Source organism: Nelumbo nucifera, chromosome 1 (assembly GCF_055504915.1).
Source record: "Nelumbo nucifera cultivar China Antique chromosome 1, China Antique-T2T, whole genome shotgun sequence".
NCBI classification, from domain to species: Eukaryota; Viridiplantae; Streptophyta; class Magnoliopsida; order Proteales; family Nelumbonaceae; genus Nelumbo; species Nelumbo nucifera.
Window position 1 is genome coordinate 196538871 of NC_142649.1, and position 72089 is coordinate 196610959.

Genomic DNA, 72089 nt, shown 5'->3' on the forward strand with positions numbered 1-72089 from the left:
TGGTACATAAAAGACCAAACCAAACCATTTCCAATTTTTAATGCGATTGACATTATTCCATTGGGCTTAACCTAATTAGAAAGCCCATATAACATACTAGTAGGGACTCATGCGATGTAAGGGAAAATTTGAAAGATTGAATAATTTTATTTACTATTAATTAATTGATAAATTAATAATCAAAATTTATTGTTAATTAACTAAAAAGATTCAAATTTATTGTTAATATTTAAAATTTTAATAATTGTAATTTTCATTTAATGTTGACAATTATTTTCATTATTTGTAAATAAAATTCTGATTAACTTTAAATAAATACAAATAATTACAAAAGCTACCATTTTATTAATTTCACTAATAATTAGCAATTATAAAGGAAATGGCTACGAGGCGGGTTTAGGGTGGGGCACCCCATCCATATCCTTGCCCTATCTCTAGTGTTAGGCAGGTTCGAGGCAAGGTACCCACTCCCCGTTAGGGATGGGAATCCTCAAATTTCCCCACATCGTCCTCAATGTCGGGTGAGTTCAGGGCAAGGCACCCACTCCTCATCAAGGATGGAGAATCCTCAAATTTCCTTGCCTTGTCCTCATTGTTGGGTGAGTTCAAGGCAAGGCACCCACTCCTCATGAAGGATGGAGAATCCTTGAACTTCCCTGCCTCATCCCTAGTGTTGGGCGGGTTCAAGGCAAGACATCCACTTCTGTTAACCCAATATTCAATTTGATGACAAAACTAGCCAAAAGGATATATTGAGTATCAACCACAGGGTAAATTTCTAAAAATACACTAAATTGTTTTTAATTTTCAAAAATGTAATTTTATGGAATTTTTGTAAAAGTTATTACATTTGTGTAATTTTCAAAATTTTCAAATTTATTTTTAAATTGTTATTAAATAATTTAATTTTCTAAATGGTTTACTTACAAAATTACACCAATTTATCTTATATTTTCTAATATAAATTAATCAATACATTCCTTTTTCCAATATTATACTAATTTATATTAATAATTTGTGTAATTATTAGTTTAAATTATAGTTTTCCCTTACCCATACTCATTTATCTTTAATAACTTTCAATAATTTACAACAAAAGATACATAATTTTTCAATAGTTTTCCATAGTCTATCAAATGTAATAAATTTTCCTAAAATTTCCAAAATATTCCAATAATTTTCAATAATTATTTAATACATTTTAAATAAACTTTCAAAATTTTTCCAAAAGTGAATTATTATATCTTTTAATTCCCAAAATGTTATTTTACGAAAAATGTAGTTTTATGAAAAATTTTATTACATCTATGTAATTATGGAGATTTTTTGAAAATCATTTTAAATATCTATTTTTATTAAATAGTTTACTAATAATATTACACTATTTTATGTTTTATTTTCTAATATAAATTAATTAATAATTTCATTTACCAACATTATAATATTTTATTCCCCCATATGCATTTGGTAATTAACTATAATAACAACAATAACTAAAATTTTATACTTTTTGATAATTATTAAATATAATTCTCAAATTTATAGAATTTAGTTAAAGGGTTTTCAATTTCTATTAAATGTTGCTAATTAACATGAATATAATAGTATTTACCCAAAATACTTTAAAAAGTCATGATGAGTTAATTAATAATAGTATTTATTAATTTTTGGTAATTTACTAACCGTACTAATAAGTATTTAATTTTGTGTAATTTACTAACCGTATTTATTAACTTTTGGTAATAACACTATTTATACTCATTGAATATGGGTTGGATTAAATATTAACTATAGTTAACTATTTATTAATTAATATGAATATTTTAAATGAGAATGAGTGGATATAGATTTGAGCAAGGTTTAGCTGAACGCTTTAGTTGTTGAGGGGGTTGTGGAACCAATGATAAGGTTCCACGCCAGTATTTAAATACATGGGGCCCCATTGCATCTTTACAGTGGGGCCCATGAATTTATTACTACCGTGGAACCTCATCATTGGTTCCATAGCCCATTGTACAGCTAAATGCTTTAGCTAATCCAAATTCTATAGATTGAGGGGAGAGATTTTAGAAATTGATTGGGGAGTAGGGTAACATGAAACCTTCCTAATCACTTAGAGGAAATATCTTAGGAGAGAGGTTTTAGGAATATTTTTAGGTAGTTGGACTAGGAATGATGATGTGGCTTAATGGGAATGGTGGAAAGGGGAGAGACATGCTGACATTGACCGTCTTAGTATACACACACACACACAAATGCTACTTAAATAATAAATATAATTTAAATATCAAATTATATATTATATAGTAATTTGGTTCACAATCTTGTTTGATTTTTGAATTTAAGAAACCAGACCAAAGTCATAAACCAAAGCTTCAAAATTTCCTAGACCAAATCATCGATTTTAATTTAGTTCAGTCTAGTTTGATGGTCTTAACCATATAAAGAACGCCTTTACAGCCCTATTGTCATGTGTGTTGTGTGGAAATTGGAACTTGGGAGTCCATATTTGCTACCAATCCAGCCAGGGCGGTCAAATTGGAAAAGCTGTTCATTCTTACTATTTATCTTTATCTTTACAACTTGCAATTGCAGGCGGCCTCACTAGGGATGGCAATGGGGTGGGTTCAGGGAGGGTTTTGTAAATTCTAGACCCTATCTGCCTCCTTAAGCCTCCCAACCCGTACTCGCTCCAAAATCTGTAGCAGGTTGGATTTTGAGAATCCAAATTCTCCCTGTACAAGAAAATGAAAAACCCTCCCTAACCCTACCCTCTCCACATTCAAGGATAGCGGGCTGGATTTAGAACCCGTATATAATTTCCTATTATTTCTTGTCATATATAAGCAATAAATAAGTAAAATAACACAAATAAATAACAAAAATTCCAATTATTTGATTAAAACATGTAAAAAACACATAAGCTATCAATTATCTTTTGCATGAAATTCAAAATATTATTTAATTTAATACTTGGTACATAAAGTTTATATGTCTTCCAACAATATGCGAGTTAGGGAGGGTCGGGTTTAGCCTAATATTGTACCCTACCTATACCCTGTATGAATTATAGAATCTTAAAACCCATCCCTACCTCAAAACCTCTCATTCAAGCAAAAAAATCCGCTCCATTGGGAAGGGTAGGGACAAGTACCCATCAAATAAGGTATAAATTGCCATCACTAGGACTCACGTCAATGTGATTGCTAGTATATAAAGTTCAATCCAGACTTGTTTCTGACTCTCTTCCAGTGTTATTTCTGTCATAGTAAGATGATTTGGATGTTTGAACTCCACAAAAAATGGTGGATCTCAGCATGGGCCTCCATCGCTTTTAAATCCATACCAGGAATTTTAAGCCTTCCCTCTTGAGTCTTGCCTACTTTCTGATTTTCTGATAGTCTAAACCTAAAAAAAGAAATGGCATTCTAGATGGGTTCACGTTTTTTTTTTTTTTTTTTGAAGACTATTTGGTGCTAAGCAACCAACCCATGACTCAGTGTAGAGGTGCATTATTCTGAGCTAGACCTGTTCATCATGGGCCAGGCCTGAGCCCGAGCCCGACCCAACAATCGGGCCTAGGTCATGAGCTTGAGCTTGAGCCCGAGTCTGAGTTCGGCCAAAAAATTGAAAACATAAATTTTTCTTTTTTTATTCAATAAAAAGTGTTTTATTTATAATAAATACCTTCGAACTCAAAAATAATAAACATCTCACTATTACTTGAAAAAAAAAGAAGAACAAAGAAAAAATATTGTATATATTTTTTATTAAATAAAATATATTTTTCATTATTTAATATATAATATCACGTTTGGTTCAGGCTCAAGCCAAGCTTTTTTGAGAAAGCCTGGGCCCAACCCAAAAAAAGTCAAGCCCAGTGCTTTAGGCCCGAGCTCAAGCCCATGGGCCTAAAATTATGACCAAGCTTGACTTATAACAGATCAAGCCGAGCCAGGCCATCGGACCACCAGCCCATGAATAGGTCTATTCTGAGTTCAACAAAGCTTGGATCCATCTTGAGCATGAGTTCTTGGACCGAGGCTAAGCCCATGTTTGAAAAGTAACCATAGTTCAAGTTAGGCCTAGTTAAAGGCTTGGGTGGCTAGATCCCACCTGAATTGATGATCAAAACCATAAGTCGTGATATGATTTATATAGCTTGGTTCTCATATCAACCACTACAAGTTTTATGGGCCAACGGGAGAAGGTAAATTACAAAGACCCCCCACCCAACAATTAACCCCAAACTTTTATTTACAGACCCCCTCAACTTTCACTTTGTGACAAGTACCCTTCTTTGTTAGAGTCATGTCAGTTAATTTCGAAAAAGATTCTCATTCGGTTATTTAAAATTTTTTAAAATCTCTAAACTACCATTATTTATTTATTTAAACAATTTATGATTTGATTTTGATTAGCTTTCTAAACATAATATTGAAGTCCTCTAAGTTGCCCTAATAGAACCTTACAAAATTTCTGTTGGACTCAATATTCAGCTAAAATGGTAGAGGTTTCTTTTTGACAAATATAAATTTAAGGTTTCATTTGGTTCGTTTTTAATTTGTTGGAGAAAGGAGTGGATAGTTTTATATTTTAATACGAAGAGAAACATTTATATTAGTGAAATGAAACAAGAATTTAGGTTGTAATTGTCACTAACCTCATAGTATAGCTTTGTAATTTACCCTTATTTTTTCTTAGGTTAAGTTTGGGAGTGCTTAAAAATAAGTGCTTATTTGAATAAACACCTATTTGAGAAGACCAAATTTTTGGCTTATTTTTTGGCCTATCTTGACCTGCCACATCATTCAGAATATATATATACTACCCTTGTTTACAATAAATTATTTTTTATCAAACGCTCTCAAGCGCTTATTAGAATAAGCTAATAAGCATTCATAAATTTAACCTTAATCTTATCTAATCTTATCTAATTTAGCCTTAATCTTAAAGGAAGGCTTTTAGGCTACAGCCCCCACCATTCATACACATGACTTTTTTCAAATTTAGACACATGGCATTTTTGAGAAATTGTTGTTAAAGCTCAGGGCGCACTATCATCATTCAGACACGTGGCAATTTCTGAGAAATTCTTGCTAAAACTCACAATCCACTACCAGGCTACAGCTGAGTCCAAATCTCCTGCTCATGTCTACCCACATAAGATCGCAGCCACACACAAAGAACATCTCATCCTCCTACATAGTATTATACAGGGGGATATGTTCCCAATTCACGAGGGGTAGTGTGTTGTAGGTAGATGTAGGCAGGAGATCTAGAGTCGCTACAACTCCCCACCATTCAGACACATGGCCTTTTCATTTTTCTGAAAAGCTAGACACGTGGCATTTTCTGAGAAGTTGCTGCTAAAGCCCACAACCCACTACCACCATTTTCAATCAATTCCTAAAAAAATGCAGAAAATGCAAAAGTGATTATCCAAAACCACTTCTGCCTACATTCTACCAATCTCACTTAATCATTAACCCTCTATGTATCATAACAAAAAAAAATATCTATATTCTAATAATTATTGAAAAGCTATTTTTTGAAATTTTAATAATTATTTAAAATATTAATAAATATAACTTTAACAGTATTGATTCCATAATGTAAATTTAACATTACTGATTCCCCGTACTTAGTATGGGGTGGGTCATTCACTGGATTTATTTTGTTTTTTCAAGACTAAAAAATGTCACAATAGAAAAATCAAATATTTTTACTAGTATGTGAGTTGTTTTTGTTTTGAAACGAAAAAACATGCACATTGGCAAGCACCCCACTAAAAAATTGTCCTACCAGTTTCTGAACCCGCCTATGTATTCCTGATTTCAAACCCATCTAAATTTTCCTCTCAATTTCCCAAACCCATTAAACCCGTCCCGACCCATCCTACCCATTAAGCCACTAAGCCATCTCGCCTTTTGTGTTATTTAATGAAATAAAATGGATTTGATTAACTTCTTTATTCATGAGAACAATCAATACATTTATATGATTAACAATTCCAACTAAAAATTAAAATAAATAATATTTAAAATTAGCACTTTATAACTAAAGAAAATAAACAATCTATCAAATCCAAATTTACATCAAATGATGATTTTAATCACAAGAAATTTATACAAATACAATATTAATAATAGAATACTTATCTTAGTACTTAAAAATGTATAAATTTGCGCATGATATATAATATAATAGGTTCATATTTATGCATCCCGGGTATCGAGTATCAGATACCCTAAAGTCAAAACCTAAACCCTATAGGGTTTTATCTAAAATCCCAAACCCTATAGGGTTTTGATAAGCGGGTCCTATTAGGGCCAGGATGGGTTGGATACTAGAAAATTCCCGCGAAATTGCCATCCCTAAGCTCATGGATGGTAGTGTGCAAATGAATTAGCTATTGAACTATTGTTCCATTTCAAAACCGAACACGTTTTAAGTTTTACCAAGAAAAATCATATATGTCTAAGCTGGATTTGGATATCCAATATTCTTAAATGAATTTAATTGAATTAAAGTTGTAATTCATTTGGGGTGTTCAACAACATAGTTGGTTTATAATTTTGCTGATGTGGTAGTTGCTTATGTTTTCAAAAAACAACACCAACCATGTTGTTGACTAGTAATTGGATCCAACTAACTTGACTTAATATTATATAAACTATAAAGGGAAAATTACAGATTGGTATTTTGTACTTTGGGTTGTGTTTGGTTGCAGTACAATTTTATTTGCATTAGTACAAATGCATGGGAGTGCAAATGAAAAAAATGCAAATTCTTGTTTAATTTTATTTTGGGTTTTACATTATTCTTCTTCATGTATTAATTTACTATATTTATACTGCAATTAAATAAAATAAGCTAAAATTTAAAACAACAATAAGTCAGAATTTATACTCAAATCATGTGCACTACCATAGTTTTACACCGGTGCAAATTTATTTGTATTGCAACCAAATACAGCCTTGGGGGTAGTGACATTTAAAGGCCTCAACTTTCAATTGCAATAACACTCTCAACTTTTAAAAATCAACATTCAAGTCATTTTAAATTCCTTTTATGCAGTCCTAATTAATGGATTTATTGAGCTTCTTTGAACAAATTGTCAAATTCTGATGCAAGGCCAGTCTGGTAAAACTTAAAAAAAGGCCCTTGTGGAATTGCTTTATAAAATATGTGAAGGTTATTTTTGAGATTTTGAAATGTTTTAAGGCACACATAACATCACATGCTGCAATTCTAATGGATGGACTTGAGTGTTGATTTTTAAAAGTTCAAAATACTTGATTGTGGCACTTGATGAAAATTGAGGCCTTAGGGAATTCTTGCCCAAAGTCGCTCTCCACATGACACGTGTTCTTTTAATTTACTAATAAAATAACTTTATTACTGTATAAAACCAATTTTTTATTTTATTTTATATTTTCAAAAGAACTAGTGAATTTGCCAAAAATTCATCACTCTCATTTTCTCTCCTTCACCTTGCCCTTCTACCGGTGCATAACTTGCTGGCAAGCAACCGGCGTACAGAGCCAGCTAGTGATTGGAACATTCCTGTGTAGAAGTCCAATGAATAACAGTAAACGCTTCCCTATAGGGCTGATCATTTCAGCGTAGCCGGGAAAATCTGGGCTTGGGCTTAGGTTTTTTGTTAAGGCCCGGCTCGAGCTCGCATTAGGCCCACAAAATTTAGAGCAACGTTTTTGACATAAACAATCGAAAGCCTGACCCATGAACAAGTTTAATCAAAAGTGTGCTTTACTGTTCTATGCATAATCTTATTGTTTTATTAGTTTCTTTATTTTGCAAGTTTATTGTTGGCGTTGATTATCGATATCCAAATATTCGGAGGTACATGTAGAATACCCAACTTGAAGAATTTACACTGCACCAGGCCCCATCCATTGCAATTTTAACAAAATCCCAACTCCAACCTACCCAAGTTGCATCCCTACAAATATTTAAACAAATTGAATTTGAATGCAGTTTTCAGAGATTTGACAAAAGTTAAATTAGATAAATTATCTTGGATTTAATTGAAATATACCTCTATACCAATACAATTTGATCTATTTGCAACCATAGTTAATAGGGATGACTCTCTTGAAAGCCTTCTTATTTGGCCTTTTCATCCTAAGTAAATTTCAGTGAAAATTTGACTTTAAATATAAAAAATGGAAAATTTTTGGTGTATTTGTTCTGATTGAAAATTTGAAATCTGTGTCAAAATGTTGAGATTTCTATCACTTATTTTCCTTGAATTTTTGGACTTCATATAAATATTTCATTTATGATTTATCAACATTTATTATATAATGATATAAAACTAATAAGATAAACAAAATCATCTAAACTTATTACTGTTTAGTATCATAATCGTTTCTCCAAGGCATTTCCTCCTTATCAGCACCATGTAGGGGTTTTGTCCTCCAACTCCTCCACATTTTTTTTTTTGTTTTGTTTAGTGTTTTTTAAGAATTTTGAAATTGTTTCAAGCAACTTTAATACATTGGGGTTTGTAAAAGCAATTTCTGGAAAAAACGTCAAGCTAACGTTTATTACAATGAAAAAAACGTTTTCTCCTTCTTGTATATGTGATGTCTAGTTGGCACCAAATAATATTTTAAAACGTGTATAGAACTAATACTTTATCAACTTCCAAGGCATGGCGGCTTCTTGATAAAACGGCAACGATACCAAACAAGGCCTAATTTTAAAAATATTTAGAACAAATACGGGTGAAATTGGCTCAAAAATACTGTTTAATATACTTATATGATCATTGTTAACATCATTTTTTTGGTATTCCATTATTAGCATCATTTTGTTATTTATAAATAAACATTTAAAATTTAGGTTGGAGGAATTCTAGTAAACAACTTTATGATTATGTAACTCTAGGAGACTTTGTCCTTTATGACATGTGAATCCCACTTTGGCTGTAGGGGGAAAAAATAGTTGCATATAAAAAATTGTCATTTACCAACAAAAAGATTGGTTGTTTGATTAGGTGTATAACTTAGGCTGAGTTTGGAAGGAGTACAAATGTAAATATGTAGAGTGTAAAACCTTATATTTTGTATTATTTATGTTATATATATTTGCATTTGTACTCTTTTCAAATTAAGCCTTAGCTTCTTTCTACGTGATTTGTATTTAAATCTAGCTATAAAAATAAGGGTAAATTTTTTAAATTATCCTTATGGTTTAGCTAATTGACTAAATGTACTTTTACTGTTTTAAAATTGACTTATGCTATTCTGACAATTGACTAAGTCTTACTCTACGGTTAACTTTCCTACATATGATATCATGTGACTAATATATTTATTAAAAATTCCGAAAATACCCTTCCCACCTCCATTCCTAAAAAACCCTTTAACCTCTGTCTACACCAGTTCACCCCAATGCTGCTCATCTTTCTCTCTCTTATCTCTAGGTGAAGTATGAAAAAAACAGAAAAAGAAGAAACGATTAAAAAAAAGGTGATAAAAAATGAAAGAACGAACCCAGCTTCAAACAAAGAAAGGGAGGTAAAAAAGGGGGTCCAGGCTTCTTGCTCGGCGTCGAACAGTTTCAGAGGTCAACGGGTAAGGCTCCGTAGGGATCCAGATCAAGTAATGAACTCGTACGACAAACAGTACCACCTACGCGCTTTCTCTTGGGAAATCGAAAGGCCTTCATTGTTCTTCCATGTCTTTAGTGTTCATCCTTCCTAACTTAAGGAACTCTTATCAGCCGAGGTTCCAAATGGAGTTCAGGCTACCGCTAAGTCTACAAACCGATTCATGTCTGCAACTCACCAAGTGCTGCACCTTAAACGAGGCCAGCAACTCCAATTATGTTTTCTCTCCCTTTTCTATCTACCTTGGTTTTAGCTAGCCTTGTAGGTTGCGGATCCAGCGGTTGAACATTGGCACAGATATTATCATTCCTCAAGTCCCAGAACATCGATCATCTCCAACAGGTTGGCCGTCAACTCGTCGATTCCGTCAAAGGACCTCTAACCATTGGAGGCCCCCATCTCTCTTTTATCAACGGCATTTGGGCTGAAAAATCTGTTAATCTAAAACCTACATTCAAAGATATGGTTAATTCGGTATATAAAGCAGAAGCCGAGGCCATCGATTGCGTGAATAAGGTGAGGTTGATCTCTCTTTCTCTCTCTCTCTCTTTCAGCTTTATTTTAGAAATTTTAATCCTTTCTTCTTAACCTTAGAACAAAAACTAAAGTTTCATTTTGAAAATTTAAAGAAGAATGATGGGCAAAATAGTCTTTTTCATCCTTATGTTAATGGGCACTGACGATCGGGGAAGTATTAGTCAATTGTCAGAAATAATAGAGGTAGCATTAGTCAATTTTAAAACCGTAAGGGTACACTAGGGAAGTATTAGTCAATTGTTAGAAACAGTAGGGGTAGCATTAGTCAATTTTAAAACAGTAGAGGTGTACTTGGTCAATTAGCTAAACCATAAGGGTAATTTAAGAAATTTACCCTAAAAACAATAGCAATCTTGAGGATAATAGCTCTAGCATGCCAAAATCCTTTATATGGGTTAATTAAAATGGTAATGATGCGATTATGCATTTTTTTATCTAAGAGAAAAAGAAAGGTAAGAAATTATTGGAACACCTTTTACAATTGTACCTCTCTGTACATTAGCATAAGTGGCAATTAAATTTACAACTGTTTCTCTCAACAAATAGGGGTGTTCATTATACGGTTAAAACTGTAAAATCGAATCGAACCAAACCGAACTTTTGATTTGTTAGGTCTATAATTATAACGATTTGGTTTGGTTTCACAAATTTGAAAAATACGGTTTATGCTTTACGGTTTGATTTATTAAATTTTATAAACCAAACCAAATCGTAAACTATATTAATATAAATATAATATATATATATATATATATATATATATATGTATATATAAATATAAATCGAATAGTATAAGTTAAGTTATGCTAAATTGTGAATAATATGTAAATATATAAATTAAATTATAAATTTTAATTTTGACTTTCTCTCTCTTCTCTTTGATAATTGATACACAATACCCTACCTGATAGTATTTTGGTTTTCTTCTCAAAGAACACTGAACGGGACTTGAGACTCAAGAGACAACTTCAGTCCTCCCTTCCTCAAAGAATGTCGACGATTTAGTGTTGTCGTTGCCGTTGATTTAGTATTGTCGATCACCGCCAATCATACCTTTGCCGTCCAGCTCCGTAGTAAACACACACACACACACACACACACACACACTCTTTCTCTCTCATTCTCATTATCTGATACAACAAAACCCTAACCATTGTCGCCGCCACACCATTTTCACCAACTCATCGCTGGCCACTCCACCATTGTCACTACTCCCATCTCCCTCTCATCTTGTCATCTCTCTTCCAACCCTAACAAAACGCCCTAATCAAGGAGGCCAGGAAACCCTCTTCCTCTGTTCAACTGAACCCTATCCGCCTTAGTCCGGTTGGTTGCTGCATCTCTTTATCATCTTCCCATCTCCTCTCTAGTCTCTTCTATTATTTGAAAAATAAAATCTCTAATGGCCTAACCCCTTTATCTCTTCTTTGATGCAGTGATACATGTTCAATTGTGAACACCCAGGAGCATAATTGGAATTGGAACTCTAGAAACAAGAACAAAATTCGAATTTGGGCTTGGGAGATAGGTAAAAATATCAACCAATTTTAGAATTTTGGACAAAAGAAATTTAGGATTTATTTATTTTTTAATTATATGTTTATATATGCATGTTTTTTAGCATTAGAAATTTAGAATGCAGATGTTTTTATTAATGTTCAGATTTATTTAATTGATTATTGGCAATTCCTACTTCTACAGTTGCATAAGAGTCTGCATTCAGCATAGGAGGTCGTGTTCTTGATTCTTTTAGGAGCTCATTGAGTCCTAGGATAGTGGAGGCACTCATTTGCACTCAAGATTGACTTCGGTTATCTCCGCAACCACTTAATGTTGAAGAAAAATTGGATGATATTGAAAAATAAAGGTAATAGTTTGTTTTCTTCATTATTTCATGTTCATGATTTTAATATAATGATTTTATACTTGCATTTGTATCTTGATTTACTTTAATTTTCTTGCTACGTAGATATTAACACTAGTTCAATGATTGAGGTAAGTATTTTTCATGCTTTTGGATTTGAAGTACCAAAACACTATCTTTTTGATATGTATTCTCTATGCTTGAGAGTTGTGAACTCAAGAAAACACTTTCATGTTGTATAACTTTGAATTTGTCAAACTCTATCGTTTATGTTGTTATTCAGTTATTCTCCTATTGATATTGATATCTATTTTATTCTTGTTTTGTTAATTATTTGTTTTTCTATACTAGTTTTGTAGTCCAAGTAAAGTATAGAATGGTACAAAGTCCCCAAATCGTATTAGAAATCACACCAAACTGTAATAAAACGGTTTGGTTTGGCCTGAGAATTTTCCAAACCATAATTTACTGGTTTGGTTTGAGAAATTCTCTAAACCGCACCAAACTGGACCGTGAACACCCCTATCCATAGAACCTTTTTTAGTTTATAAACAAAGGAGTATAGATCAACTTAGATATGGCGAATCACATTAGATTAAGAGGGTGTTTTCCATATGAATGATTTTATTCTCAAAAATAAAAACAATTGCCATGCCAAACAAACAATGCATTTTTGTTGATGTGGCAGGTGTTTTTGTTTTAGAAAATTAAACTATATACATTGATGAACACCCTCTAAGATCTTTTGTTTTTGGTACAAATTTGGAACTGGATATATCCAAAGATCTTGGATCTAAGTTAAAATAGATAAGACATGGACTGAATTTGGAAGTTTGCCAACTGAAATCAAATTAAGTGCCTTAACATAGGTCTCAATTCTGATGCAATTTAATTATATTCTAAACACAAAATTCATGCAAAGTAAGCCAATAAGCATTTTGTTAATATCTATGCACAATGTCTTCCCCTCCTTTATATAATCAATATATCTTGAAATCCAATTTAATTTTGTTGTGTATAACTAATATTTTCTAATTTTAATTAACAAATCTATTAGGGCCCATTTGGTTCTAGGTCTGCAAATTGGGCCGGGTTACGTCAGGTTGAGGCCAATTCTAGCCTAACCCTAGGTTCTAAACCTCCAACCCTAACCCTAACCTAACTTGATCTTCAACCTTGACCTACCTAACCCTAACTAGGTTTCTTCAACCATAACCCAACCCAAAGTCAATTTCGGGTTGGGTTGCAACCCAACCTTCTTCCCAACTCTTAAAATCTCGTAGAACTTCTTAGTACATGTTTGGTTCCGTTTACGTTTATTGAGTAAATGTTTTGTACTTGTGTGGTTGTAAAATCGAGAAAAGCAATTGATGAGGGTGTTTATGACACATAGGCGCCATTAGGCACCATATCAACAAAGGTGCCAATAAACGCCTACCTATTGAGGGAAGCTCTAAAATGAAGCTTCCTGAAACAGGAGAGGCGCATACAGATGTGCATAATGAGGCCTTTGCTGATGGGGCACCTATGTGGCAGCATTTACTCAATAAATGTAAACAGAACCAAACACCCTCTTAATCTCATATCTTAACTCAACTCACTACATTTATTAATCATGTGTTTTACTAGTATTTGTTGATGTTTTTATTAGTTCTTTTAGTACAAAATTCAGACAAATAAGTGTTTGAAATGACTATAGTTTATCTTTTATAGGTAGTAAGTTATGGGTGAAAAATATCAAAGAGGAGATGAAGAGTAAAATATTCAAAAAACATAAATATAGTATTAAGATTTTGGTCTTTCTAATTAGCATTAAGTGAAGTGATTATCTTAAAAAGACATGATAGTATGTGGTGGGGGCTATACAATTATCATGCATTTAAACAAATCAGTGTATATGATATGATATATATTATAGAGTTGGGTTGGGCTCCCCGAGGGATCAACTCCTAACCCAACCCAAAGAAAGTCGGGTTCATGAATTTCAATCATATCTCTCACCCAAGCATCAAGCCGACCCAACCTAACCCATCTTTTTCGTGTTGGATTAGGGCCAACCCAGTCCAAGTTGCAGCCTTATTTGGTCTATAATTAGAATTGGAATCAGAGTTGGAACAAGAATTTGTTGGAATTGGAATCGAAATGGTCTATTCCCATAGTCTGTGGTTCAAATAAGAATCAGGTAGACTAGGATTTCATTCCCAAAGAGGGGAAGGGAATGGTAATTCTCTCAAATGGGGGAATGTCATTCCACTAGAAAGGGGAATGCGATTCTAATTCTGCCCAACCAAACAGTTAGAATTGGAATGATCCATTCCGATTCCAATTCCTAACCCTTATTCCCACAAACCAAATGGGCCCTTACTATTTTTTTTTTCTTTTTTTGGTTGTATTTAGACCTGGCAATGGGTTGGGTCAAGGTATTTCGGGTTGATTTTGGGTTGGGTTGTCAAATGCTAGACCCTAACCCTAAATGTTCGGGTTAGGGTTGACCCATGGGTCAATTCGGGTCATCCAAAAAAATAATTGAAATTTAAAAAATGAAGAAAAATTACATGAAAAATGTCAAAATTAAAAGAATTAACCTTAAAATTCCAAATATAAAATAAAAACTTGAACATTTAACAATTTAAAGAGTAAACCATAAAAAGTAAAGACTAAATAATAAAAATTAAAGAGTGGAAACTTCTAACAATGCATAAATAATCCCGATTAGGCTTGACAATTGGGTCAATGGGTTGACCCATGACCCAACCCAACCCAACCCAACCCAACCCAATTTTTTTGGGTCGGGTCATTTTCACATTCAGGTTGCTAAATATGAGACCTCACCCTATTTTTTCGGGTTAGGTTCGTAGGTTGGGTCAACTTTTTGCCAAGTCTAGTTGTATTTGATGCGGCTTTGGCCCTGATAAAGATGGGGTGCCACAGACCTAGACCCAACTAACAAGGTTAGTGGTAATGACTATAATTTATTATGAGTTATGACTTATAATAGATCTTTTATGGGTAACAAATTTTGGGTGACAAACAATAGAGAGGAGATAGAATAAAATATTCAAAAACCTTAAAATATATTATTAAAGTTTTAGTCTTTCCAATTAGCATTAACTATTAACTTAAAAATGACATGATAGTATGTGACGGGAACTATACAACTATCATGCATCTAAACAAATCAATATATGATATATCATAATAAAGTTTTATATTTTTTTTTTATCATTCTTTTTTGTCAAAAGACAGAGTTAGTCACCAAATTATACTCAGTCAGTAGTCTTTTTCTTTGGCAAATTATTAACAATATTTCGTTTTCTGAAATGTTGGAAGAAAAGTTCTCCCTATAGCCTATATATACTCATTAAGAGAGAGATACTGATTGGACCTGAAATTGACACAAAGGCAGTACTTTTGCTGTAACTCACCCTCTCCCCCAACTGAACTTTACTCCTCTTTTTGATAAGTACCCATTTTAAGAGTCACTTTTTGCCTTCATGTGATATGATGATCTGAAATTTCGCTCACTATGGTGGACGGTGGACCCCACTCATCTCCTAGTGCCGTGGCCATTATATGTTGACGATGAAGAGGAGCTAGAATATATCAACTTAGGGTCCATTTGATTCACCCTGGCTTGGAAATTCCAGACGTAGGCCTAGGTTTTGTTTTCAGGCCCAAAAATTTCAGGGTCCGGACATGGTCCTATAATACTTTAAGCCTGGCCCAGCCTACACATATTTATATAATAATAATAATAATAATAATAATAATAATAATAATAATATAATATGACACTTATTATATTTAATTATATACAATATTTTATATTATATACTTATAAAATAAATTTCATATGCATATTATTTGTCATAAAATATGAAATATACATATGTAAAAGATATAAATCCACAATAATAAAATTTTCAAGGATATAATGATTTACCCAATTTCAGTTTTAGCCATTAAGGAGCCCATAACCTCCATAAATTTATATTCACCAAGAACCTGTATGAGAGGACTTCAATTTTGATTGAGCTGCTTTCACTGAGTAGCTTTAAAGAAGCTACTAAAATTAACTTAATCGGAGAAAGCCCTCCCACTCCCAGAGATGCACTAAAAGCTTTTCGGTCCAGCATCTTCAGCTGTTACAAATGGTCTGTTAGAGCTAGCCCATCAAATTCAACTGATGATGATGGGCCACCCCTTGCATGAATGTTGATCCAAAATAAAACCAACCACAAGGCCAAGATTCCTATAAGGGCCAAAAGACTGGTTGGTCTTTCTCTTTCAAGGAGGAATTAGGGCAACCGATTACCGATGGATGAGGGTGCTGTTTTGCAAATATCCTAACACAAATTGAAGAATTGGACTTGAAATTTATTTATTAGTTAGTAGTTATGATTTTTTTAACGAAGATATTTTATTATAAAAAAATTATTGTTTTTTTTTTTATTGGTGGGGCGACGGGCGACCAGACGAGTAAACAACAACGAGAGCGTACGAAGAACAATAAAATTGAGAGAGTTGAGGCAACGAGATGGGCCTTGAAGATGAAAAGCTAGGTGGGTCCTGGGTGTGAAGTACTGGGATTGGTTCATTGCTCTAATAATGATAAATACCATTACCCCCCCATGTTCTATTATATCTTGTTCGAGGCCCACCATCACTATCGCCAAAGGATACTTGATCAAGTGCAAAGCGGTTGTGGGGGCAAGAACAAGATATTATTATTGTTATTAAGTGAAGGATTTTCGGGAAAGAGATTTCAGTTCACACTTGACACTTGACACTTGAAACTAGGCACTACTCCCTAGCAAAGTGCAACATCCATCATCTCTAATCAACATACGGAATTGCAACCTGGCTTCTCAGTGGCATGGGCCTGTATAGAGACTTGATTAATGCTGATTGGTTGAACCGGCCATCTGGGCCTGTATAGAGACTTGATTAATGCTGATCGGTTGGACCATCTCATCAGGTATCACCTTTCTCCGTTTTCTTCTCTCATGCTAACCCAAGCTGCCTTCTTCTCTACGTATGGGTGCTTATGCTTTGCTTTGTTTGATGCACGAGTTTGTGTTTCTTAGTTCAAGGGGTACCACGCACGTTTTTTCACATGTGCCCATCAATCACTCAGCAACATCAATCAGATCAACGGGATACACTAAATTAATTGTAATGGATGCATGATTAATTCAAACTGCAATTAATGATTACTGAGTAGTACTAGTACTGACTATATGTTGCGCAATCTGAGGTGGTACACGAATTGAGAATAGCAAACTTACAGGTCGGTGCCGAGCTTACAAGGATGGTGCCGCACTATGTATCCTATGATTAAAAGAAGTCAGAGGCCCAAGGAGTTGTCCTTGGGTAGACATTCTGACGCTTAAGTTAGTGAGAGGGCGACGAATGATCGGGCCGACCAATGAGGGTACTGGTCCAAGCAAAGTAATTGTATGGGAGCTAGAAGTTGGGGGGCCCTTACCTAGAGCATGGAGTACCTTTTTATAGTCGGGGGTCCATCTCCTAGTCGGATTAGGGTTTCGGGATAATCGGGATAGAGCTCTCTGTCGAGGTTTCCGAGGTAGAGTCCTACTCCTCGGCAGAGTTGTCTTCCCACCCTTATTTGTAGTCAGGCTTATCCGTGTGGCGTGTAGCTGACGTGGTTGGAGGGATAAGGTGGGGGACCATGGTAGTAACATAGCTCGGCCGGGCTCCGCCGACATGGTCGAGCGGAGCTGACGTGGCCAATCTATGCTGACGTGGCCGAGCTATGACTGGGCGGCCACGTGTCTCTCTAGGCTAGCTCAGCCATGACCCCAACACCACTCCCCTAGTTCCGAAGTCAAGGGATGAGGTTCTCTTGGTTTGTTACTCGGTTGAGGAACTTCTGGTGCGTATTGTCCACGCAGTGTCAGTCATTGCTGAGGGAGTTCCGAGCTATTGCCTTGTCCGTGCCGTGTTGGCCATTGCCAAGGAGTCCTCCGATCGTTGGCTGCAGAACTTAAATAAGAACCGAAGTTTTGGTTCCTGAACCACTCCCTTAGTTCTGTTGTCGAGGAGGAGGAATGCTCGGCTAGATTGTTGCGCGACCATGTAGCCTTATCTGACGTCGGGGTTCGGTTGAGGTCGGTACTGGGCACTCCGGTCGGGCCGGAGTCCTTGAGCAGCCCAGCTGAGGATCTACGTCGGTGGTTGGACCGACACTAAGGGTCGAACCGACACAGTTAATAGTTGTAACCGCGGTCTGTTGGGGGCGCCGCTTCGGTTCTCGAGACTTTGTGCGTGCGTTATTGGTCGTGTCGATTGGTCTTTCGAGGCATTGTCAGAGGTGCTTCATCTGTACCGTTGATCTCTCCTCGGTCCGTGCTCGTGGTGACTATAAAAGAAAAGGGGGGGGACCCTCTCCTCTGTATCATTTGCAAGAAGGTGGTTGGTGTTGTTCGGCGGTCATTGCTCGGGAGATTGATCGGTGGGTTGCTCGGCATATAGCTCGGCAAGTTGTTCGGCAGGTAGTTTGGCAAGTTGCTCGGCAGATAGCTTGGCAAGTTGCTCGGTGGTTTTTGTTCCTTAGCTCTGTAGATTGCTCGGTATGTCTCTTTCATCTCGTCGGTCCTCTTCCTCTTTCGGGTCCTCCAGTAGTTCCGATTCCAGCTCTTCTCATGTCTTGAACTATGAGCTTGAGCTAAGAGATTTTGTAGTTGCCGAAGTTAAGGAGGCTGAGGCTGGTCCCTCCGGGATGGAGGCGGAGCTTCCTTTACAGGTAGGTTGCCGGTTTGGCACCACGCCTTGCATCTTAATGCGCCGGGATATGGCTCAAATGCGAGCTATGTACGTCATCCCTGTGGAATACAAATGAGGTGTTCGCTGCCCGGCGAGATGGCCACTAATGCTCAACCCGGTGAGCTATGCGTTTAGCTTGGAGGCTGGGCTGAGGTTCCCGTTTTGCGAGGGGTCATCGAGGTGCTGGGCTGGTACAGGGTGTTGCCGGTGTAGTTATGCCGAACTCCTTTAGGTTCTTGCTCGGCCTCATGTCCTACTACATGGTCCGTGATATTGAATTAACCCTGGGGATGGTGAGCTTTATGCTCCAGCTGAAGCACCACTAGCAGGGGTACTATTATTTCTCTAGTAGGTGGAATGTCCGGTTGCTGGTTGGGGCTCCTTTTTCAGTGAAGCACTGGAAGGAGTCATTCTTCTTTGTGCTCATTCCTAAGGGTCTCCCCTTTCGGGCCGAGCTACGAAAGCCGATGACGAACGTGCCGCAACCCCAGTGGACGATGCTCACTTGGGAGGAGAGGTCGGCCTTGAGCATGATCAATGAAATAAACGTGATCGTGTATACATGCTCGAATATGCTGATGCTCATCAGATTGATGGAGAGGGTGGTTGGTCTGTTTCTTTTACTGTTTGTTTGTCGAGTCATTGTTCCCTTGTTTGCTTTCTACTTATCTTGGGTATTCTGTGTTGTAGGTACAAGGATGGCCAACGAAGAAGAGATTGTTCATCGAATGAGGGCACTTCGGCAGAGGCAGGGGCGAGCTAGTATGCAACTGGAGGCTCGGCCTGAGACAGAGGAGCATCCATGATCCGCGGATAGGGTGGCTCATCGACAAAGGAGAGTTTGGCAGCGGGAGGCCGAGGAGGATGATGTTGTCGTGGTTGACTCTGAAGGGGTTCGTTGTCCTACGAGTGCGTTGAGGACTGAAGCTGGCGGTAGCAGCTCGGGTATGCACATGCCGCGGTGGTCGGTTCGTGTCAACGATAACTTGGAGACACCTGGGGTTCTCGAGCCGTTGCTACAGGGGATCATGACCATGTCGATGGCTTAGGAGTTGGTCGAGGTAGGCAGCGGAGCTTTAGAGTACGCGCTTCTACGGTCTGCTGCCCAGGTGAGTTCCCTTCTTTCTTATCCCTTGTGTTTTTGTTTTTTTTTTTTTGTGCGTACACTTATCATCTTTTTCTACAGAATGCTTGTGCGGCGGTCGCGTTGGTTGATCATCTCCAAGACCTTCGATCAACGTACGAGCGAGAACACTCCGAGTATCTGCGGCATAAGGCTCAGCTGATCGAGCTTTAGACTGCTGTGGAGCGGTTGGCCGCACTAGAGAGGGAGGTGGCCGAGCAGGCCAGCATTGTTCGGGGGCTGAAGCAAGAGATCTTCAAGCTTAAGGCGAAGCGGGAGAGGTTGAGGCAGGAGGCGGTTGACCGGTATAAGGCGTCGGAGGAGATGAAGCAGCACATGGATGAGTACGCTGAGGCTTCCTTCGTGGTTGGATTCAATGTCTTCCAGTGAAGGATCCTTCACTGTCATTCGGAGCTAGCCGAGGAGTCGCAGGGCTGGGGTGCTTGTGATTCGGATACTCTGTAGGGTTCCGCCGAGGAAGCCGATGAGGAGGCTGAAGACGAGGTTGAAGCTGTTGACCCTGCCACCGAGGATTGAGCGGCTATTTCTTCCATTCTTTTTCTGTTTTTTGCCATGCTCTTCTCCCTTTTTTTTCTTGGCTCAGTATGCCGAGCCTTAAACGATGTAATGGACCATCTTGAGTTGAATATTAACGCTTCTTTGTATTGACTATATGTATGCCTCTTGCTGTTGCTGTTCTTACTTGTGCCTTTTTCTGGCCGGGCTATTGCATGTGTAGAGCCGGGCTATGCCTTGGCGTCCTCTTCGTACTTGTGCAATTTTAGTTCGTTGGTCGAGGCATGGCCAACCGGGCTATGCTTCAGTGTCCTCGGTGTAGTTTTGGGATCTTTCGGTTTCTTTTGCTAACCGAGGCATGGCCGGTCGGGCTATTGCGCGGGGTGAGCTGGGCTATGCCTCGGCGTCCCTAGTCTTCTTCTGACCGAGGTATAGTTGTCCGATATCTTTCGGTTCTCGAGCTCTCTACAATGGGATGCTTAGTTTCTGGTCTCGGGAGCCTTTGGGGCCCTTCTACGGCTAGTCGCTTCCCAGCTAGCTCAGTCGTTAAGCCGGCGGTTGTGCGGAGTTTCACAACCGCCCTCAGGCCTCGGTGGGCGGGGGTGTTCTTTCTCTACGTTTAGGCTCAACCATGGTCAACTGAGTCAGGTAGCTTAGTCGGCGATACGCTGCCGAGCTGGGTGTTATGGGCTCAGCCATTCTGGGATCGGTGGAGTCAAGTTGGTCGATAGTGCGGCTTGGCTTGTGCATATGTAGTGTGTGCGGTGAGCGTATGTGTGCCTGGGAGTTGGAGATGTAGCTTAAAAGAAATGAAACTTTCATTGCTTATAGATCTACTGGTAGTACATCATGAGATTTCCCGAGTTCTAACTCCTCGATATCGGTCGGCCTTCGAGGTCTTCGAGTTTATAAGTACTCGGTTCGAGGACCCTGATGATTCTGTACGTCCCTTCCCAGTTTGGTCCGAGCTTGCCTTCTTCAGGCGTGGGGACTATGACTCTGCGTAGGACGAAGTCGCCTGTATTGAATTCATGTCTACTGGCTTCGGAATCGTAGTGCTTTGCCATCCTTTGCTATTGTGCGGCCATTCTTACATGTGCTCAGTCCTGGGCTTCTTCTACCAGGTCCAACTCCGCGTGTAGATCTTCGTCATTCTGTTCCTCGTTGAATAGCTCAGTCCGGATAGTTGGGGAACCTATCTCTACGGGGACTACGGCTTTGGCCCCATAGGTCTGACTAAAAGGGGTCTCTCCAGTGGCAGTCCACAGGGTCGTCTTGTATGCCTAGAGAATGCTAGGCAGCTCCTTAACCCACCTTCCCTTGGCATGATCTAAGCGCATTTTAGGGCCATGTAGCAAGGTGTGGTTGGTTACCTCGGTCTGCCCGTTACTCTAGGGTCGATGCACTGCGGTAGTCCGATGATCGATTCTTAGGTCGACACAGAGGGCTTCGAACTTCTTATCGATAAACTGTCTCATTGTCCATGATAAGCATGTGAGGGATGCCGAAGTGGCAGATAATACCCTGCCTGAAGAGGTTCCGGGCATTATGGGTGGTAATGTGTGTCAAAGCTTCGGCTTCCACCCACTTCGTGAAGTAGTCCACTGCTATGAGAAGGAATTTCTTCTACGCAACTACGGTGGGAAAAGGGCCATGGATGTCTATTCCCCATTGGGCGAACGGCCATGGGCTGGTGATCGACTTCAAAGGGGCCGTGAGCTGGTGATAGAGATTGGAGCACCGTTGGCAAACTGTTGCACTTTCGAACTAATTGGGCGGCGTCCTGCTTCATCGTCGGCCAGAAGTAGCCCTGTCGAAGTGCCTTATGGGCTAATGTGCACGCTTCGGGGTGACCTCCGCAAATGCCCTCATGTATCTCCCTGAGGACGTAGTCTACTTCTGCTGGGGGGAGACAGTTAAGGTACAGGAGAATGTGAGAGCAACGGTAGAGTTGGCCCTGTATTAGGCAGTACCGGGCCGCTTTGTGTTGGAGCTTCTTCGCTTCTGCTTGTTCTTCTAGGAGAGTACCTTCTCGAAGATATTCGGTTATGGGGTCCATCCAAGATGGGTCATGCTGTACCGGGAGGACGAGAAGGGTCGTTGGTGTGATGCTTGACTGGGCTTGTGTGTCTAGTTAGACAGTTGAGTCAAGGTCGGTCTACAACGAGCTGGCTAACTTCGAAAGGGTGTTGGCTCGGGTGTTCTTGGCTTGCGGGATCTGTTGAATATTGAAGTGCTCGAGTTGTTGAATGAGCTCCTGCCCCTTTTGTAGATAACTTGCCATGGAGGGGGTCCGAGCCTCGAACTGGCCGTGAATTTGGTTGATCACTAGTTGCGAGTCATTGAAGTCCATGATTCTTCGGGCCCCGAGGTCCAAGGCAAGGTGGAGCCTAGCAATAAGGGCCTCATACTCGGCCTCATTGTTGGATGCCTTGAACTCGAACCTGAGGGCATGTTCCAATACCGTGTCGTCTGGGCCGAGGAGGATGAGGCCAGTGCCACTGCCCTGTTGGTTTGACGAGCCATCTACGTACAGAGTCCATACTAGGGGTAGTGGGGCCAGTTTCTCGGTGGTGAATGTACATTCTGTGATGAAATCTGCTAGGGACTGGGCTTTGATTGCCGGGTGGAGTGCGTACTCGATGCCGAATTCACTTAGTTCCACGCTTCACTTGACTAGGTGGCCAGATACTTCCAGCCTTTATAGTATCTGCTTAAGGGGCTGGTCAGTAAGTACTCAGATGCTGTGGGCCTAGAAGTAGGGTTTGAGTTTTCTGGTGGCTGTAACGAGAGCTAAGGCTAACTTCTCTAGGTTGGAGTACCGGGTCTCTATGCCGCTGGGGACTTTGCTGGTGTAGTAGATCGGCCTCTGTACCCGGTCTTCCTCCTTAATCAGCACCGAGCTGACGACCTCATCTCCAGCAGAGAGGTAGAGCAATAGCTTGTCCCTTGGGTTCGGCTTAGTCAGGAGGGGAGGCAAGTTCAGGTACTGCTTCAGCTCCTAGAAAGACTACTCACATTCTTCGGTCCAACGGAAATCTTTTGGTCGCTTAAGGGCTTTGAAGAAAGGGGGGAACCGATCCACAGATTTGGACATGAATCTACTAAGGGTGGCTATTCTTCTAGTGAGTCGCTGCACCTTTTTATGGGTCTAGGGGGATGCCATGTCAAGGATGGCCTTTATCTTCTTCGGATTTGCTTCAATCCCTCTCTGTGTTACCATGAACCCCTGGAACTTGCTGGAGCTGACCCCGAAGGCGCATTTGGTTGGGTTTAGCTTCATCTTGTATTTTCTGAGGGTGTTGAATACTTCGCGAAGGTCGATCAGGTGATGCTCATTCTTCTTGCTCTTCATGAGCATATTGTCGACATACACCTCTACATTTCGGCCGAGCTGTTCTTTGAACACCTCATTCACTAGCCGCTAATAAGTGGCGTCGACGTTTTTGAGGCCGAAGGGCATTACCTTATAGCAGTATAGGCCGCGGTCGGTGATAAAAGCTATCCGCTCCTAGTCATCTGGGTGCATCCGGATTTGGTTGTAACCTGAGAAGGCATCCATAAAACTCAACAACTCTTGTCCCGCCGTTGTGTCGACGAGTTGGTCGATCCTCGGCAGGGGGAAGCTGTCTTTGGGGCAGGCCTTATTTAAGTCGGTGAAGTCAACGCAGATTCTCCACTTTCTGATGGCCTTCTTCACCATTACTACGTTGGCCAGCCAATCGGGGTACTTGACTTCCCGAATGAAGTTGGCGTCGAGCAGTTTCTGTACTTCATCGGTGATCACTTGCCACTACTTTGTGGCGAAGTTCCTCTTTTTCTGTTGCACAGGTTGGTAATGGGGGTCGACGTTTAGTCGATGTGTGATAACTTCAGGATCGATCCCGGGCATGTCCGCTGCTGACCAAGCGGATATGTCGGCGTTGTTCCTCAGTAGTTGCACAAGTTCTTCTTGGAGGTGGTCGTCTAGTAGGGAGTCGACTTGGACTGTCTTCTCGGGGTCTTCTTCAGAGAGGGGGACCTGGATGAGGTCTTCCACGGGTTGGCCGTGTTGTGCCTTTACCTCGTCGCATAGGTCATAGGCCTCCGCCATCAGTGTCTCAGCGGTTAGACGTGGTCCTCGGCAGGAGAGCTGATAGCAATGCCGCACTACTCTCTGGTCTCCGCGTGCTACCCCTATGCCATACATAGTTGGAAATTTCATGGTGAGGTGGTATGTCAAGACTGTAGCCTACAGGGCGTTGAGGGTCGGCCTACCGAGGATTACGTTGTAAGAGGAGGGGCAACGCACCACGATGAAGTCTACCATGGCCGTGGCAGACTGGTAGTGATATCGCCATCCCCGATCAAGAGGGGAAGAGTTATTCTCCAAGTGGGCAGGAGGTACTCTCCCGAAAATCCCATCAAGGGCGTGCCAACCGGCGTGAGCTGCTCTCTGTCGATGCCGATTTTTTCGAATGCATCTTCGAACAGTACATTGGCAGAGCTCCCTGTGTCGACTAGGATTCGCCGCAACTCAAAGTTTGCCACCTCAGCCGTGATGATCAAGGCGTCGCCGTGTAGTGTCTGGACCCCTTGGAGGTCGTCATTGGTGAAGGTGATAGATATGCTATGTTTCTTCTTGTGACCTCGTTCGTCGATCTTGCACAACTGAGCATATCTCTTCCGACCCGAGCTGCTCTCCCCTCCAGCGGCAGTTCCCCCTGATATGACATGGATAACGCTGGCTGGGGGACCTCGGGGCGGCGGTTGTTGATCTTCATCCGTTCTCCGCTCTTCTTTGGCTAGCTTCTCACTTCTGTCGATGAAGCCGTTGAGGTACCCACGCCTGATCAGATCTTCAATATGGTTTCGCAGGTCGAAACAATTCTCTGTATCATGGCTGTGGTCTTTGTGGAACTTGCAGTATTTGTCTTGATTCCTCTTGTTACTTTGCGTCTTCATCTTCTTGGGCCACCTGACGTAGTTGTGGTTACGGATTTGCATCAGAATTTCAGACCGTGGAATACTGAGTGGCGTGAAATTCTGATAGGTTGGTGGAGGGGTCCGACGTCTATGGTCTGGTCGACGATCCTATCTCTTGTGATCTCTGTTTGACCTCTCGGATTTCCGCTCGTCGGTATCTCTCCTTTTCTTATTGAGTTTCTCATCTTTGTCTCTGAGCTGCGCCTAAGCATCCTCGGCGTTGATATACTTCTACTCATGGCTCATTAGCGCGGCTAGCGTCTGAGAAGGATTTTTGGAAATGGAGAAGTTGAACGATGAAGGGCGGTGCCCGTGCTATATGGCCGTAACTGCAACCGATTGGTTCAAGTCTCTGACCTGAAGTGCTTCCTTATTGAACCTTGCCAGCTAATCTCTGAGGGACTCCGCTTTCTTCTGTTGGATTTGCACGAGGCTGACTGAAGTTTTCTAGTGCTTCTGGCTAGCGGTGAACTGTGCTAGAAACTGGGTCTCTAGTTGGTCCCATGATGTTATGGACCGTGGTGGTAGGGGGGAGTACCACGCCAGAGCTGGGCCTTGTAGGGTGGCTACAAGGGCTTTGCACATTAGTCCTTTCGACACGCCGTGCAACATCATTTGAGTTTTGAGTGCCGCGATATGGTCAAAAGGATCGGAGTTCCCATCGTACTTGTCGAACTGGGGGGCTCGCCATCTAGCAGGGGGTATCTCGTCCATGATGTCTTGGACGAAGGGTGGCTCCTTGGTGATATGCATGGTAGCCCACGTGGACTGGTCCACGACGGGCGTCATGCTCTTGTGAGTTTGAGTGCGTTCTAGTTCTTCCAAACGTTGCCGGAGCTCCTTGATCTCGGCATCTCTATTGTCTGGGGCCGCAGTATGTGTGGCCTTCTCCTTCTTAGGTCACGTAGGGTGATCCTTTACTGAGCTTGACTCGGCAACAGAGACCACGAAGGGTGGCGTCCTCTTGCTGAGCCTTTCTTTGGTAGGGATCCAGGCTGATTGGCGTGTTTGGCTATGGTGATCCTGCTCGCGGGAACGGGCAATGGAGGCGGGCCTTCGGGTCGTCTCTTGCCTCTCTCACTTGGACCGTGCTCCCCTCACATTCGACCGACGTACTTTGGGTGAGGGGGGACGACCCAGTTGGGCGGCGCGGCAGACCCCAACGCTTGCATGAACTCGAAGATCTTGTCGACCTTCTCTTGCATAGCTCAGAACTACGTTGGGTCCATGGCAGCTGGGGGCTGTGGGACTTCCTGATGCAAGGAGTCGTGATGTCGGTTATCCCGAGATGGGGAACGACCTGCTAATCGTTCGGACTGGTTTTTAGGCATCTTGATTGGTTTTGGGGCTGCACGGCAAAAGATTTTTCGGGGAGGCTTTTTGTGTGTTCCCACAGACGGCGCCAATCTGATGCTGCTCAATCCGAGGTGGTGCACGAACTGAGAAGAGCAAACAAATAATCCTTGTTGACTGGTTGGTGCCGAGCTTACAAGGATGGTGCCGTGCTATGTATCCTGCGATCAAGAGAAGTCATAGGCCCGAGGAGTTGTCCCCGGGTAGACACTTCGACGCTCAAGTTAGTGAGAGGGTGATGAATGGTCGGGCCGAGCAATGAGGGTGCTGGTCCGAGCAAAGTAACCATATAGGAGCTAGAAGTTGGGGGGCCCTTACCTCAAGCTTGGAGTACCTTTTTATAACCGGGGGTCCGTCTTCTGATCGAATTAGGGTTCCGGGATAATCGGGATAGAGCTCTTCACCGAGGTTTCTGGGGTAGAGTCCTACTCCTCAGCGGATTTTTCTTCCCACCCTTATCTGTAGTCAGGCTTATCCATGTGGCATGTAGTTGACGTGGCTGGAGGGATAAGGTGGGGGACCATGGTAGTAATATAGCCCGACCGGGCTCTACCGACATAGTCAAGCGGAGCCAACGTGGCCAAACTATGCCGACGTGGTTGAATGATGACTGGGCGGCCACATGTCTGTCTAGACTATCTCAACCATGACCCCAACACTGACCAACCAAAAGTAATAAGAGATTCAGTGGAAAGATCGATCGGTAGACGTTTGAGTGGCAATTTGGGGGTGGGGGTATGATCTATTTATTTAAATTTACATCGATTAGCCAGTCTGGACTCTGGATTGTAAGAGCATGTGGTGTGGAGAGTAGAGACTGGAGAGGAGATGCATCATCACCATATATACTATGACTTCTCTGTTCCATTCCGTCCCATATTACCTACTGAAATAACACACTCTACTTCAGCAGACAGCTAACCTCTCCAATTTCTTTAATTACAGCATTAAAATTTCAACATGAGCCACCAATATTTCCTGGGTGTCATAATACCAAATTCAGAAACTTTTTTCTATTCTTTTATTTATTTTCTGAGTAGAAACACTTATTATTATGTAAGTTCATACATGTGGCGAATATAAGCATAAGCGCCAGTAGCGGTAGAAGGTAGCTAACTGCTTATCAAGGCAAAAACCACACAAAATGTAGCCTCATCCAAGACTAAAACCCTTCTTTTGGATATCATTCCGTTTTCTGTTTGTTTGCGATACAAATGCTGAACCCCACCGAGGTATTTATATAAGTATTTGTTTGACATAATGATTAAGGGGTCAAAAATATGCTTTGTGCCGTGAAAAGAGTGTATTATTGTACCCATTTTTTGGATACGTCTGATAATGGGTGCATTTGACCAAAAGTTTAAAGCATTTAATAATGGGGCCCATGCTTTGCACCGATTTCAGACGAAAAGGAATAATTCAAAAACCAGATTACACTGTAAACCACTTTGCATTCTTGAATTAGAAAAAAAGTATTTATGCTTTGGTTTACATGGCAATCAAATACAACCTAAAAGTTTAAAAATAATGGGAGCCCGTGCTATTTACGGGAGAATCCCATATCAAATATGATGATAGGAGGAAGCAATAGTAAAGTAAAAATATAAAAAATTAATTAGGTTAACTAACAAAAAGGTTAGGCTACTTTTCTGTTAACTTTCTATTATTATATTTCGTTCATTTTATTGCTAATGATTTCTGTAAAGTTCATTTTGTGTTATTAAAAGTAAAAGATTTTATTTCTTTTTGTAAAAATTAACACAAAATAGGAAAAATTATAATAAGTTAACACAAAATTTAGGAAAAAATGGAAATAAATTAACACCAAATTCACTAGGAAATCTCACAAATAATTTATCAGTCGGTTAATACTAAATTAGTAAAATGATTAAACTGAAAACTAAATTTCTGTTAATTATACAACCTTATGACTACCCCTAAAATATTTAAACTTGAGCTCCTAAGATAAAATATAAACAGAGCCCCATAATTAAGTCCATGGAGTGCAGCTACAAACCCTTAGCTAAAATCTCTTTAAAAATTAGGTTCCCATCATGCAATCATGCAAGGGGGACCTCAATTAGCTGAGGTACCACCATAACTTGCATTACAGCCTACCAATTATGAAAAAAAAAACAAAACCAAGGGACAAATCAGGACTGTGCATGAAATTGGAAAAAAAATCAGATGGAAAAATAACTTTGAAAATCAGATTATCATTTGCCCTCCAAGAAACCTAGAAACCTGAAGCCAATTTCGAAGTACCTTTTTTTATTCCGCAAATAGTGTTCGATTCAATTGACACCTTTATTCTGGGTTTGTTAGCATCATTGCACAGTTGCTCTGTTCCTTTGCAGTGCTCCTCGGTTTTGATTGCCCTGCTCCGGTCCAATTTCATCCTGCTTCCTGCAGTTGCTCTGTTTTGATGAGTCCTATACATAATAGGCTCCTGATTTCTTGATTTCTAGATCCAATTTCCATATGTATTAGAATGATTCACATATGTTAGTTTAATAAAAAGGAAAGGGGACGAGAGAGGGCGCCTTCGGAGGTGGTAACTTGCGAGAGCTTAGAATGGTATAAAGAGGAGAGAGGCAACGAAGGAGAACACTTAGTTGGGAAAGGGGGAAAAGGAGGGACATGCTGACGAAATGTTAACGTAAATGGGGACTGTTTTACTTTTACATAACGCTCTAAAAATACATTGAAATGGAGGAGAATAAGCAAGACTTAGTTTGGAAGAGGTACAAATGTAAATATGTAGAGTGCAAAACCTTATATTTTATATTATTTTGTACATATATTTTGTATTTGTACTCTTTCTAAACTGAGTACTTTTAGAAGGAGTACAAATATAAATATGCACAGTACAAATACATACAAAATATAAAGTTTTGCATTCTACAAATTTATATTTGTATTCTTTCCAAACTAAACCGAAAGTAAAAGTTTGGATTTTACCTATCAATGAATCTCAATGGACCATAAATAAATATTTCTGGAGCAAAGAACAATTCTAGAGGATGAAACAGAGGGTGGAGGAAGAAGTATAACAGTTTTGGGAGGCCAAAAATAACAGGTTGAATTTGTGTTTGACCCGGATAGTTGACCTGGCTGGGCCCTATAGATTGGTTAGTATAGAGTACTCTGCCCTTTAAAAAACAAAAGAATCGATGACTTCTTGGCACAACCGAATTTCTTTTCCTTCATCAACAGATATGGCGGTTATGACTTAGGGTCGATTTGGGAGGTGATAGGATTCCCTACTAAACAAAACTTTGGACACTCTGAAAGCATAAGAATACACATTTGGAACATCTTCCTAAGGATTTAACATATATATATGGGAGATATTTCTAATGTGCAAGTGCAATTGTGCAACGGAAAGGTAATGTGTGCAGAGTTTTTGCTTGCAAGAGATCCAATCCAAGCTTAAGAGCCACTTCTGACATTGTAAATAGGTTTTGTATGAAAAGCTATGAAGCTGTATTTGATACAAAACCTAAGAAAAACCCAAAAAATAGGCTTACATGAATTGTGAAATCAACTTTTTAGGTGAAGCTATTTTTGGTAGCTTCTGGGAATCAGGCCAGCTAATATAATTCAATCAATGTTGAAAGCCCTGTCAGACGGGCTCATATGAGAGTTCTGCTTAAAAAATTAAAGCAATATCTTTTTTTTTTTTTTTTCCCTCTCTCTCTTTTCAATTAAAAACCCAATTGAATTATTATTAAGAAATTATAATCAAACTTAGAATCTAAATTGCTAGATCATTAGGGGTGCAAGTCGAGTTTGAATAGCTCGGTTTAAGATCAACCCTAACCCAATCTAACCTGTTTAATACCCAACCATTACTTTGGGTTGGTTCAGTTGGCCTGATGGATCTTCTTCCTTTTACCAAATATTGTTATTTATCCTATTTTAATAATCTCTACTCTTTAGATGGTTTAATGTGGTAAAGGACAAAACCATTAAGCATAGTTGATAATGATGCATGATTCATTAACACAAGACATGATTAGGTCAATCCACTTGTTTATAATTCCGAGATATGCTTAGGAATAGCATAATTAAAATGCCACTCTAATTTGTCTTAAGCTTTTTTTTTTTTTTTTTAAATCAATCTTGAGCACAAAGTATTCAGCTCAAACCTTTTGAGAAAGAGAGAACTTACTCATTTATTATGAGGTTATTATCAGTAATGATTTTATCAAGAAAAAGCTACCTTGGAGAGATAAGATTGCGCAATAAGAGTTTGATCCTATTAGTACCAAACGCTTTTCAGAAACACTTGAAAAATAATTCTTCTCTTGTTTGATTTGAAGGAAAATGTAAGGAAAGGAAGGGAAACATAAGGAAACCTTTACAACCCTTGTATTGATCTTCCTATCTTTTCCTTCCTTTCCCTACCTTTTCCTTCAAACCAAACATAGCCTTAACCTCTCTAACCTTCAAAGAAAATTACAATTACATTAAATTTAGGGTAAATTGCTAAAATCTCCCTGAAGCTTCTTAACCTTTTCTGAAGTTTGGTAATTGCAATCATTTCCATGGAACTTTCTGACATAGTTGCAAGTAGACCCCTTCTGATAATATCTTCTAAAAAGAGACAAGAAGATGTCCAAAATATATATATATATATATATATATATATATATATATATATATATATATATATATATTTACCCTTAAATTTAGAGCAAGAATAAGCTTCCTGCTACTAGCAAGTTGAAGTTTCTAAGAACTCTAAACTCTAAAGGGTTCACAATGTGATTTTATTTTTGAAAACAAAAACAACTGCCACATAAGCAAAACAATATAACTATTTTGTTGATGTGGTAATTGATTTTGGTTTCAAAAACAAAATCAATCATGTTTTGTTGAACACCCCCTAAAATGCTAAATCAACTAGAATTGATATTACTAAAATTTCAGGTTTTGTATTTTGGAAGTTACAACTGTTTTGGCTTTATATTGTTATGTTTTTAAAAGTAACTGCAAATGTCAAAAATTAGACCTGGCAATTGGGTTGGGTGGGTCAGGTTAATGTTGGATCAAAACACTTTGGGTTGAATTTTGAGTTGGGACAGCAAATGCTAGACTCTAACATTAAAAATTAAAGTTAGGATTGACTCATGGGTCAATTTGGGTTAATCCTAAAAATAATTAGGTTTTTTAAATAAGGAAAAAATACATGAAAATGTCAAAATTAAAGGAATTAACCTTAAAATTCTAAAATAAAATAAAAAAACTTGAAAACTCAAAAATTCAAAGGGTAAACAACAAATAATAAAGATTAAAGAATGAAACTTTTAACAATACATAAATAGTCCCAATTAGATCTGATAATCAGGTTGGTGGGTTGATGCATGAACCAATTCAACCCAACCTATTTTTTTTTATTGGGTTGGATTGGGTCGGGTCATTCTCAAATTAAGATAGTTAGATATAAGGCCCTAACCCTATTTTTTCGGATTGAATCAGGTCAGGTTAACAGATTTGATCAACTTTTTGCCAGGTCTGTCTAAAATACATTTTTGTCTCAATTCTATTTTCGATAGCCCATGTTCAAAAGCAAAAGGACGTTGACCGTCAGCGTCAGGCAGAAGTCTTTGAAAAACAAATACAAAAATGATAATTATTAGCGCTCTCAATACTGTAAAAGATGGGTCCGGATAAGCTGAAGACAACATTTTACAACGAGGGCTGCTCACCCAATTGCGTTGTAATACGCATGCACCCATTTGATGTTTGAAATTAACGGAGGAGAAGTTTCCCTCTCCATTACTTTTACTTTTTATTTTAAATTAATTAAAAAAACAAATAATCCCACTTCTTTCCCTGGTAAATAGAAAAACAAAGAGTTGAAGCTGGTGCCGGTGATCAACGATTGATTTTCGACAACCGACAATCAACATCCAATTTTATTTTCTAATGGCTTGGCCCGCTGAATCAGATTTAATTTTTAGGATTAATGGTTTACTTTCTGAAGCGTATTTTATTTTTTAATCACTTTTAGGTTTCTCTATACAAATTTTATTCTCTGTTGTAATGGTTTCCGTTTACAAGGTTTGTAAAGATTTTCTTATATTTTCCTTTCTTTTTCTACTTTTTCCTTCAAACCTAAGAGAACAATTAGATTTACCATTGTAGGCCTAAATTTCAACAAAAATTGTCTACAAGAACCCTGTCCTATAATCACTGTAAATAACTTAACTTCATAAAGATTTTTGACCAAAAAATGAGAGGGTTTGGTGTTGATAAACCGGGTTGGATTCAGACATCTGTGTTACTGTCGGATGTCGATCGTCAGTTGCCAGATTGGTCACCGGTGCCGGCTTCAACTCTTCATTTTTGAGATAGATTCAGAAATATTTGTGACAAAAAAATGAGAGGGTTTGTTATTGAGAAACCAGGTTGGATTCAGACGTCTGTACTGCTGTATATCCAATGTTGGATAATCGTCGGTTGCGGGCACCAGCTTCAACTCTTCCTTTTTCTATTTATGAAAGCAAAAAATAACGGGGAAGAGAAGTGGAGTTCTTTGTTTTTTAATTAATTTGAAATAGAAAATCAAAATAGCGGAGAAGGGAGCTTCTCTTCCATTAATTTCAAATATTAAATGGGTGCATATATGTTATGTTGTCTTCAGCTCACCCGAACCCGTAAATGATATTTACCTAAAGGCAATCCTAGCTATTCCAAAGGTTGGCTTGCAGTAACGCAAGTCATATAAAAGAGAAAAAAAAAAAAAATACGCAATCGAAATCAGAATACTCTATGAGAATTCTCATAGTTTATTTGATTGAGACAAGAATTATAATGAGAATTGAATTTAGTTGGAATGAGATTTTTTGTTCCCAAGAGAAGAGAAACGAATGACCGATGGGAGAATGCCATTCCACTAAAAATAAGAATGGGACTCCAATTCCACCTAATTAAACAGTTTGTTTCCAATTCCAGGCCCCTATTCCGTAAAACCAAACCGACTTCAAATTAAATTAAGTCTACTATCACCAATTCACCGACCAAAGATAACTATCGAGTGTGATGATTGCATGGATGCATCTTATTAATTCCACTTTTTTGCTGAGAATAATTTGGGTGGTTGTAGATAGTATAAAAGAGCCAATATTTCAATAGAGCAGCATAGAGATGAATGCCCACTATACCCGTATGTTGTCGACATTACTTTCAAAACTTTAAAATTATATCCAATCTTTCTCCAAAAGAAATCCCAAATGAGACATGCGTGATATCTTTAGGCTGCGTTTGCTTGTAGTATAATTTTATTTGCATTAATACAGATGCATGAGAGTGCAAATGAAAAAAATGTAAATTCTCATTTAATTTTGTTTAGGCTTTTACTTTATTCTGCTGTATGTTTTAATTCACTTTATTTGTACTGCAATTAAACAAAATAAACTAAAATTTGAAACAATAATAAGTAGTAATTTACACTCAAATCATTTGCACTGCCATGGAAGGCATTGCTACCCGCCCCACCCCTATTATCCCATGTATCAAGGTTTTAAAAACAAGATTGGACATAGAATCGTTCGAGGGATCAGTTCTTGGGTCGAACAGTCTGATCGTCTGGTTCAAATAGACAGTATGTTTTGACTTAAAAAATAAAAAATATAAATAAATAAAATAAAAACGGCCAAGAACCATTATTTAGGTCGATGGGTTAACGATTCGATTGCCTGGATCAATAGGTCGTTGACCAAATCAACGTTTTTTGGCCAAAAAACGACTTTAGAGTAAAACAAAGAATCAATTACCTGACCGATTCCCGGATCAACCAGTCCAACCATCCGATCTGATCTGATTTTCAAAACCATGCCATGCACATCTTAGCATCTCCACTACTGAAGGCCGGATATGGAGAGGCCTGTCGATCTTTTTTTGTTATCTAAGGCATAGGCTGCTTGTTTATCTAGGCGATATTTGTTATTATGGATGTTTATTGAAGAAATGTTTTATATGAGATTTATTTTGAAAAATAAGAAAAATAATTGATAAACATTTTGTGGTTGTCTCACAGGTAGGTGTCCTGAAATATCATGAAACATCATATAAAGTGGACAATAAATAAATGCTTAGGTATTGAAAAATACAATAAAATGAAACTTTTCCCAAGAATTGATTCACATAAGATTGTGTTTGATTTGAAGGAAAAGTAGGGAAAAGAAGGGGAAAATAAGAAAATTTATAGGTTTCCTATTTTTCCCTTCCTTCCCCTACTTTTTTTCTCCACACCAAACATAACCTAAATTCCTGATATATAGCTCGAGCTGGGATTGGAGCAGTTTTACTTTAATTTTATTCGTTGAAGGTTGGCTTCTGGGTTTTGTCTAAGCATAAAGCATCTGACCGTCGGGTGGGTGTGTAGAGCGATCTTTGGTTGCAGCAGACTCCCAGTTGCCTTCATCATCACTGTTTCTGACCGAGTTTTAGGCCAAGTTACTCGCCATTAACTGAATAAGCCCGGCCGCATAGAAGGATGCCTTTTGTATTGTAAAGTAGGAAGTTTTCCTTCTTTATTTTGTTACAAATTAAGAGCATTTTTGGGCAAATAAATTGAATTTCTTTCTTCCTCTTGCTCTTAATAAAACCATCTTACTCTTACCAGCTGAACGCCTTAAATTTGACACGGTATTAAGAATTAATTAAGATATCCTCATTAGTTTAATATTAAGTGGACTATCTTTTTAATTTTTTTTTTTCAAATAAACAAAGATAGTATTACATACTTCAATTCATCACCTATATATATACTAGGAAGTTTTTCTTGTGTATGTGTCACGGACTCACAATATGGGATCATGCATGTGGTATCGATCATTCACTACATACAACCTAGACCTTGGGACTAGACCTCTTCAGGGCCGGGCCGGGCCGAGCTCGGGTCAGGCTTTTACTGTGTATTAACAAATTTTTCTAAGGCCCGAGCCTGAGTCCGGCCCGATCATCGGGCCTACAACTTGGGCCTGAGGTTGGCCCTCATAAAAAGCCTGAAGCTCGAGCCTAGGCCCGGGCCTGGAATTTAGCCTATACTATTACTATTATTAATGTTGAAGCGGCTGAATAGAGAGAGAAAGAGAGATTGAAATTATAAAGAAAAGAATAAAATATATATTATATATTTTATAAAATATATAATACTGAGTCGGGCCGGGTCGGGCTCAGACTGGGCTTTTTTGACAAATCCCAAGCCCGATCCGAAACACAGTCGGGCTTACTGTGTTCGAGCTCAAACCCGTGGGCCTAATTATATGACCAAGCCTGACCAGGGTGCAGGCCGGGCTGTCGGGCTACCCGACCCATGAACAGGTCTACTTGGGATTTCTTTTTTCATTATTAATTATCTTTCCAGGTGTCATAATTCAAGTTAGGACACGCTGGGTGATATGTATGTTAATTTGTAATTAATGACACCTAGGGAATATGGTCCTAATTATTCTATGTTACACTCTCTTACCTTCATTTGTTCTTATTTATTATTCATATATTATTGCTATAATTGGTATTATTATCTTGAAGGGGACATATAAACCATAACGCTATCATTCTCCATTTTATTATTGTTTTATCTTCAGGTGGGATCACATGTATTTATTCCTTAAGACAAACAAAAATCACTATTAATTACCAGAAAAAAATAAAAGACAAAAAATCGCACTCTTATATTTATTAATTATAAAAGCGACATAAGCATAGAGCAGGGCACTTAAAATGTAATTATTAGAGTCATTAAGCGCAGCGCTAGTGCAACAAACACTGTTCGAGGTGTCTGGGAAGTCAGAGAATCTGAGTTGACGAGCACGGAGCACATTTGGGGGTCAAAGGTCTGTTCGGCTCACGGCTGGGGCCCTCAATTTGGAAATCGCTTTTTTGCTGTTCTGAATTAATATTTTATAAACGGTATTGTTTTAATTTACACAAAATCACTTTTACCATGCAATTTACAATGAATATGATAGTCTTACATAGACCCACATTAGAAAGAGGTGTTTAACCTATAGTAATCTCAAGGATCATATTTTGGTATAAGTAATTGCTTACCGAAACAAATAAATAGCTCGAAGACCGAGAAGGCTGATGAAGATATTGAATGTAATGAGCAAGCTTCTAGAATGGGGCCCTTCTTTGATAAACTATAAAGTGTTTGATAAAAGCTATTACTTTTGAACATAAAAATCTGAAGGCAAAGCTCTTTTAAGACCCAAACACTAAACTAAAATCGGGATCTGTAAGCTTTGTACTTTTTGGATTTTAAAAGCATAAAACCGTATTGGATAGGATTTGTGCTTTCAAAGACCAAAAGAGCGAAACCTCAATTTTGGGTCTTAAAATAGCAACTCTTACCAAACTCTTGAATTGCTTTTGGATGTTTACTCTGTGGTTTAGTGGCATTTGGGTCCATATGTAGTGGGCGGGCCAAAACTTTACCCACCATACAATAGAATCATAGTTCAGTGGTTGAACCGGTTAAAACCAAGTGTAACTAGCTAGGCCGCCGAGATTGAACTCGCTAGCAAGTGTAATCACCACGTGCTAGAATTGGGCCAACCTTAATAATGGTTGGAAAGACCTTGGTGTATATATATATATGTATATATAATTGGACATGGATCATCTGAAATAGATGTTTTGTCTCCCGCGTGGTCTCGCCCGTGACCGTGAGACCCCCTAAACTGAATTTGTCGTGTCGACACACTGTCATCCTCTCTTTCTCTCTCACGCCTTCTTCTTCTCTCCCCACTATAATACTATTTACATTTCACACCCCACTATAACACTATTTACATTTCACACCCCACTTACCTCTCTGTCTTTAGCTTATAAACTACTGCCGTCTCCGTCTCTGTCCGTTTATTTCCCTCACCATTATGGAGGATTCCTCCGTAATACTACTGCAAGCTAATTGGTTCACTGATCTTGATTCTCGATATCAGCTACGGTCCACCGAATTGAATGCTTATAAAACGGATGGCTATGATCGATGCAGTTCCTAGCAAGCAATGTGCTGTAAAGTACCAATCGGACGGTCGTGGGTCCCATGATCCACTTGTACATCAAAAGCCCTCTGAAACTAATTTGTTGAAGCTGATGGGAAATAGTACATTAAAATATACTGTATGACCTCACTGTATGATGGAGTATGCAATACGCTTCGTAGGAACAAAAATGTATATACATTGACCCTTGTATAAAGTTGCAAAAATATACAAAAAAGGCGCCACTAGAATCGAGTATTAAATTACTGTATATGTATAGCTCGAAAAAGCTTAACTTTAAAAGGGTCTTTCTGTGAATATTTAATTCTTTTATATGGTACTTCTCGGTCACGCCCGATCACCACACCTCAATAAAATAAAATTAAAGCTCTCTTATATGTGGTGGACTACCCAGTCGGAATTTGCCACGTGGGCTTACCTGTAGCACACAAAAAAAAAAAAAAACGAAAAGACTTCCGCGACCGTAGGGATAAGACTGGAGTAGTAGGCATGATGGTAGAACAAGTGAAGGGCCTGGTGGGGCCCAAGGTGTATTAGAGAAGCAGCATTGGTCTCGTTTCGTTTGCGGTCGAATTCAGCCACCCAAACGGCTCCACGTTGGATCTTAACGGAGTTTCCCCACACTCGGAACGTGGCGGACGGAGACAATGATGGCTTTACATCCGTAATGATTTAAAGCGGGACCCGCCGTGGTTAAATCTCCACCCCCACACCTTCTTTGGTTGTCTTTCCTTGTCACTATCTTTACAAATTCATTTGCATCAGGACAAATTTTTTTTAGTTACTATGACTGATAATATTGATACGATACGTTTTGGTTGTCTCGGCCGGTTCTGCTTAACGTATCGGGTATGATGGAGAAGTAAACAGTGAATTTGAAGGTAATTTGGCCTGATCACGGGGATGGAGACGGAGATGCCTATTGCATCACGTGCGAAACTTTTGCTTCACTTTACTTACTTGATTGATAAGGGAAATATATAACAAAAGGTTGGTTAATTGGTTTGTGTAGTTTTTTTTTACCTTATTTTTCCATGGCAAACGGCGACGAACCGGGCCGATATAAAGGAAAAGTTGGAGAGTCGGTTAATTTATCGGTACGGCACGCTCCAAAATTGAAGCTAACGCGTCCAATGGGCAATTACATCGATCCATCCTGTCCAAAAAGCACATCTAGATGGGCCCCAGGTCGGGCCGGGAGAGCGGGGCCCACATGCACAACCGGCCAGCACCCAAATTGCGAGCTTAATAATGATCGGGACTCGGGAGTAGCCCACGCCGGACCATGAGCCGCCACGTACAGAGTCGTGGGCATCATTCCGTCGGGCGGGTCCCACATTCCACCACATCCACACACACACTCACCCGAGCGTTCTCTCACCGTCCCGACTAGCCGCCTAGGCCTCATCGGCTTTTCGGCTTGGGCGGCTTTAGCTTGTGGCCTTGGGGGGAAGCTTTTGTTTCTATTTGGAGGGGAGTCTCTATCGTTACGCTGTAGGTCGGTTAATGGGACCCACTTCGACAAGCAAAGAGCCAAGAGATACGAAAAAAAACAAAAAAAAAATCGAAGACCGACCAACCAGAGCTCCCCGTGCCATTGCTGGTGAAATGTTAACAATATTTTATTACCTAAAATACCCTCATCTCACTACTCTTTTTCTTTTCCCTTGTTAATTAATTAATAAAAGAACAAAAGGAGAAAAGGCAGTACAGAACGGATTGAAAACAGTGACCCTCCGAACGGGGGTAGCAGCTAGCAGGTGGTAACAATTGAGTGAACGGACCGGCTGAGTTCTCAACACCATAATTCCCAGTTATACTTTATCATAATAACAGTGAGAAGCACTGAGAGGGGTAACGTATCGGATGTTTGAAGGGGGACTGATACGTTCAAAAACTTTCGTAATTCAACGGCAAAACGAAGGGTTGTTTTGAGATCACAGGCTCTGTATGATATTTTTCTACAGCAGCTTGCAATTATTTTAAGTGGAGAAAGGGTGTTAGAGACCAAAATAGGGCCCACCAATAGCTATCGAGAGAGAGAGAGAGAGAGAGAAGAGAGACAGAGACAGAGACAGAGAGAGCAGAGCCCAGAGGACAGAGGTGTAACTTTTGGCGGGAGGATGTACAATTGCGTCACCACCAAAATCCTACGGAATAATATTATTTTTGTTCATTGCTTTTGTGGGTCTGAAGGGTTTTATTAAGGAAAGCGAAGTAGACATTGCCGTTAAGTTTGATCCTTTGACGTTCTCCGTTTGTTAATATTCCGTCGAACAGGAACAGCCCATATTTGTTGCTCTCTCTCACTCTCTCATCGCAAATATTTCATATTTGGCACAGAGACTGGAAAGCTCAGAGAAGAACATTCTATTCTGGTCTCCATCAGTAGCGGTTGGGGTTGTCACCACGCAGGATCTTTTCCTCCGGCCAAATTTCCTTCTCCCTTTTTCCCGCCCGAAACTTTTCCAGCAATCTAGCTCTCCACTTAGAGATAATGAGAGGGGAGAGAGAGAGAATGTGTGTGATTTTCAGATGATGGATTATAAAGCCGTCTATGTGTGCGCGTGTGCTTGCTCTCGCTTGCTTCTCTCTGTTATTTAAGCTTACCTGTTCTCCATTCTTCCATTCTTCAGTCTTGCCTTCTCTTTTACTTTCTTTCCATTTTTGTCTCCCCTCCATCCCCACAAAAGCACCTACATTCTTTCTCGGGATCTGATCCCTCAACCATAGCCCGACAACCTTAACACTTCAACTACAAGTACAGAGGTTTTTTTCCTGGGGTTCAGGGTTCAACTCCCGAGGATAACTTGTCTTCCTTCTTTCTTTTCCTTGTTTTCCTCTTGTCTGGTTTTCAGTTATACATATAGTACTATCCTTTAAAGTTGGAAGAAATTTGGAAGGATAAAGCCATCGTACGTAGAGTTTCCATCGTTTGCTGATTGAAGAAACCAGGTTGAGTTGACGGACTCAGATCTTTTGAAGAGGCTCTTAAGTTGGCACAAGAAAATCCAACTCACGCTAAAACTTTTGATCTGTGAGCTCTCTTCTTTCTTCCTGCTTCCTTTCATTTCACATCTGGGTTTTCTTCATGTAAGATGCATCTGGATTCTTTTATTTGTTAATGTTTGATGTTTTAGCATGAGTTGGATTCCCAAGTTTGTAGATCTTCAAATCTCTGACATTTTCGGCTTCGTATCTGCTATTAAGCTCAACCTGGGTGTTCTTGATTGCCCATAGATGTTTTTTTGATACAGAAAGATCGCAACACTGACATAGTTTTAGTTTGGTTTTGATGATTTCACTTGTCAAATCCTACAGTCTTTACACCTCTAATACACGTATCATCACCTCTTCCTTTTTATTCTTCTTCTTTATTTCCTCATTTTTTGCTTTTACTTCTTTAACAAAAATAGTGTAGCACCAATTAAGATCAGGTGTTACTAGTCACATAATCTTTTTGAAAGATAAAAGTCGAGTCGCATATTCTCCTATTTGATCATCTCACAGATTATATCTTTTGCTTGATAGAAAGCTATCACTTTCTTGGAAGCTAGTTCAAATGCAGGATTAATTGCAGTCCAAGTATTTGATAAATCCATCTTAGAGTTATCACATTAATCGATAAATGAAATAATAGTTAGACATACCAAAAAATAATAGCAAGACATCAACGATAGGAAACAAAAGTGTTAATTTCAACTACATTTTTACGTCTCATTTTATTGTTATATATATTTTTTGTCTTTTTTATGTCGAAAATTTTCAATACTAAAACTGCTATATAGGTGAAAGTGTCTTTCACAATATATAGATTGGAAATCAATAGAATGCACTAACTATCATTCATCATTTGATCTCACTTGAATAAATTATACACCTTTTACAAAAAAAAAAGTATAAATTGTACAGAAAATGTACCAAAAAGAGTTGTTCAAAATCAGGTAACCCATAAAATGTATTCTTGTATATTTTTTCTTATAATTCTTATTTTTTTTAGAAAATGGTCTCCACCATATTTTAGCCTATTAAAGTTTTTAATTTTCAAACTATGAACTCATGGAAACATGTCGTGCTATTGTTATGTTGCCTTTCTAGCTATTTAGTGCTTTATTTATTGATATATATGATGGCTCAGTTGGATATAGATCCTAGGAACAAAAGCAATATTGCTCTTTAGTTAACTGCTATATGGCGTGCGAGAAAAGAAATTGTATCTAAGAAAGCCTCATGCATGTTTTAAGGCACTGTTATATAGAGTTAATTGTAGAGTGATGAAATAATGGTTTCTTATGATAGTCAGACGTATAATATAATCTATTTGATCTTTCTTTTTCATTTTTTTTTGGTTCTTTCTAACAACACAGATCATTTGGTTGTTATGTATATCAGTATGAAACATTCCTCCACTTATATGGGTGAATAGTAATTGCTGATACGATGTTTTCTCTAGGAGAAGACAAGAGATAAAATGCTACTCAAGGTTTAATTAATACAGCTTGTAGATATTGTAAGTTTTGGGATAATAGTCTTAGAAGCATCTACCATTATTTTTACTCCATATTTCAGTTTATTTGAGAGTGGGCTTTATATTAGGTGGATCGGAACCAGATTCTGTCAATATGATAGTATCTTGGACAATGTAAGGCCTGTATTCAAATCCCCGGGGGGGGGGGTGCAAGATGATGATTTTCCATTCTATTAGGCATTAGCCATTAATAAATCATGAATGAGCTCAAACAAAACCAAATTAGACTTTCTTAGTCTCGTTGTTCTCTCCTGGATGGAAATGTAAAGACAACCTTCTAATTTGTAGATGAAGAACTAAATGGCTTTGGGCTCATTCATGGTATATTCTCCTGTGGAGATGTTGCTTAGATCCTATTTTGCTCCATTTGTGTCTAGCACTCATGATAAAAATCAGTTGCTCTTCATCTACAAACTTATTAGATCAGTGAACTAAACTTCAGTTATCCAATTGAAGATTAGCACTGTGTACAAAATAGAGCTCCTAGGCGTGCATAAATATGAGTTCTTTCTACATGATATGTATTTTCTTTGGAACAACCCATCTTGATCATCATTGTTTTAGTTAATCCATTTGTCTACATAAATACCGTTACTCTGATAAGAAGCCTAAAACTAGTAATATGTCCAATTTACAAAATAAACAACATTGTTCTAGTTATGCAAGAATCACTTCTATAAAAACCAGGAATGAAGTAAAAGCATAAGTAATGCTAGCATATGATCTTTTGGTTCCAATTAAGTAATTAACTCATTTTGGGCACTTGATCAATGTCTTGTTATGCATTCTTACCATAACTTCCTTTGTCTTCATTGTGATCATCCTTGTCTAACCTTTTTCCCACTTATTTTTCTATGGCTGCACCAGCCTATTTATGCTGTTTGACTATCTGGGGCAACATGTATTGTTAAACAAGTATTTTGTAATCATTAATCAATTTTCTTGATAAAAAGATAGAGAATTTATTTCTTCCAAAAATGTATTAAATTTATCCCAACAATGAACTCCAAAATTAAGGGTGTCATTTAAATTTTGTTAGGCCATAAACATATAATATTCTAATTTTTCATAATCTTTAATTCTTTTGCAGATTATAATTTTCTAGTAGCTACAAAAGTAAAGGCTAAATACTTTAAAACATTGAAATCTATTTAATTCCAGTTTAGATCAATTGGTCTATTAGCTACAAAAGAAAGGGCTAAATGCTTTAAAACATCCATGGGTTTCTCGCTAAATTAAAGGTATATGGTCTGATAATTCATCAATTATTTCTTTACCTAGATCATTTTCATCCTCAAAAATGTTGTCCATTTTCTTTGACACCACAAATTTTCTTTCCCATTCATAAAATGGGAAGACAAAATTGCAGCTCACATGTTTCTACATCCAAAAAGATATCTTATTTAGGAGGACTGTGGTTTGGTCACCTTCCGGTTTGGTTATTATATACCTTTTATTGATCAAAACTTCAATATAGCATAGGGTTGATTTTTTTCCCTTGTTATGAAATTCTGACGTCAGGGTCCACATGAGTCCTGTCCAACTGCTTGGAAGCTTGAAATAGTTGTGGTCATTGATTTTCCATGGCAGATTATATTTGTACTTAAGGCTCAGTTTGGAAGGAGTACAAATACAAATATGTAGAGTGCAAAATCTTGTATTTTGTATTATTTTATATGTATTTGCATTGTACATATTTGCATTTGTACTCCTTCCAAACTGAGAATACAAACATATAGAGTGCACAACCTTGAATTTTATATCATTTTGTATGTATTTGTACTGTTCATAGTTATGTTTGTACTCTTTCCAAACTGAGCCTAAAGAAAAGAATGGCTACACCAATCCTGATTCACCATTCTATTCAAACAAAGCCCATGCATATATGTGTATATTAAGTCCTGTAGGGTGTTTTGGAGCTTTGAAGATTTACCATTCCGTTCTTCAAATGCACAAAAAGGAGTAATTGATGGAGACTGATGCACAGAAGTTGCTCTTCAGTCCTAATAAAACATTGGCCATTTTATTTAAGCAGTTCTCTAAAACTTCTTGTAACTTTGGAAAGCTATATCCATTTCTAGAAGTTCCCTCATGTTTGTTGTAGATAATATGATAAAAAAGTTCTATTTTTTGAATATTCTTCAACCTTCTTATCTTGCTTTCAATTCTATAAGATACTGCCTATTCGTATTATTAAATACATTACACAGCTCTTCAAATATGTAAGTGTCAGCATTTCTTAGAATTAATGGGAAAAGGCTCTGTAATTGCTCTTCTCCATCCTTTCTGAACTGACATTTGGATAAAATTCTGACTATATGTGCCACTTTAACTGCAGATTCCGGTTCCTTGCAGGGAAAACATGAATACTTTTTCCCATGTTCCTCCAGGTTTCCGGTTCCATCCAACAGATGAAGAGCTAGTTGATTACTATCTTAGAAAAAAGGTTGCTTCAAGAAAGATTGACCTAGATGTCATCAAAGAAATTGATCTCTACAAGATAGAACCATGGGACCTTCAAGGTAGGACCATTTTCCCAAATAATTCTTGTAAACAGAATTTCACCCCATTTTGTATTTCATTGACCATCTCGTAAGTGTTGGCATTACTTATATTGTTGATCTGAACAGAAAAATGTAAGATAGGAAATGAAGAACAGAACGAGTGGTATTTTTTTAGCCATAAAGATAAGAAGTACCCAACTGGAACTCGCACTAATAGAGCCACAACAGCAGGGTTTTGGAAAGCAACAGGAAGAGACAAGGCTATTTACTCTAAGCATAATTTGATTGGAATGAGAAAGACCTTAGTCTTTTATAAAGGTCGAGCTCCAAATGGACAAAAGTCCGATTGGATTATGCATGAGTATCGGCTTGAAACAAATGAAAACGGTACACCTCAGGCAAGTATATTTAGTGGTTTAATTCTCAATTTTGGTTTGATTATTAGTCCATTTGATGATGAACACTATCTTAGGCAATGGTTTGTCTTCTACTTTCAAAGGTCTTCTATATGATATCCACCCTTACCTTCACTCGTTTACTTAGTTATTTTGTTATGTAAAAGATTGATGATGTTCTGTCAAATAAAAGAAGTAAAATAGAATGTTTTTCTTTTTCATCAATCTTAGGTTGTGTTTGGTTTGAAGGAAAAGGTATGGAAACCTATACAAGGTTTGTACAGGTTTCCCTTCCTTTTCCTACCTTTTTCTTTCAAACCAAACACAACCTTATAAGGGAAAGGTTTCTCTTATACTACCAAATAAGGTTTTATGTGTGAGAATCTTACCTTCAATGTTTTAATTTTTTTTTTTTTGTAGAAGATTGATGAAGTTCTGTAACAAGGAAATAAATAAACAGACGAAATAATAAAAAATTGATTTAAAGACAATCCAAAAACAAATGTTTAGCAAGATGGCATGAGGGTCTCCAACTCCAATCACGTATATATAATTCCTAGCTCTAATTAATGACATTAACATCAAATATGAGAGAATATGTTAAAAGAGGGCTTCATATGCCAACACTATTAGCTAACAAAGCATTTATAATCTGTTTTGTCTTAGTAAAATTAATGACAGATAATAAAGTTATATGTTAACATGGCCTGGCAATAAAGTAGTCAAAATTGTAAGTGTAGTTTGTTTTTATCATTTGTTAGAAGGGATTCTGACCTACCATTTTTGTAGTATGTTGGGCCACTCAGAACTCAGTTAGTCGATTGCTCATTCTAGTTAATCTGAAAAGTAGTTTTTCTTAAAAAACTCAGATACTTGGCCAAAATTTTTCCACACCATGAGAGACAAGAACTGAAAATTCTGTCTTCTTTTTTAATTATCACTGCAAACTTCATTACTATCCACTACTCACAATAAGCTCCTGTTAACCCAGTGAAAAGAGACACCTTAACAAGTTCCATTTACTTCCTCTCAGTCTCCAAATATTGGAATTTGGCAAGAAAAATAATCTTTTGGTTTTGCTCAGTATTTTTATGTCTACATGTGATTAGATAATCCAGCAAGAATAAGGAATAAGATATTTCAACAGTATCTTGAGGATCACTTAACTATAGTCTTTAAGGCTCAGTTTGGGAAGAGTGCAAATATACAAATATGTGCAAATCCCAAACTGAACTTAATAGAAAATTTACAGCAGAAATCTGTAGTAAAATGTTGATATATGTTCTCTGCATATGTAATTGTCAACATTACTTTAATCCGACTTTTATGCATTTTCTTTACCATAATAGTACTTGTACTTGTACACCTTGAGATGGAATTTGTTTAATTACAATAGTGACGATCAATGTGAATCTCATTTAAGTACTGCACCAGGAAGAGGGCTGGGTTGTCTGTAGGGTGTTCAAGAAGCGAATAACAACAATAAGGAAAGTAAGTGACGAGTCGTCTTGTTGGTACGACGAGCAAGTCTCATTCATGCCGGATCTGGATTCCCCAAAGCGAATTGTTCAGCCTGCAGATATGGCATACCACCACCCCTATGCATGCAAGCAGGAGCTTGGGTTGCAGTATCACATGCCTCATGAAGCTTTCCTTCAGCTCCCTCAATTAGAGAGCCCCAAACTTCCACACTCGGCAGCCAGTGTAAGTTGCAACTCCGTCATTGCATATGGACTCGACATTAATAACCCTGGGAGCACTCTGCAATCTTCCCTAACGCAAGAAGAACAGATGCAACAGAATCATCATCAGCATAACATGAACTCTCTCTACAACAGCAACAACAACGAGCAAGCAGTTGATCAAGTCACGGACTGGCGGGTTCTTGACAAGTTTGTTGCCTCTCAGCTCAGCCATGAAGATGCTTCCAAGGAAACCAACTATTCCAATGCAGCCGCTGTTTTTCACGTATCTGACCATATGAACATTCTTGTCAGACAACCCAACAAGCAAGAACTGGTGCCGGAATATGCCTCCACGTCCACCTCCAGTTGCCAAATTGATCTGTGGAAGTGATATATATATATATATATATATATCTACTACAGATATTCAACCTATATACTAATCATAGGAAGTAAAACTTAAAACAAATGGACAAAATCATGATTCACATTCCTGTACATAATAAAACTAAAATTATAAAACCCTAGTTGTCGGATTTCTGCCTACTCTTTGTAATATTGATAAAGACCAGCACCCGACTGTGATAGGACAGAAACTCCTACTCTTAATAAGGTAATGTAGTTATTAGATGGAATGTGCGGCCGAGTATGCTGTGTCTGACTCGGTAAGTGTTGAATGCATTTTGGTTTCTTGTAGCACTGCCTGCATGTAATGGGCTTTATTACATAGTCCATGACCCAACAGCCATGTCAGCTGTTATGGAATCGACTTGAGTTCGATTCATATATGTCTTTGTATGCTTTATCTGAAATTAGAATGCTATTATTGTTTTTCTTTCTCTTAATTTTGTAAGTTATGTATTCTGTGTTTGTTCTGCTCTTTTTTCCCATTGATAATATCTGGAACTGAGAGTTTATTCCATAATAATTAAGGTCATTAACCTGCAGACGTTCAATGGTTTATATTTTAAATACTAAACAGTTTTAAGAAGATATTCAGTCAATATGATCAATAAATTACAAATTCCAGCTGCTTTCATGTCATGAGATTCTTGTTCTCCAATCAAAAAGCTAAATGGAGGGAAAAAAATGCAGTTCGGCTAGCTAGATGATAGCCATGTATTACCAAATAAAAGGATGATGTGAATGGTGATCAATGTGGCATTCAGCAAGTGAGGATTAAGGTCTACAATATCGTTAAGCTATTAACAGCTTAAAATAGCCACGAAATACACCGTCAGAAGAAAAAGGTTAGGTATTCGGTATTCCATTCTGCTGCCTTGCAATATGATTACCTTACAGCAAGTATGAACCTAACTAGTAGAGAAGACCGAGTAACCTTTAATTTACCAAAAATAAAAAATAAAAAAAAAGAAAGTTAGAATAACCTCCATTTTTTTTTTAAATACAGGCTTGTGCTTAAGCAAATATTAACAATTTCACGGCCAATTACTCTACCGGATACCTAGTAAAATTTAGTCTTGATAATTAGTGAAGAGGAAGAAAAGGGAAAGTGAACCTCCTTTATGCCTGGCTTGTTTGCACTGAAATTTCATTTGTACTGCTGCAAAAGTATGGGAGTGCAAGTAATTTGAGTGGAAAATCTGATTTATTTTGGTTTCGGCTCTTTCTTTTGTCTTTTTGCATTGCAAATTAAGTAGGATAACACGCCAAGCAAAGTAAAGGAAAACCCAAAACCAATGTGAACCAGAACAGGATTTACATTTTTTCTCATTTGCACTCTCATGCATTTGTATTGGTGCAAATGAAATTGCACTGCAAAGAGCCTTAGCAGAAATTTTGAATAAGATAGTGATCATGCCGGAACACTTCTTCTTTTGGACCATGGATGTATTCTTCTTAAGGCTTAGTTTGTTTGCAGTGCAATTTTATTTGACTGATGCATAAGCATGGGAATGCAAATTCCGATATTTTTGTTTCAAATTTCACTTGGTTTTGTTTGTTTTACAGTGTAAAGTAAAATAAAACCTGAAGGAAAGTAAAATTCAAAGCAAAAGTGAATAGAATAATATATTGGAGCCTATTAATTAATGAAAAATCGTTGTAAAGAACCACCATTTATAGGACTTGTAATTACATTACTATGATGGTCTCATCAAGAATTAGGAAATAAAGAGGAAAAGGAAGGAAAAAAAAAGAAAGAAAACCGAAGAAATGGTAATAAATCTAGTCCTTTATTTGTTTCTCAGGGTGGATGAGATATACCAGTAAAGCTCAAAACCGAAGAAATGCAAGAAGGACATCCTTTATATACACAAATTGTTGTTTGTGTGTGCATGTGTTTGCCGTTTATCAGAGTTCGGATCTCCTGCCCACGAGAACTCTGTCCACGTTTATCGGAGCTACACATGGAGAACATCTCTTCCTCTACATAGTATTATATAAGGGGAAATGTTCCTAATTCACGGGGGGTAGTGTATTGTGGGTAAGCGTGAACAAAGTTCTCGTGGGCAGATGATCCTGACTCTGCTAAATGAACCAAATTACAGTAATTGTGTGCTTCATCAATTTATAGTAGTAGTGATGGTGGACCAATCAATTGAGAAACTCTTAGTAGTTATCTCCAATAACAACATGATAATAGTGATAGTGAACTAACTTTTTTACTTGCTAAGATTTCCACCAAGTCAAGAGACCAAGGAACTCTTTCATGTTTCTTCAATTCCCTTTTATTAATTCAGAAACATACCTGAGTATGGAGACGAATTTACAAGAAACAATTGATGGGTCTCCTTCATAATTAAACAAGACCTGTTTGCAGAAGCTCAAATTTTCAGTCTATTAACAGAGTAACTAAGGCAACCCATTTCTTACTTTCCAACCTTTAATTAAATAGACCATGCTTAGAAAATTTAAGAACACCGGATCTCTACAAGAACCCTTGAACTCTTGCTTGCAAAAGCTAAAATTTCAGTCTAACAATAACCATGGCAACTCGTCTCTTACTTCTGAAACGTCTCAATAGATTCAGTATGTTGAGAAATATAAATGTACTGGAACTCTAAAAGATTACTTAATTTCATATGGGAAGGAAATAAGGAACAATAAGAGAGGACAAATTGAAAACCACAAAGGTTGGAAATAGAAGAAGAAACAAACAACAAGCATATATAATTTTACCCCAACCAAATTCTCAGCAACATTGGCGCGGCCGGCTATTCGAATAATCATCAGTTACATACCAATCTATCACAAATCCAGCAGTCGTAGCTCTCCCCAGGTTGAGAAACTATCTATGGCTCAGAGCTGCAAATGTCAAAGCACAATCAGTAACGGTATACATATTCTATCCCAAGGAATATCTTCCGGGAGGAAACCCACTTGAGTTTTAACACCCAGTAGCAAAAGAACAAACTGTAAAATCCTAATTATGGACTTTTAGATCAGTGGGCGGTAAAATTACTACTTTTCTTTTTTTATTGTTGGAGCAAACACTCACTTACTTGGGCTAAAGTCAAGCATAGAAATCCCTTTTAAGCAATGAAATTTTGGGACGACAAACTCATTGAGAAAGAGAGAGAGAGAGATAGGGAGAGAGAGGCCTAATAAGAAAAGGAATCCTAGGCCTTGTGAAGTGAGCAAAGGCCTCTCTTTCTTTTGAACTTTAATCCAACCAACCAGAGAGGGTCACTGCCCTGCAAAGTCAAAAACCCTCCGTACTCATGGATCAAGGTAGGAGAGAGAGAGAGAGCACGGGCCACACAGGCACAGGCATAGGCTGGTTGAATAATTAGGATTTTCTTAAATGTTGTTTGTTGGCGAAGATAACATCATTCACAGGTGAAACACCCATGTGATTTCCATTATATGCTTTTTACTCCAAGTCCAACCTTACACTACTCCAGCTTATTAAGTATATATACTTTGGTTAAAAACTTTACTATAGCTGTATAGCCTACTGGGTATTTTGCCAATATTTTGATATTATAATTATAATGCCAAATATTAATTCCTACTTGCTCATCACAATTCAACAAACTAAAGATCGAGTGGTTTATCTATTGTCTTTGTTTTGTAAGGCAGATCCCAAAAAGTGACACTTGTAGCTGTATTGGGGCTTCCTTTTAAGCCATGAAACTGAATTCCTTTTTTTTTTTTTTTTTTTTATACGCCTACAAATTAAAGCTTAGCTTAGGTTGATGACTGTTGTTGACAGTGCATGCCATGCATACTGTGCCTGCAGGTGAGGGAAACCTGTTGATGACCTGCATACTATCTTTCAAACACATGGACACGTGATTAGGCTTCTCATTCACTATATATATATATATATAATGTCTGTGTAATAAATAAATTATATTTTTAATTCAAAATAATAAAAATTATATGTTGGGTGGAGTGAGTCTCACTCTAGCTGTACAATTCTATTATTTCCTACTTCAAGTAAAATTACAGAGGTTCCAAGACTTATCATGTGAACAGTGGGTCCCAAACAAAATACTTTCCCTATGCTAAGCATGAGTTCATTAGTCACTCTCTCTTACACCACGGGAAGCTGCCTTCTTCAAACACATTTGCATGCCTAGGCAGTAACACTCAGAGTTAATTTAGGGGTTAAATAGATTTTAATTCAATGTAAAAGTATAGTAGTATGGGTTTTACTCTATCTCCAAAGTCGTTTTGTTTCCTACTTCAAATCGGAAAGTTAGCTCATAATCAGACCTAATTTAATCTATTAAATCAAATAAAAAAACACAACCTAAATGTGAGATCAAATCAGCCCCCATAAGATTGCCCCCAACAGCATATCCCCATCGTGTATTAGAAATATTTTTCAATGATAATATTAGAAATGATGATATCATTTTGGGGAATGTTCCTAATACATGACAGGAATGTATGTGGGACGTTGTGAGTGGGGGGGCAATTTTGTGGGGAGTCTGGATCTCCTGTTTACGAAAACTTTGCCCACGTTTATCTCAACCATACATGGAGAACATCTCATCCTCTGCATAGTATTATGCAGGGGGAGATGTTCCCAATTCACAGGGATAGTGTATTGTGGGTAGGTGTGGATAGAGTTCTCATGGGCTGATTTGAACTCCCTAAATGTGTCAAGAGTTACCACGTGTGCACATAGTATGTCTAAACCATGTGAATACCATTTTAGATCTAACCTGTATGTTTCAAACCTAGTTTAGTTTCATAAGTGAAATAGAATTTCCAGAGAAAAGCCTTTTAAGATTGCCACGTGAATAGTGATTCCCCCAAAAAAAGAAAAAAAAAAAACACACTGCCTTCATTTATCAAAAAAAAAAAACAGCTAAGTGCACAAGATTAATTCCTGCCGATGCGGGATATATGGGGAGGGACAAATGTATAGGGTCTTATCCCTCTACATACATAGAGAGAAGGCTGTTTTCAAAATTTGAACTCTCATCACCAGGTATTGCAAAGAAACAACCTAACCATTGCACTAAACTAAGGCTTCGTTTAGGTTTGGTGTAAAACATCATTGGTGTAAAAGTACACTGACGGTGTTTTACATTAAATCGTATAATAGGTGATCATTAAATTTTGAAAATCGTGATAAAAAAAGTGTAAGGTTTTATATCATAAAATTGATGTAGTATTTACATCAATAGTCGATGTAAAATTTTATGTTTGATGAAATTTTATATTAATTCATAATGTAAAACTTCACTCCATCCAAATGTCAACAAATCTAAACCGGAGTGAAGTTTTACATCAATCTTTATTTACACTTCTTCCAAACGTCAATAAAACCAAGCTGGTATAAACTTTTACATCGTTCTTGATTTACACCGATTCTAAACACAATGTAAGACTCATTTTAGAAGAAGTACAAATATAAATATATAGAGAGTAAAATCTTTTATTTTGTATTATATTATATACATTTACACTGTACATATATATTTGCATTTGTACTTTTCCCAAGTTGAGCCTGATTTGGTGGATACTTTAATTTAATATATTATCAATCAACCATTATAAGTTAGCTAGAAAGGTTTAGAAGTTTAGTTTCACCTAGAAAAAGAGTGGTGGATGCTTTAATTTCTGATGAGATGAAAATTTCATACGAGATAATGGGGATGGTCATTAAAAGACTGAGGACGGATGGGCTAAGAGGGCACATTCCCTGTAAAGGAATGCTTGAGGTAAGGACAATGGAGACATCCATTGTGATTGATCATTGATGTTTCTCTACTTGCTTTTTTACGACTGGTCCACTTGAAAAGACAACCGAAGTGATTGAGGTTGAAATTACTTTAGAGGGTGGACTTGTGGAGAGACTTGATTTGGGAGTTGGAAAAGACTTATCTTCCTTTTTTTTTTTTTCTATTTTTAATCTACTCTTTTGTTTTTGACTGTTCAACCAATCTGTCCCTACCTATGCTTTTTTGTCCGTTTAACCTTGCTTCAACGATCCTCTTCTTCCTTTTTCTTTTTCTGGTGTTATCTTCCTTTTTCTTTTTCTGGTACTACATGAGAGATAGAGAGAGATATACTTTAAGGTACTGACCCTAGGGTACTGTGTCCACGTAGCCACAAATATTTTCAGGTATTTCTTACGTAGAAAACTAGAAATTATTAGCTGCATATGTTTATTTGCTAGTACCCACCATTCACATGGTAAGCTTTAAAGAATGGGTGTTCTATTTGATTTTGGATATAAAATTATGTTTGATTTGCATTTGATTAACAAAACACATTATCTATAAAAATGGCCCTATAGAAATGCAATGTCTTTAAAATCCTTTTGGTTAACTTTTATTTGAGTTGGGAGGTTAAATTAGACTTGTTTTTTTTTTAATTTTTTATTATTTTTGGGGCAAAGCCCTTGAGTTAATTGGATAAAAGGGAGTGCATTCGCCTAATTGGATAAAAGGAGTAGGAATAGCAACAGGGCGAGGATCATATCTCCCATTCCTGTCCCCAATTTTGTAATAAGTCTCTATACCTGACTTTGATTCCCATCAGTAATAAAAGTTGTCCTCCATCCCTGATCCTTAATGGGATGGGTTCCCAACGAGCAACCTGAATCTCTGAAAATTTTTAATTAATATTATTTTTTGAAAAATAAATTTTATTTATAATAAATAAAAATTTTAAAATATAGATAATATTTTAAATATATTTTGATATATAAATAATTTCATATATATTATGAATAATATTTAATATATATAATCAAAAACCTCAAATTCGAAGGAGTTTCTTGTAGTCAGCAGCCATGGATTGGATGTGCCAAGAGGGCTAACATTGTCCACCAACAGAAGTTGAACTAGGTCCAAAAAATCTTAAATGTGAAGCTAAACCAATTTTCTGAAAGCCTTTCTTATATTAGATACAGACATCAATTTTCCTCTTAGGGATGTCAATGGACTTCGAAAGTTCGATGCCCGATTCGACTCTATATCTGATTATCTCGGATTTGGATGTTAGAACTTCAATCCGATTAATAATTGGACTGGATGCGAATTTAACCCCATCCGATCCAATTAAAATCCAAATCCGATAAAAATTATTATTTTATGTATATATAATTTAATTATGCATGTATAAATATTATGCATAATTATATAAAATTTATAATTGATAAATTTACTATATATATACATATTATACATATAAGTCAAAAATAATTGGGTTATTTTATTTTTAAAATTTGTAATCATTTTAAATACAATAAGATAATTGCGGAATTTCATCCATTTAACACCATCCATGTTACTTTATTTAGCTTGTTATTGACCTGGCCTTGCTTGTGTGGAGGTGGAGACGTTCGTATGTATTTCACAAAATTTCATCTTGAGATGAATGGGCTGGAGTAATTAAAATTCTTGCAGTTATACTCCCAAAGCTAGAAGGCTCGGCTTCAGAGTCATTTCCATGAATCCAAATCCATCTATTTTGTTATCCAATTAAACTTCGAGCTATGTTGTTGGGATGTGATATGATAGAAAGATTCGACCAAAGCAAAGATTCTCCTGAGCCTGGTCTTTTGGTACATGATGGATGCATTTGATTGATGCATGAGCTCCTCCAAGTTAGGGTCACAAAAGGGAAGGAAGAGATGAGGAGAGACAACATCTAAAGGTATAGGAGTCAATTTTTTAATTTCAATAGTCGGACCCATACCACTATGTAGAGTGTAAATCGGGCCATGTTGGGCCAGTATGGCATGGCTTGCCTGTGGCCCATGCAAAGAGTGTGTAATGCCGTGCCGGCATGTGGGCTATGCTTCTTTCCCTTGAGATAAGTTGGGGGGTTGGCCTAGTATGACCTACAACCCGATCCTGTATGGGCTCATGTTGTGCTATGCCGAGCCACGAGTTTGGGCTAAGTGGGCTGTAGGCTATGCTATGGGTCTGGCTCATGTTGGGCTGGGCAGGGGCCTTGGTTAAACCGGGTTAGACTGTTTTTTTATTTTTTTTGATATTTTGATTCTTTTTGCTAAGTAAAACTAAAATACTTAACTTTCTTTTGGTAACAAATTGAAAAAAAAAATAAAAATTCTAACAAAAAAATGAAAAAAAAATACTTAACAAAATACAATGGTCAGAAAATACTTAACAAAATGGAATAAAATATAAAAAATATAATACAATTACAAATTGAAAATAAAACTTATATTGTTGAAAAAACAACAAATAATTTAAATAAAATTGAATAATAAAATTTACAATAATTTAAAAAAATGCTACAAAATTATTGAGTATACAAAAAATGTCTATTTTTCTTTAAGTTCCACCTCCATCTTCAGGTGTAGTTTCATGCCCTCCTTTTGTCTTGTAATCTATCCTTAGCATCCAACCATTCTTTGAAGTAAATGCATATTTCCAGACTTTCATCATTCATGCAACTTTTCTTGTCATTCAACACCTTAGTACCTACACTAAAACAAGAATTTGATAGAATTGTAAACACTAGAAGGGTTAGTAAATCAGGTGCCACGGCAGCAATGACTATATAATTTTTTCATGTTCACTCCACCAGCCAAAATATCAAAATTATTCATTCATTCTGAGTTGAAGGAATCACTTAAACTAGAAAAATTTGCTTGTAAATAAAAATTAAGTTCATTAAATGAACTTGTTGATGAGGTGGCAACAGATTTCTACCTCATACTTATTAGAAACCAAACTCTATATTTTCCACTACTAGAACTAGTTGTTTCAGAAGTGGTGCACCTGTACAACTTTTAGATTTTTTATGCCTTACCATTTGAGATATAAGCTATACATTTCAAATAATAAACTATTATTTTTTCTTTTTAATTTTTAATTTCAATATTCATATTTTCACAATATGGTTCAAGTAAAATATCTAATCCGTCTTTCCTAATCCTAAGATCTAATATTGTAGCTAAACAATAAAGAGGAAAAATGTTCTCCCAATATTTTTTTCAATTCTTGTAAATTGTGGATTTTTTATATTTTGAATAACATTTACTAATCATGAATAATTGATTAAGTGAAAAACAACTAATTGGGTAATAAACACTCAGAAATTCATTAGTTGCACCATAAAATTTGTGTAAAAAATCTCTTATACAAATTGTCATTTCCTGGTCTTCCTCAAGTATAATATCATGTGGCATTCTTGCATTATAAAAATCAGTAAGAATTTGTTTTAGAATTTTTTTTAATTCTAAAAAAAGTAAAAAATTAATTTAATTGCACTCACCTAGATTTTCGGTTAAGAATCTCAAATTGATTTCAATGCTCGAAACCTCCAAGCCTTCCAAATTGCTAACTTGAAATACTTAAGCAAACCTTCTTCTTGTTAAAACTTGAAAAAAATCGAGACTTAAGAATTGGAGAGTAGAGAGAGTATTGAAAATATGAGAGTGTATGAGAGCTTGGGAAAGTATGAGAAGAGAATTGCTGAATTGGTGTAATGAGAAAGGTGGAGGATAGGGCTATTTATAGGAATTGAAAATAATTCAATTGCCCAAAATACCCTAAAAGCTAGAAGATTTTAGTTGAGGGATATTTTGATCATTGTAAATTCATTTATCACTTTACCCAAAATGCCCCCAAACTAGATTTTATATAGTTGTTGGGGGTATTTTTGCCATTTTTCTCCTCCAAAGCCAAAATACATAAATACCCCCTTATATAGCTATTTGGAAACTAACCGTTGGGGAGGGGTGTCCCCAACGAATAGTTCCTCGAGGAAGCCATGTTCGGCCCGCTGCTTTCTCGCGGGTCGTGTTGTGTTGTGCCACGTGTTGGGTCGTGTCAGCACGTGGGTCACAGGCGGCACGGTGTCGTGTTGGCTTGTGAACTTGAAACCCCTGGCCCATAATCCATTTGCTTTGTTGCCTTCTCTTCTTCCTATAATCCCTCTCTAAGAATCTATTTGGTTCACAATCGAAATCAGAATTAAAATTCTTTGGAATCAGAATCTCAATGATTTATTCCCATATTCTGTTTGGTTCAGACAGGAATCATAATGGGAATTGAGATCAATAGGAGTGAGATTTCATTCTCAAAGGGAGGGGAAGGGAATGGTCATTCCCTCAAATGGGAGAATGCCAATTCCACTAGGAAAGGAAATGAGATTCCAATACTTCCCAAAAAGCAGTTGGAAACAGAATGACCCATTCCAATTCCAATTCCAAACCTCTATTCTTGTAAACCAAATGGACCCTAACTACTTCACAGATGTCCTTGTTGAAAAATCTATCCATCTTAGTGCATCTATCTAATTTAGTTTCCAAACCCAAATAAAATATCCAATTGTAATGTTTCCATAATGTTAAATTGGTTAAGCCCCACCACTTTAAATAGGGTAAATTATAAAGACCCCACATACTATGGGGTTAGTGACAATTATCCCTTGTTGTAACAAAGACCCCCTGAATTTTCACACTGCAACAAATACACCCTAGCCATTAAGTCAGATGATAGAATGCATTAAATTACAAAAATCTCTGGTGAACTTTCCTTACTTCTTTTCTTTTCCCTTTTATCTTAAACCCTAATTGATCCCAAAATAACTCTATTTTCTCTAGATGAAACTAGCTAAAATAACAAGAATCATTTTATTGACATAGAAAAACCTATTTGAAAGAAACCTCTATCATTTCATCAGAATATTGAATCCAACTAAAAATTTGCAAGGATATATTAGAGCAACCAAGAGGACTGCAATATTATATTTAGAAAACTAATTGAATCATAAACTGTTCAAATAAATAAGAAAAGAGTAGTTGGGGATTCAAAAAAAATGTAAACATCTAAATGGGATTTTTTTTTTCAAAATTAACTGACGGAACTCTAATAGAGGGGAATATCTTTGTTGCAAAGGGAAAGTCCAAGGGGTCTTTTGCCACAAATGAAAGTTTTGGGGTAATTGTCATTGACCCCATAGTATAGGGGTCTTTGTAATTTACCCTTTAAATAAAGTGTATTTTTAATTCCAATCCAAAAATGATTTAATCTCCTAAATTGAATAAAATGCCCTGGATCTCAAACAAAATAAGTAGTAATTATGGTCTAAAGTGTTGATGTTATGGATGCAATCAAATCAAGCTTTAATAGAATAAGTGAAGCTCAAATTCAGTTAGGCTCGATTTGAGTTCAATGCTATTTGCACCTTAAAGCAAGTTTGATTAGTTTTTCAAACTCAAAATCTATATGGTATCATTTTTATCTAAACTAAAAAGCAAAACACAATGCTTCATTTTGAATTGAGAAACCAATGTTTTAAGACTCATATTAGACACAAAACTAGAATGCTTCTTGGGTCGTGGGTCAAATGGTTTAACATTACATGTAATATTTTACACCTTTTGTAAAACATTACATTTCTTAATGTATTGGTGGGATGGCTAATTTGTTGGTTTTAACATCAATTGTCAACTTGTGAGTGTGAGCTCCAGAAAGCTCATGGCCTAGGCTCAAAGAAATGGAATCACCACTCATTTTTTAAAGAAAATGGCCCCTCATTTATAGATTCAGAATTCGATTTACTTGCTTTGATAGTGACTATGTTCTTTGTCAGGAAAGGCATCTAACCGAGAGATTTTGGATCCTAAGGATTGGGAGAGGGAACATGTTAGGCACTTCTTTCTCCAAGCTGTTGTAGCAGCCCAATACGGGAGCAATTCGAGCTCAAATTCTAACAAAACACCAATGAAAAACGTTGCTTAGAGCTCTAGAAATTAAGTGAAAACACTCTCAACCTTACCCATAATTAATTTGAAGTGATGTTATCAGGTCTTAGGGACTGATTTCCCTAAGAACCTTGTCTCTCTTCCTCTTTTTTCAATCGGGATGAAACCGGGAATGCAAGTTTCTGATGATTTCTAGACCTCAAGCAACTTAGAACTAAGCTAAAAATAAAGATTTATGAATCCAAACATAGACAAAACAATGGAATGAGAGACTTATGAAGGGATGAGAGATCCATCATATGAATGGCAGAACCTTGCAGGTAGGTTGGGCGAAATTTCAAAAATTTCTCTCTCTCCCATGTGGGAATCACATTCCCTATTTTAGAAAACTGCATTTTCAATGATCAATCTTGAACCTAAACCAGACCAGATCTGAAACCAAAAGGGAGTGGAGGGTTATACATAATACGAAGTAATAGTAACCTCCAATGAAGGTGTTCACGCCCAAGGATGAATCCAAAGATTACTTCCACCGAAGATGACATGGTGCAGGATGAAGCAGAATCAGTAGGATTTTTCTGCCAAAAGATGATATCAAGAACCCTTTCTTGATCACTCATAGAGTTGAGATCGAACTGGTTATGGCGGCAATAGTAGGAGAGAGCAAGAGCAGAAGATAGATGCAGTCCAATTGTATGCTATCTTCTCTCTTGAATCGGTAGACTGAATGATGAACTGGAGGTTTGCCCTGCTCCTCTATTTATAGCCTTAAAGAGAGGTTCTCCTAATCCCATTAGGAGTTTCCTAATCCAAATCTTATATTTGCATCTGGACTCTCTTTAAGAGATAAGGATAATCCCTTATCTTATCTATAGATAAAGGTCAACCCTCATAATTTAATTAGGAGTTTCTAGATCTAAATCTCTATTTGGATCTGGACTCTCTGAGTGGATAGGGACAATCCCTTATCCTATTTGCTGATCTAAATCCTAGAATTGCCCCTCTTTAATTAATCTAGTTAAGCCAATTCGAATTGGGCTTTAGGCCCATTAAGTCTATGTGCTCACTTATCCTCCAAACTGCTACCCAGTTGGATATCCTTGTATTGTGTGAGACCCAAACATTGATCTACACATCAGCCACATGGGTTCAGCCCAACTTTTGTTACAAGGCCTGGCCAAATTCACTGTAGGAGATAGTGAACCCCTGAGCCCATCACCATGGGCTCTTAATGGGCCCAACATTTACACTAAATGGTCCCTAGGTCAAGCCACCTTATAAAAACCTAAGGATTGGGGGCAGATGCAAGATTAGCCCATCAGGTATTACCCTCAATGGGCTTACACTTAACCTCTTAGCCCATAATGATCAAACACTGTTTGACAAGAGATGACCTCTCCCTCGACTGCAAGGTACAGTGCTGCACTCTCTACTCACATGGATTCCAGGAATTAAAACCTTTTGCAAACATTTTGAAACCATAATATATATATATATATATATATATATATCTATATAAATATATTTTGCAAAACAAATTTCAACGGTTGAAATCAACTACCGGCAGCTTTGGTTTCCATTAGAAAGAGTGCATCCCTGATCATTCACTTTGTCTGACAAAGGGGCTGATCCTGTCACTATGATTACCCACTCAGATGAATTCTTGGACTGTCCCAACATACCTAGGTTTTGACCCCCTCTAAGGATCTCACTGATTGGCATATCAAAGACAGCCCAATCTGACACCTAGTGCAATATCATAATCGAGTTTAGGGGTCAAGTGTAACATTCCAGTTTTCCCCATCTTTTTCCAAGGTCTAGGGCAATACTGGAATTCTGGTCCGATTTAGGGTTTCAAGAAAACCTACACTGCATGTACCTCAGGTCTCACCCTGACAGCTGAGACAAGCTACCCCAACCAACTTGGCGGCGCATCAGTGTCAGCCTTGACAGGATAAATCTCCCCAGATCTATCCAACGACTGTGAAGGTTCTAAACTAACATGAGTCTCATATGTGTCCAATTTAAGGGTATTACACAGAAACACACCATAATAACATGATTCAAATATGTACTTTATTCATTTACATTAAATGCCATAATGTACATCATTCTGATTGGAGCTAAGGGCATACACTCTCTAACAACTTACTATCATGTACAACTTTTATGAGAGTTTTCTAGTAGTGGGAACAAGTTCAAAGAAGCTTAAATGAGATACTGGGATGGATGGTGTGCTTTGTGGTTTCAAATCTTGTAGCTGAAGACACAGGGGCAGATTCAAACTTTGGGATTTCAAGTAAAATGGAGACATTACAGAGGGTGGGAGAATTGTTCTTTTCTCCTCTTCTTCTCTTTTAGATCTCTCTCTTTCTAGTTTTCTCTCCCCCTCTCTCTCTAGGGACCACCTTTTGATTTGGATAAGTATTTATAGAGAAATGGAGAGGAAGAGATCTAAAATTCATCCAATCACAATGCTTGGGCTTCAAGAAAGCTTTTTCATAAAAATAGGTAAGGATTCTTTAAAGAAAAAGGTGCCTAATCAGGACTTCTTCTTTGGTGAAATGTTTTCTTCAAATTGGGGGTGGTTTTCACAAGTTTCATGTGTCCAACGGGAGATTGTGGCGTGCCTATCATGGCAATCTTGTATTTAGGGCTATCAGAGGCAGAAAATGTAAATTTAATGAACTTTTAAATGTAGTTTTGTCATTTCATAGCTTTAGGTGGTGGTATCTTTGGGTTTTTTTTGGTCTATTAGGATCAATTTCATTGATCTAAGTGTTTGAACAAGTCAAGAATGGATTTGACATCAATCATCACCCTTTTGAGGTTTTAGGTTGGGACATATGAGGTGGCGATTCGATTTGCTGCATCAAAATGACATTTTATTAGTTTAACAGTTAAATGGGTGAATTTAGGGTTTTTTGGGTCTTTGAACGTAGTGGAGAAGTCTGATTGGCCAAATGAAGTTGGGATGATAGATGATAAGATTTAATAAACGAGATTTGTTGAAATAGGATCTAAGCTTGATGGTGGGTCAAACATGTGAGTTTTAGAATGAAATTTGGCGGATAGGCATGAATTAAGGTGAGGAGTCAAATTGATGGTTCTGATCTAAAAGAGAAATGGTTAATCTAGGTTTTCTAAATCAGGGCCGTCGGAATAGAATTTTGGCACTTCCAAGGTTGATCGTTGTAGAATTGTAGTGGGATTCACTAGTTGATTGTATCCTAATGGTCTTGAAGCGATGGATGCGTTGAATCAGGGCTGTTAGAAAGGAAGTTGGCATGATGAATGGTGGATGTGTGACTAATTTATAGTTTCCTACGTCTATAGGTCATATTTGATTGTACGTTGATGTTAATATCGAGATTTTCATTTGTCTTGTGGATTGTGTCAAGGTAGGGTATTTCGGGTTTTGGAAAGTCTTAAATTGATCTAATTGTTTTTCCAAGTTTTAGGGTCTAAAAGTAGAGTACAAAGAGGTATAGTGAAGGGATCGAACAAAAATTGGGTGCTGATAGTGAGTATATTTGCATTTTAAGTTTTTGAGCATTTACCATCTCAAGAAGGTTATTAAAACTAGTTTAATTGTCAAAACATGGTCGGTTTTGCTGAGTTTGGACCGGCTATACTGGTTTTTTAGAAATTTGAAACCTAGGGTTCTAAAAATCTGGAATGGCCCCCTGGTCCAAGTCTTAAAATATTGTGATAAACCCTTACTAGCTAGTTGCTTCTCAACCTCTCTCTCTCTCTCACGGTTCTGGTTCCGAGACAATTTTTAAAACATTGAGCTAAAGTTGTTATTTTTATTTCTAATGAGAAATTGCCATAGAATTTGATATTTAGCTTATATAGGTTTATGTGTCAGAACAATTAATATTTTTATTGATACTTCTTTATTTATTTCAAGTGTTTGAAAGCAAGGTTGATATGTCAAATTTAGGCTCAAATTCAAACTCACAAGTTTGAACTTGCAAGTTTGACTAGCTTTTTGAACTTTTGGGGTGAACCTCAAACTTATTTAGTTAAATCACTCTTGAACAGAAAAAATGAAGGTTGAATCAAACTTGAACTCGAATTCAAACATACGATATTTTAATCAAATCGAGCTAGAACATGATAAAGTTCCGCTCACTCAGTTTAATTGCACCCCAAATCAATATCTAACTAGATTTCCTGCTCACTTTCTCTATCAACACCCTCACCCTAATATGAAGTCACTACGTGTCCTAACTCATTGGTGTATCGATGGTTTGAAAATGGATTGTACAATACATACATCAATACTTTCAACCTTTGTCTGCAATAACTACTATGAGGATGTTTGGTTTTATGGGTGTTTTCTCAATAAACACCGCCACATCAGCGTTGGCATTTATTGGGTATAAAACCACTGTTTAGTTTCATCATTTATCGAATAAACTCAGATAAATGTTTATATATTGATTTCTGTGGACGGAACTGTTAGGGGAAGCGTTAAATTCTCACTTCCCCCAACGAAACATTGAGCTTAGCTGGTGTTGACGTGTTTGCTGATGTGGCATGTCATGTTTCTGATCCAGTTTGAAAGGTATGTCTTGCAAATTTGTGTTTGAATGTTTCAAAAATGGCATTGGTGTGAGATTGTTATTCCTACATTGGTAGCTCCACTGCCATTAATGGAGTGAAGCTTCCTTTTCCTTGGGAAAAAAAAAAAGGACCTCACCCAAAATGGTGATGTTGTGCCTGGTTCGGTAAGTATTTCCACAACACCATTGTCTAACTCTAAGTAGAAATTTTTTTTCTTACTGTATGCTCAGTTGATCAACCATAAGTAGTTGGGACCAAGGCTTAGATGAGTTGAGGAGAAAAAAGGGATAATTTGCATATAAGATAAACCTTAGATATCAATTTCAGACTTTGAGGACCAATACAAGTCATTTTGACCGTTGGATGTGGCTTGCATCCAAGATCCACCGTTGGATCTCAAAATAGGCCATTATGTGCAAGCATGAATAATTTGGATCTTTAGATCGGCTGAATGACACCCAAATACCAAATAAAAGCGTCACACTGAATCACCCATATGGTTGTTTGTTGAAACACCCCACCAAACAGCCAACCATGAAAACATGTTTATTATTGCTGAATTGGAAAGTACCTTTATGGGCTGCTTCTTGAACGCCCAAAAACTGACCAACAAAACAACTTTTCCAGATAAACATTTATATGATAAACGCCTCCAATATACAGCAAAACGAAAAAGAATGGAATCATTCATCTTAATTAGCAAAAATAATGATTCCATTCTTCATATGACGTTAGATTTGGTTACATGGAAGCAAACAAAGGAAATGGACCTTGGGCCCAATAGATTGATTGGATGTCTCCCACCTCGTGCTTTAGCTGTGTAAAAGATGCAATTTTGTCATTCAAAGTTCAAGAAAAAAAAAAAACCATTACCAATGATGATCCAAAGCTATCCAGAGGGTCTTGGCTGGGAGGGACGGATTGGGTGCAGATACTTGCGAGTCCAAGATTTTTTACTTGTCACGGTATAAAAGTCGTCTATTTTGGTGTATGGATGATCCTATTTGATAATAATGGGTTCTGATCCTTGAATCATGCAACCCCATTCACGGCCTATGGATCAAGAATCAATTACATACCCCCCTTGAAAAGTGGCATCAAGTGACTGGTTTTGGGCCAACCCAAAATTTTAAGTCTATTAATTACTCTATTATCTATGCTGATTAACCACAGACGCTAACTAGGCTGGGCCAGAAATTGGACAGGTTCTGGTGCAGTAGTGCTTAGTTTACTAGAAATTTTGGCTCTGCTTGGCCCGTTATCTCTTAAACCAGTCTTTGAAGTTTGAACTAGCGTATTGGGCCGTGAAATGATTGGGCCCCGTAGGTTTGTTTTATATAAAGCAGATGGTCTTTTATCTTCTTGGATTTTTCATTTTTTTGGTAGATGCCTCTATTATCACTCAGTCCGAGTTGAACGAAAGACTGAGGAACACACACACACACACAGAGATAGAGAGAGCGCTCAATAGTGGTATTATGCGGTTGAATGGCCATTCGAAGCTTCAAACTATATTAACAGAATTAATAACCACTATGACATAGAAGAACAACCAGATGAGATAATAACAATAATCATTAATTAGCCTGAGTAGGCTAGGGTTGATTGCTTATGCGAATGACGGATCTAAATCTAGAGTTGCAGGAGGCAGGTTGGGAGGAATTGAGGAAAGAGGCCAGAAAGATTGAGGGTGATCTTGATGTCAAGCTCTCTTCCTATACTAAGCTCGGAGCAAGGTTTACCCAAGGAGGTATGTCTTCTTGATCTATTTCCTTCAATCCGTGTTTCTGTAAAACATAAATTAGATTTTCTTCAAGATTAAATTCCAATGGCTGCACATGATTATTGGAACGTTTTAGTGTCGGGTAACGGGATTTGGAAATAGTTGGATCCAAATGGGGAGATCAAAGCTGGTGTATTGGGGCTTTTTTGTGTTTTAGTTGGTGGTATAAATCTGGTTAATATCATATGCGGGTATGCGATTCAGATTACATCGTTTTATCGGGATAAATCTATCTAACAAATTCTAATGGATCAATCCAGTGAATGACTTAGGAATAAGAAAAAGATTTTCCACGTGAAATTGGATCACTGGGCATGAGTTAATGCCTACATTTTACATGTATTCCCATTCGCGCCGAAGATTATTTGGAACCCATTAATAGATTCCTCTATGATACGATAGAGTTGTTCTTTTACTTAAAAACCTCTATATTTTGCAAACCAATTTAGTTAACCTTGTCGGAAAGAAAATATATGAAAAATCTCTCATGAAATCTCAAAAGAATAGTGAACTTTTAGACATGAAAATTGAACTGATCAGAGATCTAGTTCACTGCTATATGCTACTCAATTAGAAAGAAATGAAATAAAAAAAAAGGAAAAGGGGAATTAAAGAAAATAGTTAGTTTATATACGTTATTATAGTATTTAGTTTTAGTAAATTAAAGCTTCAGCTGGGCTTGGTTTATTATGGCGGTCTTTGGCATCGTTGCCATTTCTGAGAAAACGGTGCCATGTAGGCACCACGTCAGAGAAAACAGTTCTGGAAGGAACGCCCTCTTGTTTGCTACCGTTTTCTCAGAAAAAAAAAAACATTGCTCCAGAGTCCAGACCACACCTTGGAAAATGGGAAAGTGTGGTCTGGAGCAATGCAAAATTTGATGTTTTCTGGGAAAACCGTGCATTGCTGCCAATGATGCAATGACATGGCATCAATGTGGCATAATCTTGGACGTTGGATAATAAGATCAATGTTGAAAACGTTGCTGCTAGCACTGGTACTAAACAAAAATAGTGCTGTTTTCTCAAAAAAAAGCCTATGTGGCAGCACCGGTTCCAAACAAAAAATAAGCAGTGTTTTCCACTGGTACCAAACAAAATGGTGCTTACAACTCCACCTGCCCAGAACCACTTTTCTCAGAAAACGGTGTGATGTTCCCAGCACCAATGTCAAACACCTACCATGTAAATGGCATTGCTTTTATAGGAGGTTATATTAATTTATTGATACTGCTTCTTGTTCACAATTTCAAGCTTGAGCTGTTTAGAGTGCTTTACTGGTTGTTGACCATTATGTTTATTGTATTAATGTTTCAGGCTATGCAGATACTGGGTCACCAACTCTTGGGTCCAGCAGATCCTGGAAGTCTATGGAAATGGAGATTCAATCTTTGCTTGAAAAGCTACTTGATACCAATGATGCCATGAGCCGATGTGCAGCATCTGCAGCACCTACTACCTCTGTAACACAGAAACTAGCAAGGCACAGAGATATACTTCATGAGTTTACTCAGGTTTGTTTACCTTTGCTTTTCTTCCAGAGTGTTTATAGTAATTAGGTTCTTAATATTTTCTCAACACTTATAATCCATAACTCCAAATCCCAAAGCCTTCAATTATCTAACTGAAAGTTAAAATAAATTCCCTTAAGCCTGAGCTCAAGGTTCAAAGTATCCATGGGATACACAATTTTTGTGTATTGCACATTTCCAATGGATGATACATTTCCATTAAAAGATATTTAAGTTTCAGGAATTGAGCCAGGACATCTCCAGGAAGCATATTATCCATCAAAAGTGGCCAGATGTCCAAACTCTCTGTGTTTAGCATATTGGTGACCCTGAAAACGGAAAACCAATAAATATCAGTCAATATGTACCTATATGTTGCGATATTTTGAACCCTCCCTGATCGTAATTTTCCAAAATTTAGTTGTCTTTGCTTAATCTTCCATATCAGTCATGCATTAATTGGTTTCAGAGGGTATTTAGATAGCAAAGAAACTTCAACAGCTTAACCTGGATTTTGTGAGATGTATCACACTTTTAACTCAACAATGGCTGTATGTATGCATAAACTTTTTTGTTGGGGATGGGCTTTAAAGTATTTGTTTACTGTTATATGTCCTCTAAGATATAGCTGTAATTCTTTTTAATGAAATCTTTTTCTCTTTCTACTGTGTGTGTGTGGGAGAAGGGGGAGGGGGAGGGAGAGGGAGAGGGAGAGATGTTAATTGTGATTGAAAGGATTACAACTAACATGAATGCTAGATGAGAAGAAAGAAGATACAATCAGCTCGACCAACTGCAAGAACCACGAGCCCCAAACACCACTTTACAAACCAAGAAAAACAAGGCCAAACAAAAAGACAGGCCCAGAACCAAAAAAGCTTATACAATCTATTGACAAAAAAAAGAGACCCCCAACCTCACCACAAGCTATCTTCTCACTACACACAATCTGCCTCTACCACCTCTTCCCTACCTTTAGTGCTTTTGGACCCCCTTGTTGCCTTCTTGGTATCACTTTTGACTTTTCCAATGCCAGAATCAAGGAAAAGGTCCTTTGATTCCTTTGACTTTTCAGAATCAAGGAAAAGGTCCTTTGATTCCTTTGACTTTTCAGAATCAAGGAAAAGGTCCTTTGATTCCTTTGACTTTCTAGAGCCCGGAATACCCCTAAATAGTAGACCATCTTGCCATCACTGTCAGCAGTCCTTTGATTCCTTTGACTTTTCCAAAGGGGTCCTTTCATCCATCAGGTCATACCACGATTGTTCAGAACGCTTTGGCATCGAATACTTCTGTTCTAACTCAAGGAAAGTCTTGTGGGCCCATTCATCCCCATCACGAAACAAACATCAATCCCGAACTCTTTCCAACCTGCAAATCCGTTTCCACTTTGCTCTAAGCTACAAGGGTTGGAAGAAGTATCACATAGAATAGATGGAGAAGTTGGCACAAGGGATCAGTCTGAGTGGGTTGCAATCCCTTCCACAGAATTCCCCTCCTCTCTCCCCAAGGCACTGCTATCCAAGATTGAAGGAAAACTTGAACCTTGCTCTAAAGGTCTCTCTAATTCCACAGAGAACCAAACCCAACCATTATGTGAATTCTTGCAGGAGATCTTCAAGCCAGATGCTTTATAGATAGTCTTGGACCTACTCAAAAGCTTTAAATTATAAGAAAGGATCGTTTGGGTCCTTGAAATATTAATTTATTTCACCATCTGGTTTCTTTCTAGTTTATCTCAAGTATTCTTACTTATCAACAATAGTCAATGTATCTCTCCTTGTTCAAGCACAGCCATATGATAAATTTTAAACCAACATCCTCTCTCAATGGGTGGCACAAACCACTCAGAAACTTAAGATTCATTTTGTTCTCCTATAAAAGATGAATGAAGACAAAACCCCAATAGAACCCCATACACCTGCACCATGTCAGAATCCAGTACAAATCAGACAACTCCAAAGTTTCCTCACCTTCCTCAATATTCTTTTTAGCTTCTTTTCATGGCAATCAAGTTGGCTCATCATGATACACTGAATTCTTCTTTGCTAACTGGGATATTTTGCATGATTCTTCTAGTCTTTTTTTTTTCATAAAATTCTTTTATACTGTTTTATGAGTTGATTAAGGTCACCTTCAGTGTCTTTGAAGAGAAATCTGTTTCTATAGGAATTTAGACGAATCAAGGGAAATATAAACTCCATGAGGGAGCATGCTGAGCTTCTAAGTTCTGTGAAGGATGATATAAGTGAACATAAGGTGAACAAGATTTTTTTTATTTACTTGATTCCATTTGATTATCTCTTGATAGTTTTGTGTTATTTATTTGTTTTCAATAGTACCTACTAGTTTTCCATCTTATTGGTTCTAATTTGATCCAGATGTCTGGGAGTATCTCACCAAGAGCAAATTTATTAAGAGAGAGAGCTACTATACATGGAAGTATAGCTCATGTAAGTCCAAATACTCTTTCATTTCTTAATATTTCTTATTTCCTACCATTGTCCTGATAGGTTTTCTACTCTGCATGTCTTCCGGTATTGCTCTGTATGTCTTCATATCAACCAACCTACTTTTCTAGCATTTCTCATATTTACAACAACCTACAGGTCACATTCTTGGGCTTCAATTTTGTTGGAATATAATGTTCTCTGTAGCATATATGGAAGGTAGTTGTTCTACAATGTGCATTGATTGGTTTTTAGCCATTTCTTTATTCACAGAATATAGATTACCCAAATGAAGCACTCAAATTGTGGTTTTAAGTCTTTCAATCAGTCAGTCTAGAATCTGAATTTGATCAAGTATGTTTTAAAGGTAGCATCTGCATGACAGGCTTATAATGCTCCTTCAGTATCATTGCTACAACATTTCATGGAAGATTAAAAAACCTTACTAATCTATGTTCGTTGGGGAATGACTAGGAGTAGGAGCCCTGATATCATGATTCATTCTTCAAGAAGTAACCCGTTATTCTGAAATATCCAGGTTTTTTTCTGGTGTTCACCCCAACTATTGTTGTTCTTCAAGGTCTAAAGGTTTCTAGATCACTTTCCAGAGTCAGAAGTTATAGATTGTGATCTGAAAAATGCTGTAGTTTGAGACAAAGCAAATACTTCCCAGAGGTTTTATCAATCTGGTTGACCAAAAAGGGTTTTAGCTAAAGATTAGCAGTAAGGGATTGGAGGCAGCATGAAGGATTCCTTGTTGGAGAACCCTTTAGATAGGCCAAACATATGTACCCATCTCATCTCCAGAATTTCTAGTGGAAATGTGTCATAAAATAATACAACTCTCCTTCACCGGAAAAAGGCAAATCAGACCTCTCATTATCAGCCTTTATTTTTTCCCTTGAAAATGAGTTCAATGAACACAAAGCAAAATTGACCCAGACCAACAGCATGCCAGGCCCAACACTCTGATCTTTTTGGGATGGGTCGTTTTATAATCTATGTATTGGTCTTCTTTTGGCCTTGGTGCATTTATAGGTTCTCTTTTGTCTGTTTATAAATTCTATCTTTTACCATAAAAAAATGAGCTCAATGAATATTCCTACTTGCCTTGAAAAACCTTCTTGAAGATAGCAATCATAGAAATAAAATAAATGTAAGCATGTTCCCATGTTGCACTTGATTAATGCCATCCATTTTATGAAACAAGACTTTTCCATATACACAATATATCATCTAATTGGCCAGCTAATTTATAATGCCTACTGTTAGTTAAAAACAAATATTCAATGGCATTCTTGTTTTGCAGCCAACAATTGGTGAAAGGTTTCATACCTCTAGTTCTGTATTTAAAATCAATTTATGTTTGATAAAGAATAGCATTCAAATATTTTGGGAACCAAATAAACTGAAATAAACAGAATCAGTTCTAATATGCCTTATAAGCATGAAAAGAACCACAAGGAAATCTTGAGAGCATAAATCAATCTCTCGCAAGAAATGTTGAGTATTTCTAACAGAGTTGTGGAATCAGCTAATTATTAACCATATTAAAAAAAGTGAAAGCTGTACCACACGGTAAACTGTAATACTGCCCAAACTACTTGTATGTCAAGATTGTTTAAGAGCGTGGAGGGAAAATATTAAATACCCGGGTAACCAGTCAACCCTGATGTCTTATTGCATAATATTAAATCCAAGTCTACACAGCACAAGAAGTGAGTAGCATAAACTGCGTACTCTATGGTGTTTATTAAATGCATTTTGCAGAACGGCACACCTAAGGCTTCCTCTTTATCCTACTTTAGATGTTTAACGGTTAAGTAGCAACCTCAAATCTTTAATGCTATCGTTCTTGCTTAAGGTTTTCAAAATTTGCTAATTAAACTAGTTACAAACTTGCAGTTATATGGGTTTCTCAATGTTGAGGTTTCTCGTTTTGATGGCCTGTTTGTTTTATTTAACTTTTTGGTAGGTAAATGGCTTATTTATTTGATTAGGTTTGTCCATCCCTTTTTCTTAATTCGATGATTGATAAGGTAAGTAGTAAATGATGTAACCGTTTCTGGTCACGTACCATTTTTTGTGATGTATAAATTTTTTTGGCTAAGTACCTCGTTATTTGACCCAGTGGTGACGTGCCTTGGTGATGAGCTACTTGGTGGCGAACTCCCTGGTGGAGAACTGCCTAGTGGCGAGCTCCCTGGTGGAGAGCTACTTAGTGACGAACTGCTTGGTGGCAAACTCCCTGGTGGAGAACTGCCCGGTGGCGAGCTTCCTAGTGGCGAACTGCCTGGTGGCGAACTCCCTGGTGGCGAACTGCTTGGTGGCGAGCTCCCTGGTGGACTCGTCATTTGACCTGCTCCTAGGCGGCCTGCAACTCAGAGGACGATGGAGCTCCCTGGTGCAGCACAACCCGGCTACCCTCTGCATGAGGTAATTTCCTCTCCTTTGTAGGCGGCGGGAGCTGAGGGACCTACGAGAATTGAATCAGAGGACCCAGGGGTATTTTCCCGGCAGGGACTCTCCGATGCCTAAGTTAGCATTCTGATTACAAAGAGCTTGGAGAGAAATGAGAGAGCTAGAGAGCAGGGGTTACCATCCTTTTTTCCCCTCCCCCTCCCCTTTGGGGGGTGAGGTCTTTATATACCGGAGTCCTCGCAAGTTAGGTGGGTGAAAAGCCTCCAAACGGTAAGACTCGTCACATCCCGTCAGAACCGGGGTACGGTGGTGAACTCCTCA

General features: G+C 37.7%; 3 protein-coding genes and 2 long non-coding RNA genes across 6 annotated transcripts in view; 3 read left to right on the forward strand and 2 right to left on the reverse strand.

Annotated features, from left to right (window-relative positions):
* Positions 1 to 9510: 9510 nt before the first annotated feature.
* LOC104602286 (uncharacterized) lies at positions 9511 to 12363 on the forward strand. Its single transcript, XR_736054.3, has 3 exons — positions 9511 to 10156; positions 11614 to 11705; positions 11879 to 12363. It is a non-coding gene; the product is annotated as an uncharacterized LOC104602286 (long non-coding RNA).
* Positions 12364 to 24768: 12405 nt separating this feature from the next.
* On the reverse strand, positions 24769 to 25410 carry LOC148804326 (uncharacterized). The gene has a single exon (XM_088900620.1). The coding sequence runs from the start codon at positions 25408 to 25410 to the stop codon at positions 24769 to 24771; it is 642 nt and encodes a 213-aa protein (XP_088756746.1).
* A 14663-nt stretch (positions 25411 to 40073) lies between these two features.
* LOC104602288 (NAC domain-containing protein 7) lies at positions 40074 to 47765 on the forward strand. The gene is made up of 4 exons (XM_088895760.1): positions 40074 to 40845; positions 44675 to 44858; positions 44967 to 45242; positions 46674 to 47765. The coding sequence occupies exons 2-4, from the start codon at positions 44699 to 44701 to the stop codon at positions 47309 to 47311; spliced, it is 1074 nt and encodes a 357-aa protein (XP_088751886.1). The 5' UTR covers positions 40074 to 40845; positions 44675 to 44698; the 3' UTR covers positions 47312 to 47765.
* A 1829-nt stretch (positions 47766 to 49594) lies between these two features.
* Positions 49595 to 50499, reverse strand: LOC104602287 (uncharacterized). The gene is made up of 2 exons (XR_736055.3): positions 50385 to 50499; positions 49595 to 50187 (listed from the first exon to the last, which is right to left on the reverse strand). It is a non-coding gene; the product is annotated as an uncharacterized LOC104602287 (long non-coding RNA).
* Positions 50500 to 64966: 14467 nt separating this feature from the next.
* The window catches only part of LOC104602289 (Golgi SNAP receptor complex member 1-2-like), an 8478-nt gene continuing 1355 nt past the window's right edge, over positions 64967 to 72089 (forward strand). The window contains exons 1-4 of one of the 2 annotated variants that reach the window (XM_088895761.1): positions 64967 to 65354; positions 66713 to 66900; positions 69067 to 69156; positions 69279 to 69350. In XM_088895761.1, the coding sequence (XP_088751887.1) occupies positions 65216 to 65354; positions 66713 to 66900; positions 69067 to 69156; positions 69279 to 69350 (489 nt within the window). In that variant the 5' untranslated portion in view covers positions 64967 to 65215. Of the gene's footprint in view, positions 65355 to 66703; positions 66901 to 69066; positions 69157 to 69278; positions 69351 to 72089 lie in introns of both variants that reach the window. The other variant, XM_010265909.3, reaches the window with a different exon arrangement.

Coding starts and splice junctions, on each gene's coding strand:
- LOC148804326 (XM_088900620.1), bottom strand. CDS start 25,410: ATGAAGACGCAAAGTAACAAGAGGAATCAAGACAAATACTGCAAGTTC.
- LOC104602288 (XM_088895760.1), top strand. CDS start 44,699: ATGAATACTTTTTCCCATGTTCCTCCAGGTTTCCGGTTCCATCCAACA. Junction 44,859..44,966: donor AGAACCATGGGACCTTCAAG/GTAGGACCATTT, acceptor TGATCTGAACAG/AAAAATGTAAGATAGGAAAT. Junction 45,243..46,673: donor AAACGGTACACCTCAGGCAA/GTATATTTAGTG, acceptor TGCACCAGGAAG/AGGGCTGGGTTGTCTGTAGG.